This window comes from Perna viridis, chromosome 9, assembly GCF_037379345.1.
Source record: "Perna viridis isolate PV_CMFRI_1.1 ecotype Kerala chromosome 9, ASM3737934v1, whole genome shotgun sequence".
Classification (NCBI taxonomy): domain Eukaryota; kingdom Metazoa; phylum Mollusca; class Bivalvia; order Mytilida; family Mytilidae; genus Perna; species Perna viridis.
Genome location: NC_142453.1, coordinates 2,286,601 through 2,358,413, shown reverse-complemented (window position 1 = coordinate 2,358,413; position 71,813 = coordinate 2,286,601). Strand labels below are relative to the sequence as shown.

The 71,813-nt window shown below is 32.7% G+C and overlaps 2 protein-coding genes across 3 annotated transcripts; both read right to left on the bottom strand.

Moving 5' to 3' along the window:
- Window positions 1-37,420: 37,420 nt before the first annotated feature.
- Window positions 37,421-53,209, bottom strand: LOC148606090 (uncharacterized). Of its 2 annotated transcripts, none has more exons than XM_088544624.1 (7): window positions 53,061-53,209; window positions 48,598-50,454; window positions 47,483-47,607; window positions 46,207-46,357; window positions 42,185-42,317; window positions 39,555-39,690; window positions 37,421-38,957 (listed from the first exon to the last, which is right to left on the bottom strand). In XM_088544624.1, the coding sequence occupies exons 2-7, from the start codon at window positions 50,222-50,224 to the stop codon at window positions 38,862-38,864; spliced, it is 2,268 nt and encodes a 755-aa protein (XP_088400750.1). In that variant the 5' UTR covers window positions 50,225-50,454; window positions 53,061-53,209; the 3' UTR covers window positions 37,421-38,861. The 2 variants fall into 2 exon arrangements, with proteins under 2 accessions (XP_088400750.1, XP_088400751.1); XM_088544625.1 differs by having other exon boundaries at window positions 38,658-38,957; window positions 48,598-50,267; window positions 53,061-53,187.
- Window positions 53,210-57,717: 4,508 nt separating this feature from the next.
- LOC148606089 (beta-keto L-gulonate decarboxylase-like) lies at window positions 57,718-64,701 on the bottom strand. The gene is made up of 9 exons (XM_088545981.1): window positions 64,532-64,701; window positions 63,869-63,967; window positions 63,614-63,687; window positions 63,042-63,143; window positions 62,181-62,258; window positions 61,639-61,725; window positions 60,468-60,617; window positions 59,583-59,696; window positions 57,718-58,632 (listed from the first exon to the last, which is right to left on the bottom strand). Exons 1-9 carry the CDS (start codon window positions 64,599-64,601, stop codon window positions 58,462-58,464), a joined length of 945 nt encoding a protein of 314 aa, XP_088402107.1. The 5' UTR covers window positions 64,602-64,701; the 3' UTR covers window positions 57,718-58,461.
- Window positions 64,702-71,813: the final 7,112 nt, after the last annotated feature.

Here is a 71,813-nt window from a genome sequence, read left to right as displayed (position 1 = left end):
GCTTAATGTCTGTTTTTCCAAGCAGATCCATTTCTGATTGAAATGCAGACGCGTGCAAGACTGCACAAAATGATATACACTCTGCCTTATCTTAGACCAAAAGCCACACACATAAACATATACTAGATAATTTAAAAAAATACATTCAGTAAAAATATTCGTATTGAATTCCTAAGGATTCTAATTTGTCATTTCTATCCGCAGAAATTGTATTTTAATAAGTGTAATTGTTAGAGATTAAACAAAAATCCAGGAAGTCAGTAAATAATATCGTTTTGATTACATTGTCTTTCAATTGACATTTTGTAAATATAACTGCGCAGGGTTATTATTTAATTTGTAACTGATAACCGGACTTATTAAAAAACTAACGATAAAAAAAACAGGAGTTTCATAAAACAAATAAAATTACTGTCACTGCTGTTTCGCATCAGATAAATTAAACCTATTTCCAGCTAATCATTTAAGTCTGGCCACTTGCATTCATCCTAATGCACATTATCTGTTTTCGATCAAATGAAGTTCAAGCATCTTGAAAATGTCACCAATTAGTGTCCGCCATCTTGGAATTGCTGTCAATAGGTCTTCAGATTGTTGTAATTGTGTTCCACTCCAATCTTGACAATCACTCGCGGTGTACTAATCAGCTGTATTGTCACTAGTAAATTAATAATAGTAAAATTCCATTAGTTGACCATTAATGACGGTGGGAGTTTTTATTTCAACTGGATTTATTACCAGTGAATCGATGTGATGGGATGTTCATTGGTTCCATGTATCGCTTTTTAAATCTCTGAAATAGAAAAAAAGCAACTAGCAACTTATAACTAAACTCGTACGTCTGCGTTTCGAATTGTTATAAAAAGTCCATTTTTATGTATGTTCTTTTCCCAAAAATCAGTCGTCATGGCCTATTCATCTCGTTGTTTTTCCTTAGAAAAAGAAGAACGCATGCTAGGTCACGATTTTGGTGAAGCGCTTGATTTGTTTTTGTTCTTTTGATTTCAATATTTGTATTTTAAATGATGTCTGGAATCACTCCAGTCTTCTTGTTTGCAAATTCATCGACATGCGAGAATTGACGCTCATACTGTGCTTGCTAATTTTAAATTCTTCTATATGACCTTAGAAGCATTTAGAACCTGATTTCAGTCAGGATCTATTAAAGTTGCGTGTCTATAACAAAAAAAAAAACAAAGTGTTTGAAGTCATTACTCACATCTAAAGTTTTGTTAAATTGTGAAAATGAATAAGTATTTATGTTTGAATAAGTGTTTGTAAGAATCAGGCAAAATGGAAAAAATCAGAATTATACACGTCAAAATCCCACCAATCTGACAATAAAATATCACTCAAAGATGCTTTCTCTATTTGAAAAGACCATTATTTGATCTTTGCATCATTGAATTTGATCAGACATTTTTCAATAGAATCATAGAAAAATGGGGTTTTAGACATTGCCCGTGAAATGTTCATTTCAATGCATTTTAATGAAATTGTAACTCAATGGTCCAGCATGATATGGAAAATCTTGTCTGTTTTCCACGATTCTGATGGTGCAAATAATCAAATTACACTATCAAAATGTTTTGTTTTTTTTTCATACCATGTTTCACCTACTGCCTGATTCTTACAGGGACTGGCACTTAATTCTAATTAATGTAAATCTGCAAAATCATAATAATATCAATATATTCAACTTCATCCTCTTACAGGTTACGCCTGCCTCATATTACAATTCGTTTCATCAGGTGTATTGTATATAAATTCAAAGTTGTGTTTACAATAGAGTATTTTAAACATGTCAGGCTAATATTTAGGCTTGTTTGGACACCTTCAATCCATGGGTAGTAATATCATACCAAGCCTTTGTTCGTTTTAAATGTTATTATTAATGTCTGAGTAGATATTCTATTGTCAGACGGCACAATCACTAAATTGCATTTAAGCAAAGATACAAAACATCCATGTTACAAACAATCACCGAAGAATTCAAATTCAATTAAAATAATAATAATTTTATACATTTTATGTTGTTGAAAAAAGTAGATGACAGCCTCTAGAACTACGCACTGAGTACATGCCAAAATCTGTATCACATGTTGTATCAACGCGAGACTCTTATATCACTCCATGGGCCACCGGCCACCAGATATGCGAAATAGGTCTAGGGCGTGATATATAGGGTATGCGAAATAGGTCTAGAGTGTGATATATAATGGTGTGCGATGTAGGGTTGATGATATAGGGTTTAAACAAACACTTATAATGCATATACGAAGCAGTTATATTTTAATCTAAATATATGATATAAGCTTTTATCGTTCTTATTTTAAAGTCTTTAAAAAGAAAATAACTGTATATTGACTTGAAATAAAAACAATGCACGGATGAGTCTGAAATCGGTGTAAAACGCAAGGCTTGCCGGGCGTTTTTTTTTTCTAGTCAATATACAGTTATTTTCTTTCTACTGCAATTCTTATCAATTTTTAATCAAGTTAAATGTGTATATGTTATACGAAGTGTTTATTTTTTTTATATTTCTCCCCTACTTGTGGCCCCGATAGTGACGGTACTATAAACAGGTTGTTCATGCAAGGGTAGGAAAGTAGGCGGGGCGTAAGTGTTATACAGTCAATAACCGTATGTATCGCCAATACATATATGTAGTTAACACAGTATAGTTGCTCAAAAGAACGATTGCAGTATGAAAAGAAGTATATAGCTAATGGAAATAAGTCATTTACTGTATGTCACAAAATTAAAGAAAAAAATAAGAATTTGGTTATTTTTAGAAAAAAATTCTATATTTTTTTTTAACAGAATAGTATCATCGTTTGTGCGACGTAAGTCTATATCCCCAATTAAATAAACAATGAAACGTCTTATAGTTAAGGTGAAAATTGAATATTTATGGGCTTTCAAAGCGTTTATCTTACATTAGCAGAACAATCCACTGTTTTAAATTTCGGATGGCCTTGGCCGAACTTAAAGCAATCAAGATAAGAATATATTCCAAGTATAACGACTAGACATGGAAATTAGACACAAACAAGAAAGGACTTAAAATAACTAAAATAACACGTATAAATTAAAAGTAAATGAGCAACCCGGTGTCCACTAAAAACTGGAAGCACGGACAGTTGCACCAGGGGGGTAAGTGTCCTCTGCTTCCTTAAGAACACTCGCTGAGTTGCTGATCATTATGAATACAGCCAGTTAATGTTACAAACGCAATAATGACCTCTGTATAACGGTATTTGATGGGAAAAAACATTACATATATATATATATAGAGAGATAGAGAGATTATGCGCGAGAGAACAAATTATACAGTTTTGACAGATTGTGCGGTTACGACATCTTGGATGGTTTACACAGGTAACCCATTGTACAGTTTAGACAAGTATCCTGAAATTGTGTTTTACGGTTATGACAGGTTGTACATTGCACTGAAAGGATAGGTTGTTCAGATAATACTCACTCAATTTTATTTTACAGGACAGGTTGTATGGTTTTCACAGGTTGTACGGCTTAGGCAAGTCGTACCATTTCTACAGGTTGTACGGCTTAGGCAAGTCGTACCATTTTGACAGGCTGTACGGCTTAGGCAAGTCGTACCATTTTGACAGGCTGTACGTAGGAGTCAGTTCGTACGGTTTTTTACGTTCTCTACCTTTAAACCATAATCACAGTAGAATTTTATTCAAATATTCTTGCAAAAATCTAAAGAATGGTTTTAGAGGAATGCAATACTTCACTGATGACATCAAAACTAATACGATTACGCCTGTGGCACCATTAACTTTACCTCAGATTTTTTATTGATATGGTCAAACTATATCTATTTATAGTAAATAATACCACATAGCTAGACTTTGATTTCCTCTCTCCATTAAATAAAAATGATGCCTTCAGGGAAATATATATACCATTAGTACGGTGACCTCTCCTCGTGTTCTATGTATATTAGGATATTTAATGGCAAATTCTCGACGTTTCATTTTGATTTATTCAGAAATTGTCTGTTACTCAAAATTACTTGGTTACTCAATTTCAGACTAAATTTTTTATTCTTCTTTGTTTTTTTGTTACAAATTGTACATGCCAGTTTGTACTACATTAACATAAAGAACTACAGGTACAGTCCTTTCGCTTAAATACCCAGGCTTGCAATTCTATCTGAAATTACTGTTGAATTCTATATGAGTACAACTCTGTGTATTATTCTATAGATATAGAACTGTCTCAGTGTAGCAATGTATTGGAAACAGAAGTAGATACAGAGAACCAAACCATGGAAACTCTTAAATATCTCTTTGGTACATTTATATCAGTTTTATTGTATTTTTGAACCTGTATAAACTGAACACCTGTCTTAAGAAATATTTTTGTCAGTTCAAGTGATGTTCTTTTTTTCAGGTTACACCGTAACGTATTGCGTGCTGAAGTGACATCAATTCATCTTTACAGAAAAAACACTTATTATTAGAGGAAGGAAGCAGATATTCTTGATCTTGGGACCAATACTAGACGGGACAAACAGATATTCTTGATCTTGGGACCAATACTAGACGGAACAAACAGATATTCTTGATCTTGGGACCAATACTAGACGGAACAAACAGATATTCTTGATCTTGGGACCAATACTAGACGGGACAAACATATATTCTTGATCTTGGGACCAATATTAGACGGAGAAAACAGATATTCTTGATCTTGGGACCAATACTAGACGGGACAAACATATATTCTTGATCTTGGGACCAATACTAGACGGAGAAAACAGATATTCTTGATCTTGGGACCGATACTAGACGGGACAAACATATATTCTTGATCTTGGGACCAATACTAGACGGGACAAACATATATTCTTGATCTTGGGACCAATACTAGATGGAACAAACATATTCTTGATCTTGGGACCAATACTAGACGGAGAAAACAGATATTATTAATCTTGGCTGACTTGGATGATGTCTGACTGAACTTGTATTTAAGCCATATCCTTTGCAGAAAGTTTATTTTTTTCAGGTGTGTTTAAATCATTTGTATAACCCTTATCAGTTTAAGAGAGGCAAATGAAAAACAACATACTTTATTGGGTTTCATGCATATATTCCGTCCCCCGCCGCCATCTTGTTTACGTCTAATCATATAGATAACGCATGTTTGTGATTACACTTCTGCTGGGGACTTTGGTAATAGTCTAAACAAATAGCAACATCAGAATAAAAACCGGAAATTTGGAAAAACCACAACAAAGGTCCTGATGGTACAGGCATTTCAAATGAAAGGGGAAGAGAGATTACACCAGGTTAAACCTCCCGCTTCCATCACGGTTCAGTATTTCCGGTACACTTCAACTCAAATGTTGCGTATGAATTTATTATCTTGCACTTTAGACGGAAAATGCTACACTCCTCGCAACATGTGACATACATGTACAAGCAACCAATGAAATCTAGATCTCTGATACCGAAATAAAGAATAATCAACAAACTTCCGCATGGTCATACCAAAGAGCGATGACCACCTCGACAATCAATATTGTAATCCATGTCCTATACAATATGTAAGCCATATGATCCATGTTTATTCCAAACAAATGACTAGGTCGGCATAAATGATGTGATGTATGGCCGTCTTATTGACAACTTTTCTAATTTTGTTAACCAAATTTACAGCTCAAAATTACTATCAATATGACTGTTTGTCATTAGTAAAAGGGCTGTGTGGTTTATTATCGTGTTAAGTGATTCACCACCTTGTTTTACAATCGATTGGTCCTACGCAATTTGTTATTTATGAAAGTCGTTTAATGAAACAAGCGTGCACATATGCAATACAATTAAAGCAACGTTCATCTTTTCAGTTGTTAAAAGAATATAGTTTGACAATTTACATCCGTCTATCATTTATTACCTCAATAACTTATATCCCATTTCATTTTTCTTTACGTCTGATTTTAAATTCTAAGTATTCCCACCCGGCAGGCTGGTCCATAGTTTCATCGGAACAATGGACAGCGGAAGACTTCAAATTCAAATACTCGATCTATTGAAGTTACCGTAAACACTTGGATGCTTATGAATAACTCCTTTCAAACTGTTTAGGTAACTACCGAAGTACAAAATAGTTTAAGTTTAATGAAAAATGTTAACTGTTCTTCCTTCCCTTAAAGCGATCACCAGTCAGGTTGTCGTGTCTTCGAGGGTTACATTACTTTCAAAAACTCGCTTCAATGGCTTGCATCCGTAAATATACAAAGGACTTTTGGTATAAATTACGACAACCAATCAATACTATGTAGGTTCTTACATCGTGGTTTTATATTTTTACATCGTTATTTTTTGTTTTTGTTTGTTTTGTTTTGTTTTGTTTTGTTTTGTTTTGTTTTTTTTTTTTGTGCCTGTCCCAATTTCTGAAAGATATCACTCACAAAAAGAATGGAAACAGTAAAGTCTTTTATTGGTAGCTTGCACAAACCTGGCTTAAGGGAAACTTACGCCAAATTACCGTTTACGCATGCTGTTGTTATTCAATATTCTGATTTAAGAGTTATCTCCCGCGAGATATAAATATTTGGACATTTTTAAGTTCTAATTCTGGCTTTTTTTCATGACACTAATCGTTGTTCAAAGCTCTCAAATGATGATGATCCGAAAAAAAAATCCATGTCAATCGAGTATTAACTAAACAAATCGACGTGCATACTTTGTAAAATCGACCGCCTGAACAAAAAAAATCATAATATAATCCAAACATTGTTTTCCTACATACAAAAAGTACACACGTTTGATTTAAATCGATTTAAATATACATAAATATTCGGAGCTACCAGAGGCAAATCTAGAGACTTGCAAAAAAATAAAAAGTGAGGAAATGGAAATTCAAACAATTTCTTTGAAAAATTCAATTATAAAAACAAATCGCTATGACTATTTATTTTCTTACTTCTAAGTGTGTTTCGTGTTTTAATGTACAAAACCGTAACATTTTTTTAAATTGTCTTTTAATTTACATTTTCGTAGAGAAATGTATCACGTTATACATGAATATTAAATAGTGAGGAATGAAAATTTATTGTTTTGCATGTTGACAACTTTTTTTTTTAGCTCAGTCTCATTGTATATCTCCAAAATCACAAGCCCATCCTTTTTTATTTAATTCATAATAATAAAAGATCAGACAAATATAATCTCAAAATACAAGTGCACAAATTCACCGTTTCCTGAAGCATTTACAATGAACGAAACTTACTCAAAAATGTAACAAAACTTAACATTTCAAATTCACTTCTAACCGATAAACACACAACATGGGAAGATAACGTCCTTTTAAAAGTTTACAGAGTCCTAATCCAGATTTACACCTGGGATTTACAATTATAATCTTAGTGTGTGGTCATTTTCTTCAGGGTGTCGTCACTTCAATATGAATTATGATGTAATGATACACAGAATAGCTATAAGTAATAATGATAAAACAGCTTGATTTCTAGGGGAAATTCCATTATCAGATACGTGCTGTTTAGTACTGATGTATCTTTTCAGTCTTTACTAACATAAGTCTGCTGAATGATATCAGTGTATCTATAATCTTTATGCTTGTTTATTCTAACATGCATAGACAGAATAGTGACCTCTCGTTTCCTGTATAATTTCTTTTGCAGCTCAAATATTAATCAAAAGTATATTGGTCTCTGACTATGTCGATTACAACTGAAACCCCATTGTAGCGGAAAGCCCCAAATTCCCATTGTAAAATCTTCTTTCCAAATTGCAATCAATGAAGCATTTTTTCTCACGTTTGCACATTCAGGCATTATTTCTATGAAATATAGACGGCTGGTTACGGTCGAAATATGTATTGATCGATTACATTATGCTAATAATATGATTCTATCATTACGGGAAATGTTTATCGGTTATTGAACATCGTTTTTCTTTTTTTAATCATTATTATTATGTGTATTTATCTATTGAACTATTTTATTTATTTATTTATTTATTTATTTATTTAGTTTTTGCTTTTTTATTTGTCCCCAAAACGATAAGAAAAGGGATGTGCACAATGCCATAATTTAGGCACACAATAACCATAAATTGAATGCAGTTCGCAGTTTTTACTAAAATGTTACATTATACTACAACACCCACTGCTCATTGCCAACATTCTAGATTAAACAAAAATCAAATATTTTACGGAAATTTGGGAACATTTATGGTGATTATAGCCCTTCTCTTTTAGAATTGAAATAGAAAAAAGGAAAGATCAACACAGAAAAATATCTGACGAAAAATACCGTTTAAAGTGTCAATATTAATAATTAATTTTTTTACATGTGTTCATCATTTTCCACTAGTTCGTAGCGGTCAGAATGAAAATGTTATTTTTAGGAAATACGACGTTCTAAAATATGTTATCAAGTGTAATTCTTATATCACGACTACTTTATTTATGCATTCCCAAAACATGGTATCATCATACTCCAGCTGGTGTCGATTTCACAAAAAGTCGTAAATGTAAAGTTAATCATAAGTAATGACGTCACAACCTAAAATAGCATTGTGACGTCATAATTTACGATCAATTTCACAGTTAGGACTTTTTGTGAAATCGACGCCAGGCATTCGTCTGAAGCTATGCATCTACTGAAGGATCAGGACTTCACAAGGTAATATATTTCTACAAATAGTATTCAGGGAACATGGTTAATATATGTGAACAAATCCATTTATCCCTCTAATTCAGTAATCACCATCTGTGTTAAATGATTTAACTAAAGAATTATAATTTTCAAAAAAATTGTATTCATATTGAATTTATGTTAATATTGACAATTTGAGAAAATGTCAACATATGGTTCTCAAATACCATGTGAGAATTGAGCATTAAGTGAAACATATTGTAATCGTATCATATTCGATTCATCATACATATATCAATTTATGATTCTCATATGTGGCCCATAATGGGGGCATTTTGTTTGGTTTAATACTTTTACCGATACCTGTATCAAGCTCACAATGTTCAATGACTATGTATAGAATATTGAAAAAGAACGCTTTATACATACCATACATTTCTGTTTAAAACTGAGCTCAGCCCTTTTTGTTGTCTTGTCAGGTTACAAAATCTACCATTCGAAGGAATTTAAGAGGAGTAAAGTGTACAACTCAGTAACACACATCTGATACGTGAGCGCAGTCTATCACTACAAGAATGTTTCATTCGGCGAGGTCGTGACACATACTTTAAGGAAGCATTTTTAAGCTACTAATGCAATATCATTTCTTATCAAAATGTTTAATAATGAGATAAGTGCTCCAAAGTAGGATGCTAAGTTATTATACATCATTCTTTTATTTATTGAGTGGGATAAATTTCCTTTGAACTACTTTAATTTCCGGAAGCTTATGTTGTTAGCTATTGTTCTACCATATACCTACAGGTGAAGGGACTCTAGTTCCCTGTACAATATCGGTTAAAGTCAATAACAGTTCATAAACTTGCCGATTGCTATATTTCTACAATCAACATGTTGGCGTATTCATAATATATTATGTCTACAAAGTATGTTATGATTGTATACAGCAAAAGGTTAATCCATTGTGTTGATGAATCTATCTTTACACAACAGTCCTATCTAAAAATTCAAAAACTTACAAATGTTTCTGCTAATAAGCTAATTGTATTAGAATCTTAATTGTGGTAAATTGTTACTGCTATATATATATATATATATATATATATAACAACAATATATATGGGTCTGCAAAATTCCCAACGATGTTAGAACTGTCAAATTTGCGAAACAAATTTTTGGTCGTTCCCTCCGCGGGACTCGAACTCGTACCACTGTGACATCTATGGCAACACCGCCTGCACTAAGTCCAGCGCCCTAGACCACTCGGCCAGCTAGGCTATATAAAAATATAGCTTTCGCTATTTGGTATTATGTAATAATGACACCTAGATGAACTGTCCCGTACTACCATAAATCGTGTACTAAGTTACAGCCCTAGATTAATCCTACGAGGAGGAATGACCCAGATTAATCTAGGGATGTAACTTAGTACACGATGTATGGTAGTACGGGACAGTTCATCTAGGTGTTATTATTAATCTAGGGTTGTAACTTAGTACACGATGTATGGTAGTACGGGACAGTTCATCTAGATTAATCCTACGAGGAGGAATGACCCAGCCAGCGAAAGCTATATTTTTATATAGCCTAGCTGGTCGAGTGGTCTAGGGCGCTGGACTTAGTGCAGGCGGTGTTGCCATAGATGTCACAGCGGTACGAGTTCGAGTCCCGCAGAGGGAACGACCAAAAATTTGCTTCGCAAATTTGACAGTTCTAACATCGTTGGGAATTTTTCAGACCCATATATATATATATATATGACCAAACAAATGTGTTTAGCGAATCTTGCATGGGAATGGTCTATTGTCAAATATAGATGCTATGGAAAGTTTTTAGACGTTATATCAATCTATCAAGACAGTGATAAATGTTAATTCCCAACGAATAAGGTCAATCCAAAACAAAAAAAACAAAAAAAAAACTAAATATCATACAAAGTTAGAAAGTCAATAAAAGTTTTAGTCAATGAAAATCATTTTCTTATTTCTAACAACGGTCACTTGTCCAACAAGTTGTTGCGTTTCATGATATCCGTTATTTTTTCTATATAAAATCATAGAAATCATTTGAGAATTGATACCAAGCCGTTTTTTAAGACTTTATTTGCATGCATTTGTTTTAGGTTTCTTGCGCTTTGATAGATGTGTAACGTAATGATGACGATGTTTTCTCTCCTTTAACCTTACTCAACTATGCTTCCAAAATAAATCTTTGATGGGAAGGATTTAGAATAAAAATCTAAATCTTTTTAAATGGCGATTAACGTTATATAACTCAATGGAAATCCATTTATTATTTCCCCTTTGACTCTGCAGTATTATAGTCGTATAACACTGGGTTTAAATCAAAGATGACGACCGCTGTGCAAGAATAATTTGATTGACATCTTCTATCACTGCCGTCTCGTAACATGACAATTACTTATAGACTTTTATTAAATAACATAGTGCGCACATCAGCACTGTAAACTCTAGAACCGGTACAAATTTTATTACACTTTCGTGAGGCAATCAGATTAATAAGAAATTGGTTTCAGCGAATGATCTTATATCTTCTCTCCAAGTATATATGATCAAATCTCATCTTTGTAATAGAGAATAGGAAATCTCAAGTAAGTCTATTTACCGGAATTCCACATTAAAGTAGCAAGTTTGTATGACTTTTGTATCTTGGTTTTTACATTAACAATACTATATATTATTAAAAAATCTAAAACATTGAGGCTTCATTCCTTGTATTGCACATGGTAGAACATGTCAGAGATGGATGCGATAGTTTTGGTTTTGAAAACTTCTTGTATGTAATTATTTTTCTTATTTTGAGATCTATATATTTGATTCTTACACTGCCGATGAGAGATTACTCACTGACTCACTGAACCACGTGTACAGCATATAAAAAATTTCAATATATATTATTTGCATATTTCGTATTTAATAGTGTAAATTTGACAATATTAAAATATAAAAACAAATATCGCGTGTGTAATAGTGTTTATAATTCAACTGTTATGTTAACAAAGATAAAAAAAAACACAATATATAATAATTATATCATGTTCGACGTTTTGACTTAATTGAAAATATTAATAGTATAAAACATCTAATTTTCAGAATTTTCGAATCCAAGCTCTTCTAGGTCTTAACCAGTATCATTCTGGAAATTGAAGGCCTATGATGTTGTTTCTAAAACCGCAGAGGACGGCTATCCTACCAGAACACTTTGTTCAAACTCCTAATTTGAATTGAGTCTGGGTTACTTTTTCACTCGTCCGTTTTCCTATTTTTTATACTTCTTATATTCGTCTTGTCTTTGTCCCCGGATAAAAAATGCTGTTCCTCATTTTAATCATTTTCATTTATATATTTTTTTTTCACGACTGTGAAGACATTTAAACTTTTATAACACCGGGCCTTGGTTTGTCAAAACAAAGTTCAATTACAAAATAATCAGAATCGTTTTATTTTAGTGTATGATAACTTCTTGTTATTCATGATTGAACCCCGCCCTTCAATTATTTTCTTTTTCTTAGTGATTAACAATTACAAAACTTTCAGTGTGTCAAAACTGGAACTTCATATTTTATCATGGAAGATTTTTTCTACATTAAAGTATTTACATTCGTCTTATAAAACGGGTCGTTAAGTACTGTTAAATAAGCTATTGAATTTTCTGTACTCTACACGTTATTTCTTTAAAGGGATGGGTCTTCTCTGTAAGTGATTTTGACATTCATTATAAAAATACCCACAGACGCCAACACTATGGTTCATAAAATGCTCGCCCTCTGTTACTTTTCGATGGCCAAACCCTTGTATTCTCTGTCTAAGCCACTGACTGCTGCTTCACTGTTTTCTATCGTTTGCAGCTGCATGTTAAAAAAATTAACAAATTATGTAACATCAAAGTTTGAGAATCTTGTATTTACCAAACAATAAAAAAGTATGAATGTAAATCCATCCTCCAACTGCCTACCCATGCGATTGCTCATTGTGGTTACAGCAGTTCTGTGGTTGCATGAATAATAATTATCAGGAGATGTTATAATGTACTAGTATAAGATGATAACAGTCTGGTATGCCTGCCAATAATCACGATATACATTTAACAGTATGAATGCAAAAAATCTCAAATAATCAAAATAAAAGTCAAAGTAGATAAAAGCAAACTCATATCTTAAAAAATCAAGACAATAAGCAAAGAAACAAGGCCTGGATATAATTAATGAGGTAGCCATGAAGAAAACTCTATACGGAAAACTAGTTCTAAAAGTGGTCATTTTGTCATTTTCGTAGTATATAGACGTTTTGTATATTGTCTTACTATCATCATTACACACACACACACACCAAAAAATTACATTACAAAAGATGAACCAAGATTCAAAAGAATATAGCATCAGGACAAAGATCTGATATGGAAAACAGACAAACACAACAAAGAACATAAAATAACCAAAATAATACACACAAAATAACAAGAAATTAAAGTTTTTGTATTATTTTTATTATAATGTTGAAATAACTCGGACTTCACTGAAAACTGGGAGCATGGACCAGGTGAACCGGTAGGGTAAGCGTCCTCTGGTTTTCTAGGAACACCCACCAAAATACTTAATGTATTGTGTTATAACAAAATGTGATCGTTTGCATAATATACTACATAAAGCAAATGCTAACTTAATAATTCAGAAATATCTTTGTTTATGGAAGGTTCTTCGTTGTTTTGGACTTTTTAAATTTTAAATGAACCTCTACGCAATACTCAAATCGAAAGGAAAACGCTTTTATATATATCGGATATTCTCAATCTTAATTTATTTCAACTCTGTTTGAGAGCACAAAATATAGGAGAAATATTTTGTAATGTTGAAGTAATAGTTAGAATACAACGTAAAAAACAACATCACCCGTGATAGACTTAACAGTTGATATAATAATAACTATACATAATAAACAACGGTAAACAGAAATAGAAGGAGTAATCAAGAGAGCCAAGATTCCAGTGGAAATCAACAGAATGTAATCAAGGGACAAAGACCAGACACGGAAAACAGACGAACACGACAAAGAACATTAATTAAATAAAAAAATACATACAAAATAACAAAAGTAAATGAGTAACTCGGACTCCACAAAATATAAAGACCATTAGCTGATATGTTTGAATACTATGTAACATATAGTTTGTCCTTCATGTGTGATTACGTCTAGTTTCACCAAAGGGGTCTGTCAGTATTGCGTTGATATCTAAAGGAAATCAAAGGAACAAGAATTCGAACGGAAATACAAATTATACCATCCAAGGATAACAACTAGACATGGAAATGAGACACGCAAAACTAGGAATATGAACTTACCAAAACGTTTAATTAAACAAAAGCAAATGAGCAACCCGGACAATACTACAATACTAAACATAAGATACATGGATCAGGTGAATCGGTAGGGTCCTCTGCTCGTCTAGAAACACCCACCAAATATAATAACATATATCATTTCTAGGCAATTTACATGTACTTTGTTCATCTCGAATTCTTTACTAAACTGAATTCATATGTACGCAAAGAATTTCCTGTTTAAAGGGTTGCACGAATTACAAATAAAAGCTGTTTTACCTTCAGAACAGACTTTGTGTCAGAACCGTTATACAAACCAAATAAAAACCACATCTGACTATGAGTTCATTACAAGCTAAACCAGTAACAATCCGAAGAGAAGCACATAACAAACGTCGGATGTATTTCTTTCTACACTTTCTCTACCAGACAGACTATTGTTCAATTACTAGAAGAACTTCCCTAGGGAGTGTCATATTTATCCTTCCTGGCTATATTTATGGTTGTATTGTACCTTTTCCGACAGCATCAACAGATATCAAGTAGCATTCCAGCTAAGAAGCTTGTAAAATGTGGTTCATGGTTGTAAAGCATACATATTTTAATTTTCGATATTGTTTATAATATACCGTCCTTAACATAAAATATGTGAATTATCATGTAACCCTTGTTCACAGGAGATAAATGTTACATAGAATGTATTGTAGAATTCAGAATTAAGATAGAAAAGATAGATAAACTATTGGGTTTTCAATGTGGATTTTCTCCAATGAACAGACAGACTAAAATGAATAATTATATATTTCATCATAGAGACCCATAAAGCAGCTTAACCGAAAATTTAAATGTGTAACTTTTTTTTGGGGGGGGGGAGGTATATCACAGAATTTGAATTACTCTTACAAAGACTCATAAAAATATTAAATCTCAAGGTCTCCCTTTTAGGATAATTAATGACAAATTTCTCAAATATTGGCGGTTCACGTATAACTAAAATACGTCAAGTTATTAATAAATTGTTGGAATTCAACGATTTTATCATAATTTGTTTATGCAATGCGATTGATTATATTAATTTTAGTAAAGTAGGTCTAACGCCAAACAATATTTTTAAAGGAAGTTCGCAGCTCTGTTAAAAATAACTTTATGAAATAGTCAAAGATCTGCCAAGCTAGAACAATATGAATGGGAAAAGATGATGAATCAGCGTGCTCGTTTTTGAGATACAAACATTTGAAATTTTGGCGGGAAAAAGGATTTCTCTGGATTTTCGATAGGTTTTGACTTATTATGTTCTATCTATTAAACACTCCGAAGAAATTACAAGAATTTCATTAAAAAAGTTCTCAAATACCATTTTAAGGTTCATTTGATGAAATACATGTAATGGAAAGAAAAGTGTGGGGGGGGGGGGTCACTGGACAAAACATATTATGCCATGAAATGGTTAAAATCAGAGGAGTTGGAAAATCTGACAAAAATGACTGGACATGTCAAGTGAACATCCTTAACGTATGCTTACGCGTCTCTTTTACCAACTTAAATGTCATATATACAAACACAAAACAAAAGCTTAAACCGTTAAAAAGAAAGTTCCATATGTATAACAATGAGACCACTAAAATAGTGCCGCTTCTAATTGCTTTTTACAACAAACAAACAAAAACCAAAGAAATTAATTAAAAATTCCCCCAGGACGTTTTTCTATTGTTTTGCTATTTTTTTTATCGTCAAGAAGATTTCTTGCACTGAATTACTAAGAGGCAATAATGATTAAATCTAACAATGTAAGTTATTCGACTAAGACGTGCCTCTTATGATAACAATAGTAGTCTTAGTTTTATTAGCAATAAACTTACTCTAATAGTTAAATATATGTCATAGTCAGCACATCTTGACAAAAAAAGCAAGGCATGTTTCTGTAGACAAACATTAGTTTTATACAAAATCTCTCAAGTACATTAAGTTCGTGCACTTAGCTCCTGCGAATCATATGTTTTATCTAATTATGCTGAGCTATTCCAATCATGATAACATAAATCAGGATTTTTGTACACTTAAATGAATTTGCGGTCTTCAATCGGTTGTTCCATTATGAACAATAACGATAAACAAAATTCAAATCCCAAACAAAAGGTGAAAAATACAAATCAATCCTCAAATGATTTTTTAACCTCCACGACATTAGATATTCAAAAATGAAAGAGCATTAAAGAGTAATCAAGGGAACCAAATAGGCGTTTCTCATTTTGTTATTAGAATATGTTGTACATTATTTTTTTTTAATATTGTAAAGCACTCAGAAAACGAAAAAGTTCAATAAATAATAAAACATGATAAACAGGGAAAGTACTTTACAAATAACAATAAAGAAGAATCATGCGCATTTGAACGACCTTGACCTTTCTGGTAAAACAAAAATACTACGTTGAAGTTGAAATTCTATAAAATATTATTATTATTTAAATCTATCCCACATATTGTTCCAAAAGTAAAACAAATACCCATGAAAAATGTCTATTTCATGTCAGTTGTTTTCACAAATAGCTACTTATTCTAGAAAACTCATCGGTCAATAATAAGTACGTTGAATTTGAACTCCAACCTAAACCAATATTTTGAAATCAATATATAGACAGATTAAAGAAGTCAAATTAAAACATGTTATTAAACCTGGAACACGTCAGCTGTTCGTACAAAAAAAACTAGACTAGTGACTCCTATGTATCCTTCAGACTATAATAATTCATCATTTTACTTACATGAAAAGAGGTAAAATGCTTACTCATTGGCACGCTTATCATCAAGCGCAGTCTTGGTATTAGTCGGCTTAAGTTGATTACGCTTAGCAAGTTAATCATCCAATTAGTTCATTTTGGTGAAATTGAGTTCATGAAGTTTGATACTGTTTTTTAACATGTTTGTTTATGTATTTGTTAATATTAATATTCCTGTTTCTTAAAATCAGTGGTATATTAAAAGATATGTTTTTTTTCTTCATTTGCTCGATTAATAATTTTTCGAAACCGGGACTCACTGTATTTATATTCATTGATCTTTGCTTGCTAGATGAAATAAGAAGGATTGATAAGGTGAATATATCAATGAGACAACAACCAGCTGTAAAAATGCCAGCACATGGTCTTGTTATAGATTGTTCAAAATGTATTCGTTTTCATAATTCGTGTCATTCTAGATTTGACGTAATATGAACGACACAAGTTTTTGGTTGTGTCTAAAAAGCAGAAAACTTTTTCCCAACCGGTGCACCTTGAATATTAGCCTAGTTTCTGTGTAGTCCTGTCTACTAATTCATTCTGTGTAGTCCTGTCTACTAATTCATTCTTTTTTCTGCGTGCGTGTTCGTATACTGTAAAAGTACTCCAATTCGTGAATATCAATTTTCGTGGATTATAAAAGAAACACAAGTTCGTGGATTCATGAATTTGTGGTTTGGAAGATTTTTTAAGGTTTAGTCTACCAATGCCACGAAAACCACGAAACTTGGTACCCCATGAACAATAGTACTTCCACAGTAGCTAAATTGTGTTATTCACCTTAAGTTCGATAAGTATGTAATGATCATGCTTAGTCGGATATCTAGTGTTGTTTTAAATGTTACAAGTATTTTTTTCTTTAATGGCCAGATTAATAAATAAACAAAAAAAATATTGATGTGGATGGCAAAATGTTCAATATTTTGGATTTTGCTGAAAGTTGAACGAAACCTGTATTTCATAGTACCAAACAAATGTCCATGTTTCAAAAGATATACATTGATCCGTTCTTAAGTTATCATCTTGAAATAGTCAAGGACGGACAGCCACGCAAAGTTCACTTCATGTGGTGGGATACAAGAGGCTCCGCGGAGCCTGAATCTCTCACCTGGTTAGATGGTTGCCCTTCAAGGGCAATACCTGTCACAAGGAATTGTCCAACAATTTTGACTGAAAGAAGACTATTGTCGGGCCATTCAGGATCATTTCATCAATTGAATTTTTTTCTCCATCTGTATTAGTTTTCGAGATATTGGCTGAAATCTGCAAAAATACAGTTTTTCGCCTTTCAAGGACAATTACTCTTACAAGGAGTCTTCCGACATCTTTGAAACCGGCATACTTTTGTAGGCCTTAACATAAGAATACTTTCAGCAATTGAAAGAGATATATAAGAACCCTTCTGACTGACCCTTATGTTTTATTTTCAGTAAGACCGGCCATTTTGTTTCATCCCCATGTCTGTGTTATGCTGATTACCCGAAGTAACACTCATTTCAAGACTGGTTCAAATTGGTCATAGAATTTCATAGGAAAATATTTATAAAAGTAATAACACTAAAATAGCAAAAAACATCGAAAAGGGGCAATAACTCCAACATTGTTAAACAGATTTAAACAAAAACTTCACTATGGATAGATCGTATCATACTGAACACGTTTACTTGTGTCAGATTTGGCTAAAATTAATGTTTTGGAGAAAAATTAGAAAAAACTTCCGTCGGACCTCGTGTGCTATTTCTAGAAACATCGACCATGCTTCTCGTTGGATCAAAAAACCTCAGTTCAATGCAGTATATCCTCAGGAATATTAATACAAAGTTTGCATTGAATTGGACAAGTGGTTTCTGAGTAGAAAACTTTTGAAAGTAATGACATTAAAATTGTCAAAAACATCGTAAAAAGGCAATAACTCTAACATTGCTTGACAGATTGAACTACGGACAGATCTTATCATGCAAACACTTTAACTCTATGTTCGAATTTGGCTAACGCTAACGGTTTTGGATATTTTCTATTTTAGTAACAGCGGTCATGTTTCTCCACGTATCAAAAATCCTCACAACATCTCTATGCAAAATATCCTAACAAACATTCATTCCAAGTTTGGTTTATATTGGAAAAGTGGTTTTAAAGGAGAAGAATTTTGAAAGTAATAACTTTAAAAATAGTCAAACGATTTTTTTAAAGGCAATACCTCCAACATGGTTGAACAAATTTACAAGTAAATTTGACCACAGACAGAACCCATCCTTCTGAACACTTTAACTCTGTCATAATTTAGCTATGCAGAATAACCTTAGGAACATTCATGGTAAGTTTGGTCCTAATTTGGCAAGTAGTTTCAGAGGAGAGAGTTTTGAAAAATTGTTAACGACGACGACAACGAAAAACAAGTGACAGCAATACTTGTTTCGACTATGGCCAGGTGAGCTCATTTTTTTTGTCTTAAAGGGCCAGATTAATAAATAAGCAAAAACAAAAAATAGGGGATTGATGGAGATGGCAAAACCCTACTAGTGCACCTGGTCCATGCTCCCAGTTTTTAGGGGAGTCCGACTTGCTCATTTGCTTTTGTTACTTTGTATGTATCAGTTTAGTTACTGTATGTTCTTTTTTTTTGTGTATGTCTGTTTTCCATGTCTGGTCTGTGTCCCTGGATTACATTTTTTTATTACCGCTAGAACCTTGGATCCCTTGATTACTCTTATAAAAAGGGAGTGAAAATTGTAATCGACAAACTATAATGTAGCTCATATAATTACTGAAGATTGAATGATTTAATCTACTTACATTATGCATTATACATGCCTAGTGACCTTTGTTCTTAGTTCTCATAGGTAATATTTTGAATGACAGAATCAATAATTATTGAAAAGATACACATTGTACATAAAATAGCATACGTGTAGCATACATTTCGGGAATTAACTTATAATTCTTTGTATCAGAAACTGTGACGCACAACGACAAAACACGATGATTTTTAAAGAAAAAAAAACATGAATTGCAATAGTTATCTTAGAAATATGACTGATTACTAAGAAACTTTTATGTATGATAGGCGACCATGGATTCTTCACCTTTAACTGGATTCTTCACCTTTAACTATAACACATGTAATATACAAATACCAATTATAATTAGCATCACTGTAACCTTGGTTCAAATTCCCATTTCTATTATCCCACGCATACCATCAACCATTTGTGACAATCATTTTGGAAGACTAAAACTGACATTTTTTAATTACAAAAACTAGGATATGCCAAATAATCGATGATGTTGTAGGTATACTATAGCATGTATAACTCCTTTTCATCCCCATTAATGCTCTTAACAAATAAATGATTAAGTTTTGAAGGAAAATATATTAGTTTTCTCTCTATTTTTTGTAATTCACTCAATCAGTCAGGGCCATTATCAACAATAACAAACATGCCTTTGCTTATATCTATGTAATAACTGAGTAGTGTTTACGTAGGTTTATACCAAGTTTAGACGTCTTTGACATCTATTTTGGATGTAAAATGTGAAATGTAAAGACAATTGTATTATTTTGTTGATTGTCTGTAAATGTAATTTTCGAACCGTTTCGTTTTCATTTCGTTTCTAAATATCTAATTAACATTGATAAAATGTTTACTTTTTTTTATCAAAACTATATATTTTCCACAATTTTGCCTAATCAGAAATCAAGACAGTATCTTACTTTTTCATATTAAATTGTAACTCATGATTAGTACAACAGTGTATTTTGGGTGTGCGAACGTTAGAGCGCGAAAGCGTAAAAAATGATTGTTTTTCAAATTATCATAATAAAGTGGGGAAATATATATATATATTTACAAAATTCCTTTACACTCCAGTCAGATAGTGATGTAGGGGATGTCGTCTAACCCTGATTATGATTATATTTTAAAAAAGAAACCATTTTTGCATTAAAATTAGTTAAAAAGTTGTATTCCTTTGAATACTTTGGTATAATTTATTGGCCTCCTACGTCGATATTTTTGGTTTTGAGCACTTTATAAGTACTTCTTGTATACAATTCATTATTTAAACTTGACTTCCTGTGGTTCAAAATGAGAGGTTACCTCTGAAAATATAAGTGCAGCATCCCGACATTTCCAATATTTATACAGTTGGCATTTTCGTGTTTTAAAAAAAAGTACAAAAAAGTACATCAACTGTATATAATATTCTTTTGTTATATATATTGTTTTAATATTTGACTGGTACATGTAGTAGTACCATAATTGTCGACCTTATATGCGAATTGAGTCTTAACGTAGTTCCCAGATTTAGTGAGTAATCTCCAGAAATCTTGATATTGCTGGTTAGCCGGTAAAACCCACGAGACATGGATCAACCTTTGAGGCCTTCACACTGAATTTTAAATTCAAAAGAGATTAAAGACCCTTCTTCCTTTACGTTTTGCTTACAAGTCCATGAACATCAGACATGAAAATAAAGAAAGATCATTTAAGTGGATGTGCTTTGCCTTTAGAATGGACCACTAGCAACTGCTTAAGTCGCTTTAAATGCATCTAACAAGGAAAAGAAAACATGGTAAAGCAAAGGGACTGTAGTGGCAGAGTTGAAACACGACGGACCGGTAGATATTTCTTAGAGAGTAACCAAATAAAATTATTGAAGTATGATTATCTAGCAATAGTGCACAACCTGTAAGACTAAATAAAAAAATTATATTAAAAAGTGATGAGTTTTAAATACTTAATTCGATAAACAACGATTAAATCTCAGCCTGATAAAGATTTATCGCATCAAGGCCAACGCAAAATCAATGAGTTCTATTTTAGTATTTTCAAGGTTACAAAATATGGGAAACTTGATAAAAATATAATGCTTGAGTCATGTTGCGGTCGTATTTGTGTTTTGATTGCGATCTTAAACACGGTACTTATTCACTTGAGAATTAGCAAAGATATGGTTGTACAGAACTTCATGATGAACTCATTTTCCATTAAAATCTCTGCTGTATACATATTGAAGTGCGTATTCATAATTTGATTTAATGCAACACATGTCTTTATCGTTTTAAAGAACTAAAGTGATTTTAATAAATATTAGCAGTACTAAAGATTTAATTAACTGAAAAGGTGATCCAACAAAATTTCAATAAGTACTAAATGTATTTGTTATAGGAGAGGAAACCATTTCTATGCAACATACTATGAATATGTTAAACTTTTACAACAGGACGTAACTTATTTCGACTGTTATGCTTTCTGCAAAGATATGTGTAAGTCTTAAGATGTCAGATAAATGAATCCATTATCAATTGTTGTTCTTAAACAATGAACAACTGTAAAGTATTTAGCGATTCTTCAAGATAACTTCTCTTGAAAAAAAAATTATTACAAGTGAATCCAAGGGAACAATACATGTCATGCATTCAAAATTACAATTCTGGCTGACTTGGAGGAATGTTAGGTTTTCATAGTTCTATCCTGTTAATTGATTGTCTAGATATATTCAAGACTATTAGCCATTCAAATATTTACTACAAAAATTATGATTAAAGTTTTACACTAAATGTTCTTTTTACTGTATATGATATTGCAAAACAATAGCAAATAATGATATAAGAACTTGTGATTCATCAATCTGTTCAATAAACCATGTGTACTGATTTAGACTTTCTTTGTTTTGTATGCCCAGCATTTTGCAATTGTTTGGTGCTTTTTAGTCTGTTGCTTTGGGTATTTAATTTAGTGTGGTGCTTTTGGTATTTAATTTCGTTTTTGTTTGTAATTTTTTATTTTGATTATTTATTTATTTTATTTTATCTATTTATTTTTAGTTTTGTTTTACGTCGTTGTTTCGTCCACATCTTTGTAAAATACTTAGCTATGAACTATATGATGTTTGCGTCATCTGAAAAGGTATGTGGTGTAACAATGGTATCAGACAAGAACAGTGATGCTCTTTAGATAGATATCGGCAAATATATACCGATGCAACAACAGTGGGATAGTTCAAATACGTCAAAATCCAAAACATTGTCTGAACATAAACACATGGTAGCGAGCCGATTAAAATAAACTGCATATAAAGACTGAATGTATGGAAACAGGAGGTAGCAAAAATAATTCAAACTTCTAGCAATATGAACTGTCGCAAAATCCGTAAGTAACTTCGAGTGCTCAAAAAGGCAGGCATGTCCTGTTCCGCAAGCCACAACCGTCATATTGCAAATGAATATAATCTTGTAGTAGTATAGTAACATGAATGCAGCTCCTTGACAAGAGTAAAAATCGAGTCACATTAAGTCAATATCATTCTACTCAACAATAGTTCATGATATTAACATAGAAAATAATGCTGAAATATTAGAAAATTATCCAAAATAAACATGATATGTTAAATTAAGGCGATACAAAGAAATCATCATTATATATAGGGCAATATTTTTAAACGCCTGGATTTTATTTTGAACTTGATATAACATAGCAATAAATCACGCAATTAAAGTTGAAATCGTGCTAAAATGGTTTGTCAGATGACGGAAGAAATATATAGATTCATCAAATTACCTTTTTATCAGTTTTACAATTTAATATTCACCTAAAATCGCTTTGGAAATATAACACTGTCATATATAAGTAGCCTAGAGCTAACGTTGAACAGAAAAAAAAATCAATATCCAAACTAGAATCGTTCTTAATAGTACAAGAAAATCGGTAAATGAATCTATACTAAATCCCTTGAGTGAAATATTTAATTTACAGACTATTTGTATGCAACGATGAATTATCTGAAGATCTGAAAGCAGACGTTAAAATTCCAACACATGATTTAAAATCTTTGTCCCAGATGACTTCATTCCGGTTTTCTTGTTTCTTGTTAACTCTAAGTGTTCTGAAATATTTTTCTAGGTATTAAGGCAGTGGACATGCAAAGCCGTAGCAAGTTTCAAATTTGAATTACTTTATGTTATAACAACAACAAAAAATTTTTCTATTTCTATGGAATCAAAAACAACTAATTTAAAAACAAAATTAAGAAGGCATTTCATACGTCAAATAGATACTGGAAACGCATTTTCGCGGATTCTGGCAAGTCAACATATTCGCAGGTATCAATTTTCGTGGTTTCATAAAATATTTTTGGTTATATAGTGTTAAAATATCTATTTCGTGGGCACAATCTTTGGCAGTTTTCAGTTCACCGCGAAAATAGGGAAAAACTAGTACAACGCAAAAAATAATACGTTTGCAGTAAAAGAAAAATGTGTAGGGTTTCCCATTTGTACCATTAGTACACCAGTGTCATACAAAATTCTACAAATGAAGCCCATTAAGAATCCTATCTTGGTCAAACCTTTGAAAAAATGTGTTTGATTCAGACAGGTTTCCTGGCTTACCAAGGTTCAAAATAAATTTTAACTGATATAGAGGGACCTTGGAGAGTAGTTGGTTTAGAAGGGTATCGGTTTATTTTGGGTTTAGTTTATTCAACTTTTATCGTACTCGTCTTCAAGAATTACTGTGATGAAGTAAAACAATCGTAATGTATTCAATGTAATTTCAAATGTATAATAAAAGTACCAGTGTTGATTAAATACATCAAAGCCGTGGCAAGTCTTATATTCAATATGAATGTTCGTAAAATCATCTTAAAATATTTTGATAATGGAATAGGTAGTGAAAATACTGTAGATTAAAATGTTAAATTTCTGAATGATCATAAGAACACATATGAAGGCGATGCTTGTGGATATACAAAGCCACATTTATTTGATTTGAATGATATTTTTTTTTACTTTTTGACGGTGGTTCGTTAGTAATTAACACACACAAAAATGTGTGATCTATATTACATGGAAGACATCAAGACTCTTAAAAAAACAAATAAAAAAGACTACTTTTATTTTCAACATTGTATTTATATCGAGTTTTCATTCTTAAACTATATATTTTTCGAAACAGTTAGCATTGAACGGTAATTTCTGTCATTGCAGCAAGGAGTATTGGTATAATTTTATAAGAATAACAACGTACTTTAAAGCGCTAAGTTTAAGGGTATTCGCTGCTCTGTTTAAGAATAACAAGGCTTTTAAAGGGTTGTAAAATCTTTAAGATGTTTTATTCTAGAAAAACATCAAAAGAAAATATAGATAGAGATGGGTCAGTTGTTCGTATATCAGTGGTAAACATTGGAAATGTTTTACTGGAAAAGGATTTCCCTAGATTTGCCACAGGTTTTGTCTTAGTAGGTTTTATTTATTAAAATACATAAGAAATAACAAGGATTTCATAAATCTTCCCAAATAACATTTTAAGGTGTGTTTCATGAAATTAAGAAAAGAAACATGGGGTAACTGAGCGAAACTTATTAATGGTATAAAATGGATTAAACCAATGAAGCCCGCAATTTGACAAAAATTGCTGAACCTGACCAACGAGGATCCTTAAACACAGGAAATGCAGTTTGTTTTTTCGAACAGTTGATGAAAAAATTCAAAATTGCGTAATCTATCGGCAAAAAGTAATTTTCAACAGGTTCCTATGTGACATTCCGAACTTTAAATACTGGAAGTTCATTAAACAAAATAGATGACTCGAGAAGGTTACTTTCCAGTTTTCATAACATTTGAACGTCTTTCCGCTTTGTTTTGTTTTTTTTTTTTTTTTTTTTTTTTGTTTTTTTTGTTTTTTTTTTTTGCTTTGTTTTTGGTATGTTTGATTGTTTTTCTCCCTGGTATCAATGTATTTATTGTCAAGTTGTTCCATTTTAAAGTTCCTCAATTAGTCCAGAAAATGGGACAAATGTTTGATCCTAAGCAATTATCTTAAGATACATTTTCAAACTGAACATCAACGAACTATATGCATTCATTTGTCACAAAAATGTTTTTCATTTGCCAAGTATAGTCTAGACATGAAAAGTAACTAACAAGATCTTGAAAATCACATCGAGTTGTTCTCAAACTTTCAGATGAAACTTATTGCAAGACGCAATACAAATTGTTCCTCGTATGATAGAAGACTTAGTCATAACAGTAATCTTTATGATTTTAACTTAATTGTTAGTCTGCCAAGAGTGGTGGAAATGAGGTTCAACTTTTGGGACCCTTTAGCTAACAGAAATGTCGCCTCAAATTTAATATGACCTAGGACTAATCCGAACTTATAAGCGATAATGCCACTTTAGCTTATAACTTAGTCATTTTACATGTTACATGTTACTCTGCCTCACACATTCATCCTTCTATCCAAGGCAAAATTCTATAGATTAGTTCTCAATCGTATATAGTAAGTCGTTTAAAGTCTATTGAAACCTAGAACTACGCCTTATTCATTTCACAATAATGCCACTTAAGCTTTTTACAGGTTCCATCTGTCACATAAGATTATACTTAAACTGTTACATACACCATCTTTGATAACTTAACTAAACATTCAAAATCATGTATTGTAAAGTAAGCTTTGAAATGGGTGGAGTATTTGCGAATAATGGAAAGTAGATTCAATACTGTTTGTAACCACGTAACTAGAGAAAACAACATCCAATTCTAAGATTCACACAAAACTGGGTTGATTATAATTGGTGGAAAATCTGCTACTATGTTTTTTTACATCAATTACACCTTCACCAATTATATAAATGGCGTCAGCATTTTATAAACAAGAACGCTTGTATTAAATATTGGAATCTGTACACTGACAAATCCTATTAATTCAGAGCCAGAAGACACGATTTAAGATATTTTCGGTTTGTTTATTGTCCGTCCTTATGTACAATATTAATTCTAAAATTAATCAAAAGATAACCCAGTGAAAAAAAAACACCATTGCTTGCGGAAATCAGAGTTGGAATACAATTAATTAGGAATTCCAGTATATTAAGAGAAGATACTCCCGAGGGTAGTTTTAGTTTGTCACATATCGTATGTTCTATAACACTGTATCTGTTCCGTTCTTTAAGAACTCGCCAAATCAAAATATTTCATGTTATACAAGAATGAAGGCATGGAGAAATTTCCATGATAGATTGCTTTCTTAGCTCTCAAAAAGTCATAATATTGTAATCTTAAATTAAACTTCTCAGAGAATTTAAGTTTATGCAGAAGCAATTCTGAAAAAAATAAAATTTTTGCGGGTTCTTAGTTTCGTGATTTGCATGACCTAATGTTTCCCGTGGATGTAAATTTCACGACTTGTTCACGATCTGCGATTGAACACACCATAATAAACTATAAAATTGCCGCTCTCGGTATTTCCGCGAAGAAGTTTTTAATTGCACATTTAGCATTATATACCTACATGCAAAATTTTCACATTTACAGTACACAACAAATAAAATTAACGGCTAGAGTGTATCTATATTGCAACTGATTGTTTCGTTACCATGTTCTCTCTGCACTTTGTGCACAGATGATCCATTTAGGTCAATGTTAAATTCCACATGCTAAAAAACAAGGTGTGTTGTTTCATCCGAAAATCAAATTACTTTCAATCTTAACCATCTGACATTGGAATTTTTATAATTTTTTTTTCATGATTGACTCCCAACGGAAGTACATATGTTCTGTACCTAAAACATCGCACCTGTGATCTCAGAGCACGCATCTTACAGTGGATGCAACAAATGGCAAGCAATTATTTGTTACGAAGGGGTTGTTTCAGATTCATTTTGTTTTTTGATTTTAATGTATTCCTACCCGTGTGTTGAAACCACTCCACCTTGAAAAAGAGTGCATTATTTAAAGATTTCTTGTTCATGTAAATAATTAATAACGTTGCCAAGTTAAAATTTGGAACATGCTTTCACCTATGATTATAAGCCAGATACAGATTATAAGACATGACCTACATTTCATTTTCATACAATTAACATTCCATAAACAAAATCATAAACTTGCGGTAATAAGGCATATTTTACAGGAACAATATGTTTCTGAATAAAAACAATAGTAAATTAAGATTCAGGTCGAAATAATCAACAACCTTGGAATTCATACAAGAGTTAAACGAACAATGATTAATAAAACCCAGATGGCACAGTTGCGTCTCTTAAATAGCACTTTTACTCTATCCGTCCATTTTTACAGCAAGTACTTGTATCCATTGTTTCGGAACGTTTTTGTCCGACAAGACAAGGAGACTGTATATATATTCTGTCGTGTGGTAAATTTCGTTATTTTCTATAATATCCGATTGAAATGTTTGTTTTGTTTGTTTTTGTTTTTATTTTCTTACTGAGGAGAGTGTGTTTATCGTGTGGTTATATTGTTAAAACATTCACAAGAAAACTTTACCGGTTATACATTGGAGGTAAGACTGGACGATTATCTGCCCTCGAGACATCTTTGGAAGACTAACCATCGCTTTAACTCAAAAAAGATTATCCAGCTTCACAATCAGGCAATTTCCTAATTAAAAGTGAATCATTGCCTTTTTCGTGGTTAAATTGGTTTCAGTTGGCCAATCTTTGGTGGTGTATCAAACTAATCCACAATCCACTTATTAATTTTCATGGACAATGTAATGATTATTTTATGTAAAACAAGGACGAAAGACAAGCAAAATAAAAGAGACAAAACACACAACAATAACTCAAATTAACTTTGAAAATAAATGTACAGATTAAATAATAAATAACGTCACCACTTAACACGTGGAGTAACCAAAACAAGAGACCACTGCATAAATATGTCAGTTTTTATTCTGTATCTCCTTTACTCCCCTTCTCTTCCTCTTTTAGCGCGTGGGCGTGTGTGAGTGCGTGTGTTCCTATGTGTCAATTCATTTTTGTACTGTTTATGGCCAAAATGGTGAAGTGAATATAGGTATCTATCATTCTGTCAGTATAACGTATAATAGGTGTAGGTATACATGTTATACAAGTAAAGAAAGAACCAACTGAAGTATGACTTTACAAAATGTTTTTTTTTCATTGAAGCCTTTATACTGAACAAACCAAACTGCCTTAAAATTATCTATCAGGCTTAAATATAGCCACAGAAGATAGTATTAGTAACGCAAGGAAGCTAGCAAAATCGCCCGTAACATGAGTCAAACTCTACATATTTTCTATGACTTCTATTTTATATATGGCCTCTAAATCATTGCAAACATGTCATAGAGAGGAAAATTATGGATTATGTCAGATATATGATAGCTCTTGTTCTTCTCGATCTTTCCATAAATAGTGTAAATGATATAAATTTGTATAAAGTTTAATATGTCCCTTTTTTATACAGATTTTGTTCCATAAAATACAATTTGAATTGTCAGAGTCGGATAAAACAATGTCATGCTCATGAATTTATGTCTTTCGTATATTGCCTGAAAGAGGCTGTGCAACTACTTCAGTGATTTTCATCTCTTTTTTTATTTATTTTTGATTAATTGATTTTTTACTTTCACATTACAAAGTTTCAAGTAATAGGTGTAGTTTTCGATAACAGTAATATCACATGGCATTATATATTCAAAATCATATACAAGTGCGTTTATAGTCTTTAATTTAATAACGCTTTATTTTGAACCAAACACCAGTTGGTTTGTTTGATTGTAAACTCAAGTTTTCAAATGACGAAAAGAGGGGAAAGACCGTTCAAACGAACAATTACCATTTTTAGATAGTTTCCAAACATAATTTAAAAAAATAAAACATAAGAATATCCTATGAAATACTTTACTTGGTCCTAAGTTGTTAGATTACAAAATTCTGTAGCAGTTATCATTAAGTGATACCTCATACACAGAACAAAACAAAGTGTGCAATGCACATGTAAATTTACATATACATGGATGAACACTTTAATCTAGGGGTACATTTGCACATATTGCAGAAACTGCGCACAGTAAATCCTTATGATAAATCGGAAATTACTGATTGCGTTCAGTAAGAAACCAACATCCACGTCCATTCCATTTGATCATGATTACATATTTATAATCAAAGACAGGTGCGAGTTTCCTTGTTTACATTCAAATGTAGATAAAATAAATACATAAATAAGATTAATGTAAACAATGAAACCCAAAACAACGTTGTAATGTCTCATTAGGCAATTAATCAAATGTAATATGTACGTTGCTGAAACAAAAATAATTGAATTTTACCCTTGCAATTCTTGATGCATTAATAATGCATCTTTGGCACGCGCAAAGTTTCTTGAGTGAAATACAAAGAAAAACATATGCAATAAAGGTAAAGATAGAAAAGTGGAACAATGACTTATAAAAAAAAACAGTTAACTAGGGGTTCTTTCCATTAAACGATTCGTTCCACTTGGCCCACAGATTCGTTTACATTATTGGTTCGTCTTAGTCGACGAACCATACAAACCGGATATCAGAAAAAAAAAAATATATATATATATATATATATATTTAAATTTAAAGGATTGCACAACGATACCGATAAAGATGTTAATACACAGTAAGTTCAACATATATGAGCAGAATGAGTTTCTTCAGTGCCTTAAAAAACAGAGTATTTAGGAAAGTAAATGGTCTGTGAACACGACTCATTTTCTAATCAGCTGAATACATATGACGTATTAAAATTTAACGATAGTTAACGAAGATCTTGAACATTGTGTTATAGCGACACATGTTTTGTGCTGACCTTAAAACTAAAACTATTTACAAACACTGTGATGATAAAAAAGGATGACCTTAATGTTGTTTTTATTAATTATATGTGTGTATGTAAAACACGGAGTTCTTGTATCCAAAATCACTTCAAAATCACTCTCTGTATATCGCTCTAGATTGCGTTTTGTTCCACGATTAGAATTTGCATTTTGTTGAAATCATCGAGGCAGTGGTTTGGTAATCCTAAGTGTTGATCCACATGAATAAAGGCTTTTATGTTAGGTCGCTCTTGTGTCCGTTCAGGTGCTTGTTCAAAGGCTGCTTAGATTCACCAACATATTGAAGGCCACAGATGGGGCAGTGAAAGTCATTAGTTGACCGAAAATTCTGCTCATTAGTTGTGTTAACATCTTTATCGGTATCGTTGTGAAATCTTTTAGAATTATATATATATACATATTTTTTTGTGCTGCATCGTCATGACTCGACGATCCGATACTCATTAAGTTCGCTGGTAGGCAGCTTCCTTTAGACTATATATATATAATTTTGAACGTTCCCTCCGGGCCATTCCTCCTCGTAGGATTAATCTAGGGCTGTAACTAGTAAACGATGTAAGGTAGTACGGGACAGCTCATCTAGGTGTTTTTATGTAGGATAGAGAATCAAATTAACACACTGTCACAACAAATCAATATTATACAAACGTCTCAGACTGTGACGACTCTATTCGCTACACTTTTCCATTGGATCAAATTGATACAGAGAAGATAATGCAAGCATAGAATTAGACAGTTCTAACTTTGATGGGAATTTTGCAGACCCTTCTATGCTTACATTAAAGTTTAAGAAACTTAAACACAATACGATGATGAAAGTAAAATTTGTTTTTTGTTTTTGTTTGTTTTCCCTTTTTCCATTTACGCGTAATTGATAAATGAACCTAAAATGGAAACCTTTGAAATAAAAGCATTTTCCCCCAATGCATAAACCGCAAATGTGGGCAAAAAGAACATATACCTGTTTTAAAAACAAAGTCCGGTTTTAAAAATCTCCTGGACATATGACATCAACTATTCCTAAGCTTTTACACCTCAACTACACTAAATACCAAACACCGCCTCCTTATGCAAATTAGTAAACACTATAAATAGCTTCGTGGATTTATAATGAGTAGTGTTCATGCCCTGTGATTTTTTCACATCTTGTATTGCACAGGTCGAGACCAGCAATTTTCTGACGTACTGATCATGAAGAATGTCATGCCTCTTAGTAGATCAAAATATACTCCGTTTACTAGATATAAACTGGCATATTGCTGCAGTTAGTATTGTCAACAACTAGTAATGTAATTACTTTATTATGATAAATTTAATTTAAATTTAAATTTAATTTTCCCGGTAATGTTTGAGTTCCGACTTTATTTCCAGTGGTTGTTGGATTTATATGATATTCTATCGATTCCATGCTCACATATGAAAAAATATGGAAATTTAACCTCGCCGAATGGACTTTACTTTCAAGTATATACTTAATAAAGCATTTTACGGAGATGCATGCTTCCTTCCAAGGGTTGTTATTAACTAAATTGTGTATCGAGGGTCAATCGGTTCATGGCAATACTACTTTATGCAACGCTTTTAATATTCTATGTCAAAAAGAACTCAATAATGAAATTAGTGAGGGGGAGATATCAACTGAAAATGTACCTAAAATTATATTGAACAACCTATAGTAAACATGCAATAATGACGTAATCATATATCGCATTGACTTGATAGGTAGATCATTCCATGTCATCCCTATAACTGAATAGGTATCCAATGCCCTTATATAGTAGAACTCCTGATCTGTCGTGGAGCCATGTATAAGGTAGCGGATCAATACGAATCAAAATAGGGAGCGGTAATACATGTAGGTCTGCGGGTGTGATTAAAAAACGCCTCTCCGTCATAAAAAGTTAAAGCTTAGATTTATGTATTAGGTATGAGAATCCCATTAAGGCCGCGTATGTTAATGAGTTATCTTGTATTAGGAAGGAATCTCAATTAGGCCGCTTATGTTAAAGAGTTATTTAATATATAATACATAGTACAAAATGACATTTTAAATGTAATATCAAGAGTAATCAAGGGAATCAAGGTTATAGCGGTTATAAAAAGAATGTAATCCTGGGACAATGACCAGACATGGAAAACAGACATACACAACAAAGAACATAAAGTAACTAAAATCATACATAAAATGTAACAAAAGCAAATGAGCAACTCGGCCTCCACTAAAAACTGGGAGCATGGACCAGGTGCACCGGTAGCGTAAGCGTCCTCTGCGTTTCTAGAAACACCCGCCGAGTTGCTCATAAAAAGTCAAATCCGGGGTAGACAAACGAGGAAAGGAAAACTATGACCCGTTGAATAAATCATAAGTTTATGTAAAAGGAAAAAAAACTCTAGTTGTTAGATCTGATATATACAAAATAAGTCGAATTATCACAATGGACCCTGTAGGACGAAGTGTAATGTTGTGTCGAAACTTTCAAACATGACATTATTCTATTTATCATTGACCCTCACAGTCGATTTGATAAAGCGGTGTCGTCGGAAATTGCAGATACTTTTCAGTATCACGACAATAATTTTAGATTGTCAAGCGGTAAGAACAATAGAAAAGCAATAAAGTTGCTGAAAAACATTTTTCCCATTTCCTTTTGTTGAAGGGCGCTTTGAATGTAATACTTATTATCTTACACCTCAACCCGCGGTTAACAAGTTATTGAACCCACCAAATATAATACTATCTTTACCGGACATGTTGATTTATTTGGATCAAATCTGACAATTCTTCCAAAAAAGTGATAAACATATTCACTAATCGTGAACTGTTATTTGCAAATTTCGAGAATTGGTTGCACGGCACCTTGATCTTCCTACAAAAAAAACCATCAACAACCTTATGGTGAGAAATCCGGCGAGCTTTGCGTTACAAATTATAAATAAAACACGACAGATAAGAAATGCAGCAAAAACAAATTCGTTAAAAATAAAAATAAATATGGTTTAAAACCAAAACTCAAAAAATAAAATTACTTACATACCACTAGGTTTTATAGTCGAACGAATTCCTAGAAACGTTTGAAATTTACAAAATGCAGGAAACATTTCGATCTTGTCCAAGATCATCAGACCGTAATGATTTGTGTAAAATCGTGTAGAGGTTCAAGTTAAACATGTTCATTTCATGTAACTTAAAATGCGATTAGGTTTGAAACAGAACATTAGGAAGGGTGGGTTACTTGTAAATTAGCTACTAACAGATTTAATTGAAGTTCAGTTGTTTTGACCGTTGTATTTGTGAAGACAGGAAAGGGAGATAAATATTTCATAATTTCTTCTGTTTTTCGTTTACAAATCCTTGCAGATTTGAGTAGAATTCGTGTTTAAGTCATGCCACTCCTTGGGGATGAAATAAAATTTGCATTAAACGTGTTAAAAACTTTCTCTCCAATGACCTTCTATTCTATCCTATCAAAAATACATACGGTGGATTCATTACTTTCATTAACAAATTTATTCTCATTGCAAAATATAGTAGTATTTATCCGATCATGTTTTCTTATCAGAGCATATATAGGTATGTAGACGTGTCGGCTCTATCAGACACAGTATTCCTGCGGAGATGTAAACCTCCTGCGCGTGTTTGCCATGTGTTTGGGGTCAGAGCAGTTTCAGACCATTCATTCATGAGCCTTGGTCGAAGATCGTACTCACGACCTTCCGAATTTGACTCTACCATGAGACCACCCGCGAGGTTCGTGCTACATTGTACTCAGAATAAGAATAATTAAAAGCTTCTTCCCAATGTTCATAATTCTATACCTTCAGGAGACTTAACAAATTTGTGGGTCAAGGATGCTCATTATTAAGGTATGTCAACGTCTTATTCGAAATAACCACACACTGCTGATAATAAGCTACATTCAAATTAAATATTTTAAACATGTTCATAAAATACTGTAAACCTATGAAAACCTATAAAGTGTTATGTATTATTATCTGTTGTATCGTTATAAATCAGAGGAACATAACTGTACCAATTATCATAAATAAATGTTGGTATTATGAATACAATTCAGAAATTTTTGGAATTTGGAATATTTGCAATTTTAGAAAACATGATAAAGTGTACCAACAGTCCTCCTTTTTCAATAAAGCATGTACGCTTTATTTTAGAAGATGCATATTAATTATCAAGTAGCACTCCAGATTAGAACCATGCAAAATGTTATTCATGGTTCATATTTTTATTTTTAATATTTTGTTTAAAATGTACTACTTAACAGAAATTAACATGTGGCTTTTCATGTACCCTTGTTCTTAGGAGTTTAAAATTATGTAGAATGTACTGTAGCTTTCAAAATTAAGGGAGATAATTCTGTAAATGACACTCAAATTTAACTGAGTCTATTTGATTTTTAATGCTGATTATCCCCTAAGAGCAGACTGATTTGAATGAATAATTACACATTTCATAATATAGACCCATAAAACAACTTCATTACAAAAATAAAAAAATATGTAGCCTTTTTGGGGGTTTATCACATTTTTCAGATTTTGCATGATTCTTACAAAGACAGGTACTTAAAAACGTGGTTCTATTCATATATAAACTGCCAGTACATGCTATATAATTAGGCTTCATCATTAACCTTCTTTAGAAGTGAAATGGACAAGAATGATCGTGTACCTGTCTACTATTCTGTTTGTATTTTTTTAAGTAGGCGACACCGTAAAAATCATGCAAAGTCCGTACATGTGATACGCCCCAAAAAAGGCGACACTTTTTTTTTGTTACTTAGTTGCTATTTGGATAAATATGATGAAATGTTTATTTTTTTCTACTGAAATCTGTCTGAGCTAAGGAGACAAATCACATTGAAAATCCAATAGTTTCTATTCTTTCTTTTTTGTATTCCACAATGACTTCTATATAATTTTATCGCCTAAGAACAATGCTTATATGAAAGGCCACCAGTTACTTTCTGACACTATAACATTATGCAAGCTATCGAACCATATACCACATTTTGCACGATTTTTAGCTGGAGTGATACTTAAGAGGTTTTCACATTGGGGACCAATTTGTACATAAATTGTGACAAGCCTTTTAACTGGCTGGTTACCCTCCTCGGAACATGTGGATACTTTTCTATAAAAGATCTTGGTACTGAGATGTCGTAAGCATTGATGAGATACAAAAACTACCAATCAAATATTTATATTGTGAAATGCACGTGTTTCAAGGAGTAACCTCTCATCAGCAGCATTAGAATCAAATATATAGGAAGATCTTAATCCAAACAGTAATTGTTAGCAAGTACTCGAAAACCAAAACTATCGAAAAAAGAGCTCCCAAGAGCCTGAATCGCTCACCTGATTAAAGTTTGTCTTTCAAGGGCAATAAATTAAACAAGGAGTTGTCCAACAATTTTGACTCAAGACGACTTTGGTAGGACTTTTAAAAGGATCATTTCAGCAATAGAAAGTTTCTTTCTATTTATTATAGTTTTTACGATATTGGCTGAAAACTGTAAAAATTCATCTTTCAAGGGCAATAACTCTTAGAAAGGAGTCACCTGACAACTTTGATACCTGAAGACCTTTGAAGGCCTTATAATAGGGTACTTTCAGCTATAGACATAATTTTGCTAAACCTAACTGTTTTGGAGACGAGTGGAAAACTGCTGTCTGACCACTTTGTTCTATTTTTAGTAACGGGGGCAACGTTTTTCGACGGAACAAAAATCCTCACATCAGTTATATGCACAATACCCCAAGGGACATTCATACCAAGTTTGGTTCCAATTCGTTAGTAGTGTCAGAAGAGAAGATTTTTGAAAGAAATAACATTAAAAATAGCTAAAAAATGTTGAAAAAGTGCAATAACTCCAACATAGCTTAACAGATTAAAATGAAAATTTGACAGATCGATCTCATCACGCTGAACACTTTAACACCTGTCGGGATTTCGCTAAACCTAACGGTTTTGGAGATATATGCGATAAACTACTGTCTAACCCCTTGATCCTATTTGTAGTAACATCAGCCATGTATTCATCGGATCAAAAATCTCAACACCAGTTCTATGCACAATGCCCTAAGGAACATTCTTACCAAGTTTGATTTCAATGGGTAAAGTAGTGTCAGAGGAGAAGATTTTTGAAAGAATAACATTAAAAATAGCAAAAAAACGTCTAAAAAGGGCAATAACTCCAACATGGCTTAATAGATTAAATGAAAATTTGACCACAGATATATCTCATTGTGTTGAACAATTTTACCCCGTCAGAATTTGGCTAAACCTAACAGTTTTGGAGATATATGCGAAACTACTGTCTGACCCTTATGTTCTATTTTTAGTAACGGCGAACATGTTTTTCGATGGATCAAAAATCCCCACTTCAGTTCTATGCACGATACTCCAAGGAACATTCATACCTAGTTTGGTATCAATTGGTCAAGTAGTGTCAGAGGAGATGATTTTTGAAATATTGTTAACGACGACGGATGACGACGACTGACACAAAGTAATGGCAATAGCTCACCTGGCCAAACACATCACCGCGAGATAGACACAGATAGATTTTTAATAGAAAAATTCTTCTGCATTTTACAATCGTTATAAAGTTTCACAAGGTTTACACAAGACTTTCACATTATTATATATAAACTTATGACAGAATGCATGTAAAATCCATGTGAATCAAGCTTTCACAGTATTATCACATTACATTTTTACATCAAAAATCGAGTCCAGTATATTTCTTGTAAAAGATTCCGAATTTGTGTGGGTACACGTGGAGCTCTTAAACTATACATTTGTATATGAATTTTACGTCAATACTATGTTGCTGTGTACAAATTAATAGGAATTGCATTAAGCCGACAAAATGAATCTTCCATGATGTACCCGCTATGGTAATCCTGCATGACAATTACTGCCTATTTTTTTTATACCACAGCATTTTTTTTGTTTGGTAATTAAGAGGGCCTCAATCCAAAAATACGCAGTGTGTGGCACATGAAAAAATTTGTTTTAGTAAAACATTCATCCATTTCATATAATAAATGCATGTTTTTCACTTAACTGCAACGATCAAAGAGAAATAAATAACATAGAAAGCATAGATATTCATTGTGAAAGGGAGATTATTTTGTGCACAATTTGGATGCTTTGTTCAGAAACTTTAAAGCCATTCTTTGAGTCGTCCATTATCAATTTAAACAATCATGATACTATTTGACAAACAAATGATATAAACATTGCATTTGAATGGAAAATTCAGTGGAATTGACTTTTCGTTGGCAACTAATATCATCTGTATCAACAGCCTCTTAAAACAATTCATCAAATGTTATGGTATTTTTACACAATTGTGTTCTGACAGCAAGAATTTCTATTTATGCTAGAAATTTGCCATTTCCAGTTGTTTAAATTTTCAGATCAAATGTTGAAATAGCATTTCTAGAAGAGCTATGCATGGTGTGTGTTATTAGTAAAGAGTATTAATAATGCTTATTGAAAAGTGTTAACGTCCTCCATTTCTCTAGAAAATCCAGTTGAGTCGGTCATAATAAGTCATGTCTCTGGTAGACGAAGATGAAAGGAAACTATGACTCAGTGAACGAATTGGCTCTCATCATGGTGCAGATAGATACAACATAACAATCCACGAGTTTATGATGACAACCATGAAATTGTGTAGTGATGACTTTAATCTTGTAGCAATGTAACCCTGATCCAGAAGCCGAATTGTAAGGTGTCTAGAGTGGTTCAAAAAGCCGACATACCTTTGACAAGCATTGGTGTAGCGTATGGGTTTTGATAAGAAAATTTCATACACTGGTGCCAAAGGGGTGTTGTCACACAATAAAGAAATGATGTACGGAACGAGAAATCACTACGTTTCTCATATACACTGTAGTTTAGTCTTTAGTTTTCACATTCCATCAATCTCTAAGAGTAGGTCAAAACATGAGGCTGACTTCATAGTGTCTGTAGTGTCCTTACCTCATGTTCTTTGGGGTAGATATGCACTGTATAAACTCCCGAAACTAGGATTGTTTAAAGACAAAATCCTGTCTGTATAGCGGAAACTGAAATAAACAATCTGGCAAAACCATGTTCATTTGTTTGGATAAAGTCAGCCTCATAAGAGAAAACAAATTTGTCAGCGAGTAGCGGAGCAAATTTGTTCAAATTGGAATATCGACTGTACGCTGAAAAATAAGTCCATCAAAAGTCAAGTGTTAAAAAAAATTGAATATTTAAGAGAGTGCTCCATATTCTCTTGTTACAGATACAACATCCAAATACCTTTGTTCTATAGGTGTTAGTTTCTGCTGACTCAGATATGCTTTTTGGAATAGGTTTAATATTTCTGCATTTCTTTTCTTAGGGAGGCAGTCATTTTCAAAATATCTAGAGCAATGTACTGCTGATCCATAAAATTGTCAATGCTTGATTTGTTTGTTAATGCATTCATTGTTAAATGCATCCAACAGATATTGTCTTTTGTCTCTGGCTGCAGCAAATTCATACTCTTTGACCTGCCAAAAAAATGTATTTCTTTCAGAATGGAAAAACAATGTAGAGTTTCATCATATATAATTCTCAAATTTCTTAATACATGTAGCTTTATGTTATTCACTGAATGTGAACACAAAGAAAGCAAAATGATCAAGTCATACATATGTTAAACAGAAATAGAACCAGTTGTAGTGGCAGGCTGGATTCATTCCATATTCCTGACCCCATGAATCAATGACCCTTTCGTTAAATCAACAACGATCAAAGAGAAATAACATGGGAAGAAGGACTCTCACTCCTTTGATCACTACAGATTTCAGTGGGTAAATTCTAATTCTATTGTGGACCACATTGACACATACGATCAATATAAAGTTTAATTTTCAATTGTGATCGGGAATTTGAAACATCCCTACCCCTTCCAAAATTGTCCCTGTTGATATTCTTTCATTTCATGTTGCCCTAATTTAGTCAAAATACTTGTAGTACAACATTATTTTTCCTGCTATTACGAATATACTGCCTTATGTTACCAACCTTTAGTTAAATTGTATATTCTTATTGTTTTTATTGTCAACCTTTATTACATTCTTCTTGCCTGATTACTTCCAACCTACCTGCACAACAGTATATCCTTTCTTCCTAAACTGCCTTTCCCTTACCCAATATTGCCCACCAAGTCTGTACACCTCTGAACCATTCTCTTGAATTACTGTGTAAAATGAGTTCATGGAATGGATACAAAATACTACCCTGTAAATAGATAAAGATTTAAATGCATGCATGTACAGGTAAAGTACATTGTTTATGCTGACATTACAAAACTCGAGGCTCTAAAGAGCCTGAATCGCTCACCTGGTTCGATAAGCAATATTATATTTTTGTAAAAGCAGCCTTTTGAATAAACTTCTTAACACTCAAACATAAGGCACAATCATATCAATGTTCAGTAGTGTCAAAGGATAAGATTTATATAGCAAATAACGATTAAAATTCGAAACAGGCAATAACTCCAACAAGGCTAAACAGATTTAGCAATTTTACCTAGGTCAAAACTTAGCTAAACCTAACAGTTGTTGAAGATAGATGATTAAAAACCTCTGTATGACCCCTATTATCTATTTTCAGTAACAAATGCTATATGTTTTGACGGATCAAAAAACCCCACATCAATTCAATGCAGAATACCCTAAGAAAAATTCATACCATGTTTAGTTCTATTTGCTATGTTAGTGTCAGAGGAGAAGGTTTCCGATAAATAATAACATTGAAAATACCGAAAAAATGTCAAAGGTCAAAAACTCAAACATGGCTTCACAGATTAACACGATAATATGACCACAGATATATCTCATTATGCTGAACACTTTTACCCCTTTTGTAATACCCTAAAAAGGGGTATACAGATGAGCAGGCAAGAGAACAAACAGAGAGCAGGATAGTATTCTTGATAATAATATATATTGTACTTTCAATGCAGGGCATGTAATGAACAAACGACCTATAATAAACAGTGTTTTACAATCCATTAGAGATGTGTAATTCATAGAAGACAGTGAAATGTTGAAGCTTATTGAAAGGCAGCTTTTGGCATAATTCAAATTGTGGGATGTTTATGTTTCTGGATCATCCCGATATAAAATATTCCGATAGTCCAGTTTTAATGTACAGACTACCATTTATAAATTCAAACTTTAGTTTACAGTATAGTATTGGTTTCATGAAATGGTGTCATTGTATTTTTCAGGGTGCAATTGTGGCACTCAGTACTAAGTTTCATTTTTTTTTAAATTACTTTCCATTTTCTGAATGTTAGTAAACTAAATATATATGCACTTTCTCTTTTTTAATTTTTTGTTTAAACGATAAAACTCATAAAAAGGTAACTTTGTGATTTTTGAATTCTCAATAAATAATCAAATGCTAGGCTGCAAAATTAAGACATTGACAATGCAAACCTGTTTCACGAGGAAAAAATCTGCGCTAGAACTAATAACATGTATTAAAATGGGTAAACAAATATATCATTATTGAAATTACTCAATATTCTTAAGAAATGTTTTTTACATTACACAGGAAAAATTGCAACATATGGTTTTCATATGTTTTGTAAACACTTCAAAAACACGTTTCTCATTTGTTTTACATATGTTTAGGACAATCATGAAAAACAAATGAAAAACATATGTTTAGAAATAAGAAATAAATTCATGAAAAGGAGGTAAATAAAAATCAAATGGTAATTATGTCTGCCATAGCTGCATAAGACAATATTTGAAAAATGATTTTTCATATAATTTAGAAAAAAAATGTTTCCATGTGATTATATAGGCATAAAAATATAAATTTCCACATTGGTCCTAATCACATGTTTCCATCATCTGTTCAACAAGTCATATATTTCCTTTCCCCTTTCATCTTCCCTGGACTCTTTATAAGCAAATCAGCAGGTGTTTCTAGAAAAGCAGAGGACGCTTACCCTACTGGTGCACCTGGTTCATGCTCCCAGTTTTTAATGGAGTCTGAGTTGCTTATTTGCTTTTGTAACTTTGTATAAATTATTTTGGTCATGTTACGTTCTTTGTTACGAGTGTCTGTTTTTCAAGTCCCGGGTTGCATTGTTTTGATTTCCACTAGAATCTTTCCATAAGATTTAAAATGTGTGAAAACGTCATATGTTGCATTTTTTCCCGTGTAATTGATATTTTCTGTTTCCTTCTTTGACAATAGACTAAGGCAGGAATCTAATTAGACATGAAAAAGAATAAATTTCACTTAAACACAGTAAACACTGACAGAATCATTTAATTGCATATTTTTTCTGAAAAAAAAGCTTAACTATGTGATGAACAGAAATCCACTCTGCAATCTAAAGTAAGGCCAAATAAAATTATATCCTGATTTCCTGTTACCTGACCAACTCATGTCTGTCTTACTTTTAAGTTAACAAACCACAAAAAGTACCACCAAATGACATTTTACAGATGGATGTCAATTTTCAGTTTCACAAATAAGATGTTTTTGAAGTTGTTTTCTGTAAAATTTTGGGGCCTAATGCCTACAGTGAAGGATCAGCCTCTGTTCTCTAAGTCTCTGGTAATCCTTCAGTCCTAATAAGCCTTTACTAACATGAAATTTTACGCCAGACGTTACCAGTGAAGGTTTGTTCTCTGTTCTATAAGTCTACCTTGATAATCCTTCAGTCCTTATAGGCCTTTAATAACATGAAATTTTAAGCCAGACCTACCAGTGAAGGTTTGGTCTCTGTTCTATAAGTCTACTCTGATAATCCGTCAGTCCTAATAGGCCTTTACTAACATGTGGAACTTCCATAAGCTGCAAAGGTTCAGGAGCATCATCATTGAAACACATCAGTAGGTCTGAAAAATAAGTTAACAATTTACAATGACAAAAACATACCCTAATTTACAAAGATAAACATCAAATCCCAACAATGATTAGGCAAAACTGCTAATGCCAACCATTTTGGTTACAATTTTCATCTGACTTCACAACAAATTGATAGCCTAACCAAAAATTTATATTCAACCATTAAAGAAATATTTGCAGGCCAACCTGTCCTGAACTTTCTCACAGGTCTGCTGGGCCATAAGGTATTCATACTAATGAAGGTATTCAATTTGGACTCCACTAAAACTGAAAAAAAAACTAAACTACACTAAACTAAAAAAAAGCATGGTCAAGGTGCAACTGTAGGGTAAGCATCCTCAGCTTTTCTAGAAACACCCATTGAGTTGCTCATAAAAGTCAAATCCAGGGAAGATCAAAAAGAAAAGGAAAACAATGACCAATGGAACAAATCAGTTTTCATGGTGCAGATGGATACACTGTAATGATGCACGAGTTCATGAAGACGACTATAAAACTTTGTGTGATAAAAGTACTGATAGGTGAGTGCCAATTTAGAAAAAGGCCTCCTGTTAAGGTTTTTAATGGACCTAACTAACACATGGCTTATTTTGGTATGGATCAAAAGAAAAGTAATCATAGCATAAGATTTGAATGGTCGTAAAAGTTTCTGTGCTCACGTTTTGTTTAAATTTCTCAGGATCAAAGACGTGTCGACAGACTTGTAATTAGTGAGATTCAACTTAAAATTTCAGGAGGTTGCCCTATGTTATGGGACACAACTCTTGTTCATTGGAACATTTGTATTCAGCATGCTACATCAATCTCATATAAGCATCAAGGTAACTTGGACTGATTTCATTCTGTTTCAAATGAAAGCTTCATAAGATTGAAACTTTTGGCACTATATTACCTCTCTTCTTAATAGAAAAATAAAACACTGTCATGAAAAGGAGAAAATCTTCACAAACACAATATTAAACCATAAATAATCAAATGCAACAACATTATTGTCAACCCCCTTATAACAGCACAAAAAAACATTATTTTGCTTTACATTTTTTATCAAAATAACCCATTTGAACTTTCATAAGTCTTTTTTTAATACATTATGGTGATTTATTCACTAATGAAGATCAATGATGCAAATTAATATTTTTACAAGCCTTTAAAGTAAATAGCAGTGGAGCTGTCTTCTGAATTTTTTTCCTGTTTATCCCTGCCTTGTTTTATTCATTGTGTAAATTGAAATATTCCTTAAAAAAACATTTGCTATCATGATTGAGTTTCGGTCCCATTGAATGCATACCCCACCTCCAAAACCTATATGAAAACCCATAAATTGGCATCGTTATATTATATGCCAAACTGTCACACAGCAGAAACTAACCGTGCAGCAACTGATTAAACATTCCTAACTTTTATAAATGCTTTAAGGCACACAAAAATGATGTATATAGAATGTAACTTATTGAAACTAATGTATTGGATGACAATTCTTCAAACAAAATTAGGCATCACAAAAATTAATACAGTACTCATACAAGTAAATGACACCTTCAATCTCAATTGAGTCTTTCATTATCATTTCAAGTAAGAAACGAAAACACACTCAATTAGAAAATACATGCTTGGATACATGTCCAAACGAATTGACTATATCTAATACCTTACACAATTGGTCGTCTTGCATTTTATGCAAAAAGATCAGAAACTCCATCGTATTCATTTGTATTACAAAATACAGCTTTTAGTGTGGTACAGAATCGAAAAAAAAATAATATTCGAGTACTATTCACATCACTTAAGACAAAGACCAGACATGAAAAACAGACAAACACAACAAAGCAACTAATTAAATACAATAATACATACAAAGCAACAAAAGTAAGTGAGCAACTCTTAACACCAATAAAAACTGGGAGCATTGCCCAGGTGCACCGGTAGGGTAAGCGTCCTCAGCTTTCTAGAAACACCCGCTGAGTTGCTCATAAAGTCAAATTCAGGGTAGATGAAAGAGGAAAGGAAAACTATGACACATTAAACAAATCAGTTTTCATGGTGCAGATGGATACACTGTAACGATGCATGAGTTCATGATGACAACCATATAAACTTCTGTAGTGATGACTTCAATCTTGTAGCAACATAACACTGTTCCAGAAGTCTAATTGTAAGAGATCTAGCGCAATACAAAAAGTCTGTGTTATTATGGCAAGCGCTGGCATAACGTATGAGTTGTGATATGAAAACTCCATACGCAGATGCTGAAGGGATGTTGGTACAGATGAAAAGAAAGTTGGCAATTCAGAATGAAAAGTAGTTATTCGTTCTGAAAAAAAGGTCTCATGCTGCAAAAATACATCCTTTCTGCATACAGACAAGTAAAATAAATACGTGTCTTTTAGACTTCAACTCATTTTTTTATAAATATTTTGAGAACAACATAGTTGTTGATGCAAATCATGGTTAGGGGAAGTCAAACTTTGTATCAAGTAGTTTCTTTCACGTTGTCTTAGGCACTCAGAGCTATTAGTTAAAAAGCTGTAAAAACAATGGACCCCTGTTGTTTTGCATTACATGCTTTAATCTGCCTAGTGAGGTTGCCAGTGGCTCTCAACCTTTTTTTCTTGCTTTGGTTTAGCTTCCTGTAAAGATATTCATAGTAGTATGTTTATCTAACTAAAAGGGGACCAATTTAAAGAAATTAAGCAGGAACACTCAAAAAAGCAAATGCGCAAACATTTACACAATTCAGAAAGATTCAATCCTGTACATGTATGTACCCAAATAAAATATTGCCCATTGACAAATGAGTGTGAAAAATGTCTAAGATTTTATTGCTACTAATCATTCACTAAAGTTTGAAGTGGAGGCGTTACCTTGACCACAAGACATTATGACAGATGCACAGACGGACGCAGCTAAGAATGTAGACTGAAACTTGAACGGACCAAAAACATCAAAGCTCCACAGACAGATGGACGCAGCTAAGCTCCACAACCATTTGTTAGATATACAAGTTTCTTTGATTGAAATACTTAAAAGTTAATGTTTTACTACCTGTTCCTGTGTTTAAAAATAAAACAACATTTCAAGCAATAAACGGGCAAATCAACCATGATCTTAGGTTTACAAAAAAAGGTAAATATATATGTTTTTTTTTAAGTTTATAAGGCAAGACAAAAATTGCTAGTTGTTTCATATGGAAACAACCAAAAATTTAGTTTTTTACAAAATTACACACTTTTCCTTAAATTTTAGAGAAATTCTGGAAGGTAAATTTAAAAATGAATAAAGCTTAGATATAATTTTGATATAATTCTAAAATATGGTTTCCTTTCAAATGATGTTTTAATTTAAATTTAATTTGATTTTGAAATATTCATTTTTTGCTGTTTTTGCAGTTTAAAAAAAAAATGTGACCACTTCCGATTTTTACGACCAAGCAATTCTGAAAGTAGGATAAAAGACCTTTCAAAGATATATCATTTAGCCGTGTGTTAAGTAGGTGAATTAAAAACCTAGAAATCCCTTGTTCAGTACTCGCCCATGAGGAGGGGCCTCAAGATCTGTGGTTATGTTGACCATTTTTCTTACACGTTACATACTGTACACTGTATAAAGTGCAAGAATACTCCCCTAAACCAAATGGAAGAACAACAATACTCTCCATAATAATTTTACACAAGATGGAAAAAAAGAGGAAATAACTGGAATATATGTACATGGACTTCACTTTTGCTGTTAAAACCAAAATTTATTTACAATTACTGAACATTTGACATATGAGGCAATTGTAAAACTCAAGATTTCGTAATCTCTTCTGTAAACATCAATGAACCTCATACAGTGGCATTCCTACACAAAGGGAGATAAACTAACAAGTACAACACTAACCTTTAACCTCAAAATGTGGCATTACATGGTCAGAAATAATGCTTTGTTTGTCAAATATCTTCCCCAATACCTTAGATACATCATTAAGGAAGTTATCACGTTTTGACAAGTATCTGGTCTCAGACTTGATAGTCCAACTCATGACTTCATCCTATAAATAGATTGATTGATTGATTGATTGATTGCTGGATTGACTGACTGATTCATTGATTGTTTGATTGCTGGATTGACTGACTGAATCATTGATTGGTTGCTTGCTGGATTGACTGATTAACTGACTGATTGATTGATTGATTGCTGGATTGACTGATGGACTGACTGACTGATTGATTGATTGTACTTCTTTATTTCTGTTTTGGCCACCAGGACCATATCATGACAAGCACATTTAACAATCATGAAACATTCCGTTAAATAGAATAGAATTCAGTGCTCTCTTAAAGATCGTAAAATATTGTTTTTTGATCGTTTACTCTAAAAAAATAAGGCTACATCAGTGTTTTAGGAATTTTGATTATTTTAGGTTTCCATGAGTTTCACAATCAATCTGCTTTCCAACTCAACTAGTCCTCTTTGGAAAAAAGTGGAACATATATTTACTATTAGGCTTTCCCTCATCACTTACCACAGGTTACCAAAAATAAGAACCATTGAACACTGTTACATGAATAAATGTACCATTTATAAACATGTACATGTATTTGATATCACCAAAACCGGTATTTTGCAAAAAAAATATTAGTATGTAAAAAGAAAGAATCTTCGAAGAAATCCCATGTGCCATTATCATGATCATAGCATTTTTAAATGATCAGTTTGACTTGACTTTTTAGCAATTTGGTGGTTGTTTCTAGAAAAGCAGAGGACGCTTTCCCTAATGGTGCACCTGGTCCATGCTCCCATTTTTTATTGAAGTCTGAGTTGCTCATTTACTTTTGCTGCTTTGTACATATTATTTTGGTTATTTTATGTACTTTGTTATGTGTATCTGTTTTTCCTCTCTCATCTTCATCCCTGGAGTACATTCTTTTGATCTCAGTGTGAATCTTGGTTCCTTTGATTACTGTTCTAAAGCTTATTCGCCTCATTTTAAAAAATGTAAGAGACAACAGACTATGACCAAAAAAAACTGATCCCTCCGAAAGCCATTCATTTGGAATTTTTTCTAAGTATAGTTAAGTCTAAGACTTTATTAGTTTGTCCCTTTTTTGTTCATATGAACATCCTAAGATACTGATACATTGAAAGGAAAGCAAGGAAGTTACTTTATCTGTACCTCAAGAATGGCACGAACTATTTCTTCTGACAGCAAGTTCCCATGGTAACCAGGATTCTCCAATCTAACACTCTGGTCTAAGTATATCAAGTTCCTTTCAACATTAACCTTCAATGATTTGGTTACTGTAACAAAAAGGATAGTTATGATTTTTAATACAGATAAACCTGTCTAAACCAAACCCTAAAAAAACTGAAAACCTGTGTAAATTTAACATCTGCCTTAACTGGACAATACCTGTAGTCAAAAATAGATTTGTTTTAGACAGTTTTACTGTAAATGCATGCCCATATAATTTCTAAGGTTTTCAAAAACTGATCTGTATGATAAAGTACTACTAAGAAATGAAAACTGGAAAACAATTAAAAACAGAAACTTCAATTTTGTTAAAATGAAAAAAAATTATTAAAATCCAACTAAGTGTCTTTCATTGATTCACGTGAGCAATAAGATATATGATAAGACAAACCTTACATGTACATCTACTGAAATAAGTGAATAAAAAATAATTGTGTAAAACTAAAATAATACAGTGGAGAGATATGTATAGTATAACTTTTAAAAAAATACATAATACATTTTTGAGTAAATTTTGAAAAATATTCATGCAGTTAACAGGAATTTTCTGTCTTATGTTATGCAAATAAGAGGAATTTTTTAAATGGATAAGATGGGAAATGTTTTTGTTCTTTGAGTTTCTATGCGATTAATAGGAATATGTAATCCAGATATGTGATTAATCCACAGTACCTGGATGACTTTACAACAAATACAAATACCATTATAAAACCATACACCACTGTCAGTTTAATTAATCTTAATTGATACAATTAATGCACACCAAAAATTGAAACTGTCAGCATAATTAATCTTAATTGGTACAATTAATGCACACCAAAAATTGGAACTGCCAGCATAATTAATCTTAATTGGTACAATTAATGCACACCAAAAATTGGAACTGCCAGCATAATTAATCTTAATTGATACAATTAATGCACACCAAAAATTGGAACTGCCGGCATAATCAATCTTAACTGATACAATTAATGTCCACCAAAAATTGAAACAATATGTCCCTTTCATTGCAACATGAATATAAATATTGATACTACCTGCAGCAGTCTGCATACTTGGACTAAGACAGAAGTCCATGAGATCCTCTAGATACATCCCATAATGACTGAGTCCAATCATAGTTCTTATAGCATCATAGGGATCATAAAGTGATACAGCTCTGATCACTGCTTGACCCATCGCCTCCAATAATTCATATGTTCTTTGTTCTGGAGGAATCATGTTCCCAATTACAAATGCAAGTTTTGACAAATATTTAAAATTCATATTCTGGAAGTCAGAATTCATTAATCTTGCTACACAAGCATTCTCTAGTTTTTCACTTGAAATGAGAAAATTATGAAATGCTGTGATACTGTGAGTCATAGTCTCCACAGTATAGTTTTGAAACAGTTCCCCAAGTATGTCTGGTAGTTGCTTAATATTGGAGTACACTTCAGCATTTTTCTTTTGGATTCTTTTATCAAATGTTTTGGACACTGCCTTAAGAATCACTGCAACAGTGACATCATCTGCAGTATTAATGGATTTCACGAATTTAGACATGGTCAAACGCATAAATGGCATGTCCTTAACGCTGTTGTTTGTTTTATTAAATCCCATCAAGATAATTGCACATTCCTCCAAACAAAGGTTATGCACATTTTGCAACTTATTTTTTATGAATTTAAAATGCTGTTCCATGTTATAAGGCATTGCTCGACAATCACTACAAAGTAACATCATAACAACTATTGTTTGGTTACTGTGGTAACGGAGCTTAGACACTTCCAAACACTCATTTCGTAGAATTGTATAAATAACTTTGATGATCTTTTTACTTTTCGAGATTTTATCATCATTTTTCTTCAGGTTTCTTACTTGATGTGATTTCACATTTCTCTTAAACAGCATTATTGCATCAGAAACTACCAGTAGAGTCTCTAAGTCAAACTGCTGCATATCAGCATTCACTTTTTCAATGAAAGCATAATAAGTCCCTAAAAATATCTCTCCAAAACCAGTCAGATCATATCTACATGTCATTGTACCTAAACATCTTGATAAAAACTGCAATTCTGTTTTATCCATTTGTCTGATAGACATTGTAACATCACTCACAACAGCTTTTAAGTGTTCAGTGCTGGCATAATTTGTAAAATCATCCACCGACAAGCAAGATATACGTTTCAACAGATTCAGTTTCTCTCTTAAAGGCATGGTCTTCATTTCGGCAGGATCAAACACGCATTGCTGGATAGTACTTAAACATTTGTCACCACCAAGAAATATTGCAAGATATTTGTGATAAGTGGGAATGGATTCAAGAATCCTGTGAAAATAATCTGTCTCCCTGTTGATCATAAGTTTTCCCCTCCAGATCAGTTCTCCCTTGACAATGCTGTGTATTCTCTCTTCTTTCCCTTTGAAAGCAACATTGGCAGACTTTTCTGACACCTGATCAGATTCATTCTTCAGATTTTTGAAAGGGAGTGTGACATAGGAAATTGCACTCAATGAGAACCCAAAATTTAATGGTGGAAACAAAAATTTATCAAACTGTCTTAATAAATTGACTTGTTTATCTTTGATCGCTATCCTATGCAAGTGAAGATGGCGTCTAGTGGTAGATACAGCAAAACAAAAACATGTCTTTCTAAACAGAAGATACTTTGGCTGTCTCATGATTTGTGAATTAGTGGGATCATAAGTGACTTGTCCTGATGTCCTTTAAAGTATATAAATTAATTTTGTCTCTTTATAATGAAAGTTTATCCTAATTCAAACAAGCTGAGAAAACTAACTCATACTTCTAGTCCGATAGGAAGTCATTTTTAGTGTTATCAGTATTAAAAACTAGTTACAAATTTCCATAAAAGTATCAGTCAAATAAATATATCCAGATATACATGTACCTGTAATTATACAAAATAATACAATCAACAAAATACATGTATAACATGTATGAACAAAAATTGATTACGATGTATTGCGAAAAATTATAATTCAGAAGATACCAATTTTCATGCAGGGTATTATCTTTAAGTGGCACTCCAGATAAGAATCATGAAAAATGTAATTCATGGTTCATACTTTTATTCTTGATATTTTGTTTAATATGTTATAGTTATCATTAACTTGTGGCTTTTCATGTAAACATTGTTCTTGGGAGATAAAAACCATCTAGAATATACCGTAGAATTCAAAAATAAGGGAAATAACTCTGTAAAGGACACTTAATTACAATAGAAAATATTGGATTTTCAATGTGGAATATCTCCTAAAAGAAGACAGATTGGAATGAATAATTATACATTTCATCGTAGAATAAAAAGCAACTTAATAGCAAAAATAAAAGTAAGTAGCCTTTTTGGGGTGTATCACATATTAAAGACTTTGCATAATTCTTATAAAGAATATTACTTAATTAACATTTCAGAAATTTGTCCAATCAGCCCAGTTGATGAAAATTTTACTTGCCCAAATTGAAATCTAAAATGTCTGATAGTAAACATCCTTAAAATAAATAATATTTGGTTGTTCTCTAGTTTTAGATTAAAGTCATCACTACAGAAGTTTTATGGTTGTCATCATGAACTCGTGGATCATTATGATGTATCAATCAGCACCATGAAAACTGATTTATTCAACGGGTCATAGTTTACCTTTCCTCGTTTGTCTACCCCGGCTTTGACTTTTTATGAGCAACTTGGCGGGTGTTTCTAGAAAAGCAGAGGACGCTTACCCTACTGGTGCACCTGGTCCATGCTCCCAGTTTTTAGTGGAGTTCGAGTTGCTCATTTACTTTTGTTACTTTGTATGTATGATTTTAGTTACTTTATGTTCTTTGTTGTGTGTGTCTGTTTTCCATGTCTGGTCTTTCTCCCTGGATTACATTCTTTTGATTACTGCCATAACCTTGGTTCCCTTGATTACTCTTTGTCAAATTACATTTTTGTATTTTCACTTGTCCTAGGCAAAAGGACAACCTTTAATGTCATACCCTGTGCTGGTTGTAATTACCAAATCTGAGGTATTTAAATTTCTAACAAATTGTTAAATTTTTCATGTTTCTACTGAAAACTTTGAAGCCCTAATTTATATTTTTTTTTTTTGGTTTTTGTTTTTTTGGGGTTTTTTTTTCAAATTAATTTTGTTTTATCGAAAATTTATAATGGCCATGAATTGTTCACTTTCCAAAGCTACATATATACATTTATATGTACTCTGTTTTATTGTTACAAAACTATGCAATCCTTTAGCTACAAATGTGTATAAGCATATTAATGGTACCACATGTACATGTAACTTTACGATAATAACATATAACTATTTGGGGTATTGACCCCTTCTATATCATGTATATTTTTACTCATATATCTTCATTTGCAGATCAGTCGAAATGTGCAGAACTGACGGACCTGTCAGACTAAAAACTGTTTGGTCAGACAATATTTTCTAAGTGCCTGACCAATTGTCCAGCAAATTTGAGCCAATTTTTCTTTGGACAAATAGGAAAAGTCTGACAATTTTTGTTCCAGTTAGACCTATTTTTGTCAATTGTCTGACTGAATGTCCTCGATGGGTCTGCAATTGATATCCTTTTCTTTTTTTTTCTTTCAATGTAAGTTATAACATGTATATAAAGAGATGAGTGAGTTTTTTTTTTTCGAGTATTGTATGTCTTAGTATTATTTTCATAGCTGTTTGTAACATGTTTTATCAATGTACATTAGTATGAAATATATGAAAGTCTTGTTATTTGTTCTGTCTATACCTAACCTTTAATTTGTCAAATAATCCAAATTTCCTCTGACCCTGTAACTTTCCTTTTTTTCTTTGGATATTGATATGTCAGGTTAGGGTGGGAACAATGTGCCATACAAAAAGTCATAGATTCAGCAGTACCGTGGAGTACTGCCCTTCAACTGCTTCAAATAACTTTCAAATTGAAATTGTGCATGTCATACCTACCTAATTTGATTCCATAATCATTTTCCTGTAGGCTGATACCATATTTGCTGCAAAAATAGTGGGTTTTTTTTTAAGTTTAGATTATTTTCCACAAGAGACCCTGTTTAGTTAAAGTTTTGAATCGTAATACCTGTGAGGTGAGAGTAGGTGGATCTTGTTATTTTTCATTTGAATCGGACCAGAAATGATTTTTAAAACCAAAATCTAACAGGATATTTCATAATTCTGCTGAAAAATTACATGTCCGCTACACTTCTGTTCCAAAAGTAACAACCTCCACCTACTCTCGCCTCACATATATATATTACCATTCAAAATGTCAACAAAACGGTCTTTCCTGGAAAATGTCCTTTAAATGATCAAAACTGAAGCAGTTAATGGTCGGTACTCCGTTGTAACACTGAAGCTTTTTGTTTGGCACATCTTTCTGACCCCAACCAGGCAGATTTTCAGGGTCAAAGGAAATTTGGACTATTTGTCAATAAAATATTTACGTCCGTTTGCAATACACTTTTCTGTAAATTACATAGAATTGAATCGCACTAACTTTTAAATGTGGTTTGTTGGAGATCCTCCATGAAGTCGTTGCAATAGATTAACAGGCAAACTTATAGCTAAATCTACTCAATCTTGAAAATGACCGTGCGGTTTTTCTCGGTGCACGCATGTTATTGAGTAAAATATTCAATGGGGAATGAAACGGTGAAGGATTGTGTTGGTTAGACGAGTCTCACTAATTAGCGACAAGAGATACACGCAGGGACAAGAAGCGACATGGATGCTAGACATAGCGACAAGAAGCAGCGAAATTTTTTATTTTTTATATTTATTATTATTTCTGGTGAAAAAATAATGAATTTTAAGATATTTTCATAAAGTGACAAAAAAAAAGCACAAGATTTTGAAAATGAGTATATTTTTAGATAAGAATTTTTTTTTCAATTGTTAAAATGAAAAGATTACAGATTGAATAAGATGATTTTTAATGTTTTCTAGTGATCTTCTTTAATGAAAGAACAAAAGAAAGAAAGAAAATTAATTAAGTGGCATGAAAAAGAGTTCCAGATCTATGGTGAAATAGTTATGATTAAAAAATATATAAAAATATAAGATTTTTTTTGTTTTAAATTATCAAATGGATCGTTTAAAAATATAATAAATTTGGTTTAGAGCACGTGTTTTGACTATTGAAGTTTCATCAGTAAATTAATTATTGTTCCAAATTGTTGTAGGTTTTGCTTTATTTGATGTTTTCTGCCTTATACACGTGCTTTTAATTTTTGGGTTTACAATTTCCATCTGTTTAATAATTTGAAAAATACATAAATGGATGTATTTCATTGCGAAATAAATTAAACTGTATCCGTTTGTTCTTTAAGTTTGAACATGTTTTATATCCCAATCCACTATAAAAATATTTATCTTAAATTCGTACCTAAGTAGGTATCCTCCGTACCCCAGGTGTGCCTCAAAAATATAGATTGGAAGAAACTTAACATTATTTTTTTTTCTTTGCAAATAACTCAAAAACGGTTGAATTCAGCAAAAGTCTGATGGAGAGTAATATTGTTCATCATCAGAAGACGGACCTTTGACGAAACTTTCAAAATGATTTGTTGCCTGTTGTATAGGATTTATGGCCCCTGAAGCAGATTTTTGTCGTTTAAAAATGTGTACAACTCTCTGAAACCAATTGCAACAAAATTCAATAAAAATTGGCATAATTTTTTTATTATTATTTTTGGGGAGAGGTCCCCTCTACAAAATGATCATTTAACTTTTTCATCAGTCAAAACATGGCCGTCATTACTAAAAATAGAACATAGGAGTCAAAATGCCTTATTTTTATTTTATTTTTTATTTTTTTGCCATTTTTTCCCCAACTATAGAATAGTGGAAATGGAAGCTACCCTAAAGATAAACATGATATTCTAAGTTGACGGGCAGTATTGAAATTATTTTTAGGCGGTCATTTTCAAAATTTCTCCCATTTTACGACCATTTCCACCAATTGTTCAGATTCATGTTTAGGAAACTAGGTGTTTAAGTCGAATGGTGATGACAAAAGATCAGTCTGGCCGGAGGGGCATTTTCCCGCTAATTGTTACACTTGCTTTGACTTCAACTATAATTGGTTTATATAGTAAACATGGACATTTTTGGATAGCCATGGTTTAACTTCATTTTATGTTCTTTTGCAGCAAATGTATACTGGATTAATGCCCCTCAGACCTGGTGTCATAACAGGGCATAGTGGACCCTGCACAATTTTTTTCCAGAGGTCCTAAAACCTCTTTGAAGGCATTTCCTACATTTTAAAGTGCCAAAGATATTCTTTTGAACTTACAGCATTCATCAATATACGCTCTTTTTCAGCATCATTTTTTTCTTTTTTTTTGGGGGGGGGGGGGCAAATATGGTAACAAAGTATGTTACCTTTACTTACTTAGTTGACAGGGTACGATTTGTAAGGTGAGCGATTCAGGCTCTTCGGGAGCCTCCTGTTTACTTTACTTTTGTTATTACTGTTATTATTGTTTTTTGTTTTTTTTTAATCCAAAATATAAAAATGTAATAATATTTACATAAACTAAAACATAACTTTTTAGGCATCCTGCACAAGATATGGGCTTAAAAAAATAAAACAACAACATATAGTTTTATATAATATGTATATATCAGTGCCTTTTGAAGATGTTATCTTAACATTTTATTTTTCATTGTTCATTAACATTAAGACACATTCTCTAAATTAATTACAGGTTCGATTCTCTTGTATCTTAACAATCATATGGGCCAGGCCCTTGTTAGTCCGAATTTCCTCTAACCCTGCAACACTCCTCTTTTTTATTTGGATATTGATATGTCGGGTTGAGGTCAGAACGATGTGCCATACAAAAAGTCGGAGATTTAGCGGTACCGCGGAGTATCGCCCTTCAACCGCTTGTAACGACTTTCAAGCTGAAATTACATTTATTATTGAAGTTTCGATAATTTACTACGAGAGACCCTGTTTTGTTGACATTTTGAACCGTAATAGAGAGCAGGCGGAGCTTGTTACTTTTGGAACAGAAGGGAAGCGGGCACGTAATTTTTCAGCGGAATTTTGAACTATTCTGTTAGATTCCGGTTTTAAAAATCGTTTCTGCTCCCTTCCGTTCCAAGGTAACAAGCTCCGCCTACTCTCTCAAACTCCGGAGCATTGGTCTCTTCCATGCCTGCAGGCATGAGACCGCAATTATTTTTCAAGTGCATTTCAATATACACATTTGAGGAGATTAAAAAAAATTCCACCGGCACAAACTGAATAAAATTTCTCTGGCCTAAAGATATTTACAAACAGGATTTTATATATAAATTGTAGAAAATTTTACAATCATTTTCTGAAATTAATACATATAATTCGGAGATGGGGTAAATATGACAAATGAACCGAGTTAAAAGTCCTAAATTTTAACCTTCTTCCACTGAACCAAATCACAACTTTTAGTCAGAATTGATTTATGAAAAAAAATCCCATGTAATTTTAACCTATTTTCTACCAATTAGAGTCAAAACTTCAGCAAATAAGTTTCCAGTGAAAATATGAAAAAAATGTGGAAGGTACCTACTACCAAAGTTGGAACTATATTCGTGCGTTCTCGTACCTACACTACTTTTGCCATTCCAGAATTTGTGGAGGAACGTCAACGGTACGGAACTGGAGCTGCCTTGGAGGTTACAGACCACCAATTCAACCAAAAATAGTCCTACGCAGAAATTACCCCTGTTCCTCATAGTGCTGTGAAAAAAAGTTCTCATCTTATTTAAAAAATTGAAACAGTTTCTGAAAGGAAAAACATTTCTGTACATTTTATAGGTGCATTTTGCTTCTTGTGATGTGAAGCCTAATCTCCATAATGATTTTTAAATATACCCCTATCTTGTGAAAACACTGGGATTTCCCATGCTATTTATAGACCCTTCACTTCCGGTGACCAGTACTGCACTGCAAGTCTGCTAACCCCACATGCCATTCTGAGGATTGTGAGCTGACATATGTAGAATCATGCTGATATATAGTCCTCTGCAGGTTAAAGTTAAGGTAAAGTCCAGAGAAGCCATTGAATATTGTGAAATTAGCATAGAAGCCTATGGAAAGTGGAATTAGTGGTTTTTAGCCTGGAGTTTGCTACTCTCTATTGCCGTCAACAAAACAGGGTCTCTCGTGGAAAATTATCGAAACTTCAATAATAAATGTAATTTTTATAGCAAATTTGGTATAAGCATACAGGAAAATGATTCCTGATCGAACCAGGTAGGTGTGACATGCACAATTTCAACTTGAAAGTCGTTACACGCGGTTGAAGGGCGATACTCCACGGTTCCGCTAAATCTCCAACTTTTTGTATGGCACATCGTTCTGACCTCAACCCGACATATCAATATCCAAATAAAAAAGAGGAGGGTTGCAGGATCAGAGGAAATTCGGTCTATGCCCTAGTATATAAATTTCATTTATAGAATTTTGTCTCCTTATTATGAATATTATCCATAAATATTTTGAATATGTTTGTCTTAACAACGAAAAGTTATTGCATATAACAAGGCAATCAAAAGATTGTCGCCTGACCTTCAACAATTAAATCATAATTAAAATTCATTGCTTTGAATTCATACACGCGCCAAATCCTGACAGTAGCTAATTGGCATGGTATACACGTGTGTTTATTGAACATGGATGGATTATCATTATTAATCAATTGTACCCAATTTTACAACTATACCATACAAGGTGGTAGCAAAAACCGAGCAAAAAAGGAACCCTTATAAACAAGAGCTTTTTGCATCTTGCTATTGTTTTCTTGTTTTCTTTTTCACTTTTTTACGGGATTCTATTTTCAAATAACTTTCAATTCATAAACAAATATTTACATAAAATGTAAATGTTATATCCATCATCCATGTCTGCTGTTACTTCTCAACAAACTTAGTTGAGTTCAGTTAGTTCACTAAAACTTTCAAATTCTTTAAGATGCACGCTTATGCAGTACCATTATAAATTTGAATTCTGTTCATCTGCAATATTGAATGAAACTGGTTTTTTTTGTGTGTACCAGTACATATTTAGATTCACATGAAATTACTATTTTTATTTGTTGTTATGTCTTATCTGTTTATTGCATAAGGATGGTATACATAAAACAAAACAACAAGACCACAAATAAAAGAGAAAAACTTCTTTATTCATAACAATTAAAAATATCAAAACATTCATAAAATATAGATTGCCATTAAAATCAATTCATTTATTTCATTTCAAGACAATCTGTCCAGGTTCAACAAATATTATAATAGTGGTTGACTTCTGTAGAACTTGACTGACATCAGCATAATACTTAATCATGGTAATTGCAAAGTTACAATAGAAAATGCCTCCTAAATTAAACAAATTGTATGTATAATTAACTAGAATTATAATGAGGTATTCCTTTTCTAAGCGAGGTACCAATAGATTTTTCGTTTGGTTGGGTGAGGGGAATGATTTCTCGATTTTTACTTTTTTTTTGGGGGGGGGGCAGCTGGAATTGATTTGAATGAGAAACATTGTTGGATTTTAAGGACAACCACGCATATGAATTTTGTAACTACTATAAAAAAAAAAACTGCCAGGTGAGAAATGACATAAATTAATGCCACATACAATGCTTCTTCCTCTTCCACAATATCAATAAAATAGGTTGCTTCTTAGCACAATTTATTTTTTTCTTTCAAAATGCCTTCAAAATACTGAAAAAAAGAATGGATAAGGTGAAAAAAACAAATGCACCAGCTTATAGCCAAAATCAAAAATAGTAAATACTTTCAAAGATCACCAAAATGTCTTCAAAAATTGTAAACACACTTCTAAGTGAAGCTCTGGGAATATTGCAAATATCCTTACGTCAAATATGTTAAATATTTTTGAACTATCGAGCAAGCTCAGTGGTGTGTGGTGGCTGATCAATCCGGTAGATGTAATCAGCTAATACAAAGTACCCACGATATTCCACTTCGTCTGGTGTAGTGTCGTAATGGTAATGACCACCCTGCCCATGCTCACTGTAGCAATGAAAATGTTCTATTCTCAAGTCCATACCCTGAAAAGAAAATATCTATAAAATGCGGGATCTATCTTAAATAAAGTCTCTAGTCATTAAAAGTATATACTATTATCTATGGCAAGCCAAAGTGGACAAAAATCAATATTTTGTAATATTAGAAAATGAATTTTTAATATTACAAAATCATTTTTTTTAATATTAGAAAAGATTTTCTAATATTAGAAATTCATTTTGTAATATTAAAAATTCATTTTCTAATATTACAAATTCCTGATTTAGTAATATTATAAAATATCACACATTTTGTAATATTACAAATTGAATTTGTAATATTAGAAAGTGAATTTGTAATATTAAAAAATATCACACATTTTGTAATATTACAAATTGAATTTGTAATATTAGAAAATCAGTCACATTTTTTAATATTACAAAATGATTTTCTAATATTAAAAAATCGTCACTGAATACGACAAATCCATTTTCTAATATTAGAAAATCAATTTCTAATATTCAAAAATAGTTTTTTAATATTAGAAATTCAATTGAATTTTTAATATTAAAGAAGTGTTTTGTGATATAAGAAATCTAATTATCTCCCTTTTAAAACTCAGTCACAGAGAATGTTCAATTATAACTAAAAGAAACATCATATCATGTATTACATATTTTATTTAATTATGCTAAGATTTAAAAATTTTGAAGGCACTGGCTATACTTACACTAAAAATGAAACCCTAACTCTGGTGTTACAGTCACACCCACACAAGGTGAGAACATACTAAATTTGATTCAGACATATAATTAAAAGAAAAATAGTTAATCCCTGGTAATGGTTAAATAAAAACAAAATAATTTTATCCTGCCGGTACCAGACCCTACCGTAGCTGGGTAAAAGTACCGGGTACCGGCTCTTAATGAAAGCACTTCTCTAAATCATACTGAAGGGAGTTCATCTTCTAAAACAATATTAAAATTTTACTTACTGGATCATGAGAGACAAGTTCTCCCAAACACACTAAAGGGGAGTCCATCTCATAAAACTTCAACCAGTTCCCTACTTCCTGTTGGGTGTTTAGTGGAGTCGTTGAGAAATCCGGCTGAAATAGTAAAATTAACTGCACTCTACAAAAGTAAAGTTCCTTTCTACAAGCATTGAAGTCTTTCTTAACAAAAATGCTTCCGAATTGGTAAAAAAGTATTATGCTCATATTCAGAACTAAATTTCAGAACATAACTGGTTTGAAAGGATTTCTAGTCATTAAGGGTTCTGTTTGTGTTTTCCCTAAAGGGACAGATCAAGATTTTTTTTTTCTTAAAAAGGGGGAGGGATTCATACCGAAAATTGATAAAAAGAGGGGTTAGTTAAAGTACAGAAGGTTCATATTTTCAAAAGCAGTAAATGTTTGTTTTTTACACAAGAAAACAATAGTACTATCTCCCTACCAAGCTACTATTCTGACCTTTGACAATATATAACGATTTATACAACATTATTAAGAACAACCACTTCTAAGCACCAGGCAGGTCTCAAACAGTTGATTCACCAAGAAAATAATTCTCAGCTATTAATGCTCCTTTATTCCTCTTATAAGCTGTTGAAAATGTGGTCAGGTTTCGAAAATGAATTGAGACATGAGAAATATTGATTGTTAAATTCACAAACTTTCTACAGTCATTTTAAGAGTTATATCCCCTTCTTAGTGCATTTTGTATACTCCGCATATCCAATGATTTTTACACATTGACATCTAAAAGATTATTATTTCTGTGTTGATCTCAACAATAAAATTCCTGTTTTTTTTTCACCTAGAATACCTCCCCCCTCCCTTTGCACGGTTCTTCTAATAAATGTAAGTAAAACATATTACCATTATGTGAAGGTTAGCTTTGCCTTTCTCTATCAGGAAAACACCCCCAAGGGCAACTGGTTGTGTACCATAATGGCTCCCAAGAACTTTCCTGATACATGACATAAAGTTTTCTTCCCCACTTCTTTTGCTTGCTTTAACTTCTATGACCTGAAATGCAAGACATGTTGATCTTAAATACTGAAGTGTTATACATGTTTCATAAATACTGAAATGTAATGAATTTCCTAAATACTGAAATGTAAGGAATTTCCTAAATACTGAAATGTAATGCACATCGATCCTAAATACTGTTGAAACATTGACTTTGTGGTTAATTTGCTACAATAAGCAAAGGATACTCAGCCAATAGTGCCACACATGAGAATCAAATGATTTGCAACATATGTTTATTATATGAATTGAGTGTGATATGATTCACATTTGTTTCAGTATACTATTAGAATATTTAATATTCCTTTCAACGAGATGAGCACGAGAAACTCCCGCAAGTTGAAAAAAAAATTTAATAATCTGTTTATTGCTGTTTTGCTGAATTGTAAGGTATTAGTTTTTTTTTATTTTCAGTTTTCTTGACTTAAATATGTAAGTTTTATAAGCGCTGCAAAATTTCCTTTCGGGACTATATTTCAGCGACATGCTACATCACGTCACATGTTGTGCAGCTGTGATACACATTTTTTTTTTAAATCGGTTAACTATGATGGTCGCATTTAAAATTTGTGGAATAATTTTGGGATTTATTCATTCTAATCGGGTAAGTTACTGTATTGAATCATTTTCCATTGTAGACTAGAAAATATTGCCACAAATTAGCCATTATTTCATATGCAGTAAACAAACAAACGGTTATTTGGGTCGGTATGTCACATGGAGACATAGAAGCTAGCGATAATTTTCATTCTCACTTGACTGGCGTGAGATTGAAATTTATCGTATAGCAAGATCAAAGGAATTTTAACAAGATGGCGATATATATGTTTATTAAATGAATTGATCAGTATATGATTATCATATGTGGCACCTTTAGCTGTGTAGACTGGAACAACAACTTCCCTTTTATAGATCTGCCCCTGCATGAGGATGAAAAACCTTTGCTTTTAAGTGATTCATAATGATTCCGTAAATTCTGAGCCTGAAATAAATCAATCAAAATAACTTATCAAATTACCTTGCCTGGCTTACCATCACAGCATAAGAAGTTACCCATTAAGGAAAATTCATTTTTAGTCAACTTTTCCTGAATACAGCCTCCATCCTAAAAAAGTAAAAAAAAATGCAATTTAGAGGCAACATTACTAGAAGTTTGCTCAATCCGTTTTAGATTTATTGAATACATATGCAAACCATTCCCTCAACTTTGTAATCAGCATGTTCAAACTATAAATTTCAAATTAAATAGTGAAAATCAAAAAGGCTGCCATAATTGGAAAACCATGTTTCTTGATTCTGCCAATCAATAAAAAATAAAAATGAGAGAGAGAACTAACAGAGACATAAAGAAAACAGTCCCTATTCAATTTATAAAAGAAAATTTAGTTTAACAGTTAACTACAGACAGATTTCAGAGGCATAGCAGGAGTTACTCATGCAACACACACAAGAATTATAGATTTGGCATGCGGTACCAACAAAAATTATTGGTACATGAGCGTCCAGTGCTAGCCTCAACTGCCGCTACACCTCTGGACTGAATCAAAATTTTAGTCTTACCTCAGTACTGACTTTAGCAATATGAGACTTTATAACAGCTACATCACCTTTACCATCAAGTTTTAAGTCATTTATCAGCTGCAAAAAATAGATGAGTGTATACCCAGAAATTTTCACAACAGATTAATTTTTGTGATAGGACTTTTAACATGAAAATTACACTGCCATGATCAATTTCTTTGAAGAATAGGAACAATTTTGAATTGAAAAGGATGTCCACAGAAGATCCAAGCAATGAGTGACAAATGCACATGCCATGAAAATTTAGTTTAAAAATAATTTAATCCATACAAGATAAAAAAAAAACCTCATGTTTTCTAAAAGATAATGTTGGTTTGTTGTAAATGATTGATATAGTAAAAATGAAACAAATTATCAGAATAACAATAAAGGGAAATAACTCTTTAATTTGTTCATAATTTATCCTACTTGACTTGTTAAGAGACTTTGAACATATACATTGAGTCCTGAGGTTTTTTTTACATGTAAGTGCCATATCACCAACAGTGGTAGCTTCAGATTGTTATATCTCACCCCTCTATACACTTGATTTTCTATAACTAAATGTAATTGGTGCATGCAACATTTGCTTTTTAGGAAAAAAACACTATGTATTTTGTTTGTTTTTTTGTTTGTATTTTTTTTTAAATAAAAAAAAATCCTAGACTTTCATCCAACATTTTGCAAATGGGCCAATTTCTTTATTTATTTTTCTTTCAATTAAAGTGGAAAATGCTGTCAATTTGAAAGAAATAGACCTAAACTGGAAAAAAATCAAAATAAAATATATCAGGGAGGGTGAAAAAAGTTGGCTCTGAAGGGGATGGAATCTAGAATATTTTTTATTTTGGCCTAACATACCTCACAACAACATCCAATATGTCTGTGAGGCCCTGCTCCAGCTCCTATCATAAAAGCCCCAGGCAATTCTACTAATTCACCAATTTGAGAAAAAGTGAACACCTAAAAAAATCACAAATATGGTTACAAACAAAGTATAATGATGACAGTTTTTTGGGCCAATCTAGGATTTAATAAGTATGGTGTTTAATTCTTCTAATCTCCTGCCAATTCTATTAAAATATTGATCCTAACCTATCCTTATTATGGGTAAAAAGTCAAAGGCATAAAGTAGCTATGTATTGAAAGTCTCAACTCTCCAATGACAAAGCCTGGTTTTACATCATGAGTTTGAATACTCATTTTATCTAATTGAGCTCAGGGGCAGATCCAGAAACTATGAAAAGGAGGGGTGCCAGCCATGGTTCCTCAAAAAAAGGGTGTGCTAGGACATTATTCACCCATTCTTGTCAATTTTACTCATGAAAATGACAAATATACCAATAAAAAAGAAGGGTGCCAACCCCTGGATCTGCCATTGGAGGTTGTGGTGTAAAGAAAAGTGGTTTTACATCATGAGTTTGAATACTCACTTTATCTAACTGAGGCAGTGGTGTGAGGAAAGGGGGTCCTCCTATGTCAGCTAATCTTGGATTTCCATTCAAACCTGTGGTGAGAAAAAAAAAGGTGTAATGTGATACATGTAGCTTCATTTACAGAGGCTGATGTAAACTTTCTGTGAACCTTATTCTATAAGGCAAGTTGATGAAAAAATCCATTTGATCAAACAAAAGACTAAAATCCCAGCTGGTACAAATGTTTTTACAAATTTTGTTAAGTGGTGTTACCTGCGGAGGAGAGATTAAATGGTCTCTGAGTGAGATCAGGGCAGTCAACAACATCAACATTCACAGTCACAAAATTTGTCTCCAGTCCATCACTCAATACTGAAAGAAATAGCAACATGTTATGAATGTGTCATACACATAGCAATTACTGTCATTTCCATGTGTAAAATTGACAAAAAGGATTAATAAAGTCCTAGCACCCCCTCTTTTCTGAGGAATCCCAGCTGGCACCCCCCCTTTCAACATGGGCACCCTTTTCAAAGTGTCTGATATGCCCCTATCGACATATTTACTTTCTTATTACTAATTTGCGAATTTCATATCTTATTCATCTGTAACAATGATTTTAATGTTAAAATCATTCATCGCTTATAACTTTTCCTGATAAACTGATATAAACTGAAGCAAGCGCTTTCATATAGATAAAGGAACTCACCGGATATATATTACATTGTTTCACAGTCGATTTAATCTAGTTTTAATGTTACTGATAAAAATGTTTGACCTGCAATTACACTACAGCAACCATGGCATTAAGCAAAGAAGAGTACATATATATTAAGCAAATGACTGAGTCGTGGGCGGTTTCTTAATTAATTACCACTCACCCACCCCCCTTTTTGAAATTCAAACCGTGATAAAAGGAAAAGACAAAAGTGATACCTTTAGCAACTTCGTCCATCGGCGGCACGTGCATCGACGCCTTCTGTACCGGTGGCGACTGAGATGACATCGTCAAGAAGAGATGTTAGCCTAGCAGTAGGTTTTCGAAAAACCACAGTATAAAGGTCAAGAAATGGTACAAGTCAAGTTGTAAACTACAGTTATCTTTCCTTGTATGGATTTTAGCTATCGCAAAGCCGTGGAATGGATTAGTGGAATGGAAAATAAGTTTATTTTTTATTAAGCCGTGAAATGGGTTAGTGGAATTGATTGATTAAGGTGGACTATATCATTTTTTATCAGGCATTTTAAGCATTGCAAAGAAAATTTTCGAACAGTATTTAAGTACCATTCTGTGTAAGAATGAGTGGCACGTACACCCTTTTTTCTTAATTTGGTGTTATTTGCCACTAACATATTCAAATACATCTAGAAAACAACTGAAATACTATTTAGATTTATTTTTGACTGCTTATATAAGGAAAAAAAGTTCGGGTAAATTTTCCCGCCATTTTCCATAATTCATTTCAACTAAATTTGACCTATCAATGTCTTAGTCAAAGTACTCATGTACTGAATCAATTTACATCGATCGTTTGAACTTTTACGCCTCAAATAATCGCCAAATTGCATTCTGATTTTCAAGGACATTACAAAAAGCACACACCAACTTTATTATGCATTGTAGCAGTGCGTCAGTTCGCGTAATATTCAGGTTCGATGTCGGTTTATATGGAACACCTAGATGAATGGCATAAAAAAAACTCTCCGACATACTGCGTAATTGAAGTACAAACTACTAGTTAGCCTTTCCCGGTTTCTAAATATTTTCAAGTCGAATTTATTTCAATTCATCAATCTCTAGGTCGAAACTGTCAAATCCTTCTGAAAACTTAAGCCGTCACAATCATTGAAATAAATAATGTCCTTAGATACATGTCCCTCTCAACTAGTTACATTACTCAGTTGATAAGCTTTATAGCTCAAGCGCTACAAGTTATCGCATAGACATCTGAGTGTCATTTAAAGTGCTTAGTTTCTTAGGCATCTAGTTCCATACACGCGTACATTAACATAAACACCAAAGTCTTAGTATACATTTTCAACAATTTTATATTGTGTAGACAACTCTAGCCATGCACTTTTAAGGCCCTGGAGCACCAGCAACTCTAGTATCTTTACACACTGACCCCTTTTTTAAATATATTTTGATCCATCAAGGCCTGCATGAAATATCAGAAGACAGATTCAGCTTTCCGACTTAATAGTTTCGCAGGGTGTTCATTTCTATCTATATTATGCTTCTAAAAATAAATAGACAACTTCAAAATATTAACAGTGAACGACTGATTACATAGGAATAAACAGGCACTGATAAAGGATTAGAGGTCAACTATCTTTAATTGGATCGTTGTTAATACAAATGTACAATCCTAATTAATCAGCATATTAAGTTCGCAGTGAAAGTTGTTTATTGAGTTTGTTAATTGGCGTACATAACATAGAATTAAATTTGATAATATTAAAAATACCTATAAAATGGACCTAATTATCTGCATTTTAACCTAGATAAGGAATGTCAATGGGACTGTTTTACTGCGGCAGTGTAAGATAATTGCAGATGCTATCCGGTTTGTTTTGTTTTTGCTGTTTGGTGTCTTTTTAAAATATTGCTGCCTGAATGTCAAACTGTAAATCTTATTTGCGCAACTTATGAAACATTTTCAAAGATTTATCTTTTCTCAATCATTCTATCCGAGTGTTGGTGCAGGATTTCAGGTTAGGGGTGGCGTAAATAAAATTTAAAACCTATTGAAGCGAGGCAAAAACATTCAAACTGCATACCATAAAAGTTCTGTAATAAAAGTGGGAGATTCAAGTGAACCAACTATGATCTTATTCCTTACTGCTGTGTACATCCGAGTTGTGGCGGATCCAGTAGTGAAGGAGCAGTTCGGGATTTTATCCTCCTTTTGTTAATTTTGTGCAAAGTTTTGACGAAAATGAGCAAATAATTAAAACGACCCCACCCTCTTTATTTTACTTGACCTCCTTTCGAAATTTTCCGATTCTGCCCCTGTGTACAATAGCGTAAGAGCAAGCATCACCCACCCTTCGTTCAAAAACTGTTACGTACTGACCCCCACGCTATATTCATTTATATCTAAATATATCAAACACTTTGAGTACATCTATCTCCCCTAGAATTAAGTTATTTCAGTTACATGTTATTGTGCTCACTACAAGTATCCGCACTTGAATTTTTTTAAGTAAACAGTGAAAACCACGACCTTACAGATTGTTACAGCATAACTTAGACTTGTCTGATTCAGCGAAAAATTAACTTAACAGTCCACTACAAAGCACCTGACCGCTAATTGCTAGATGTTCGCCATCATGACAATTAGACTTCGTAATTAACCCTTTATACCGTACATTTACCATAAATAGATGGACATTTCTGATATTGATTCTTAGACCTTGATACTTGAACTTTTTCTTGAATACCGTCATTGAGTTATGACATGATCAAAGAGATTGATTATTATTACATAAAAATAATACAAGGTAAATATTGGTAATAAAAGGATCGTTGTGGTGTATCTATTTGCACCATGAAAACTGATTTATTCAACGGGTCATAGTTTTCCTTTCCTCGTTTGTCTACCCTTGACTTGACTTTTTATGAGCAACTCGGCGGGAGTTTCTAGAAAAGCAGAGGACGCTTACCCTACCACTGCACTTGGTCCATGCTCCCAGTTTTTAGTGGAGTTCGAGTTGCTCTTTTGCTTTTGTTACTTTGTATGTATGATTTTAGTTACTTTATGTTCTTTGTTGTGTATGTCTGTTTTCCATGTCTGGTCTTTGTCCCTGGATTGCATTCTTTTGATTACCGCTATAACCTTGGTTCCATCGACTACTCTTTCATATACATCAAAATGCAATTAAAAACTAAGGCATTCGCAATATGAATCCTCTCTCCCCCCCCAAAGAAACAAAATCGGGAGTGACAGCAAATTCTCCGGAATGGTAAGTAGCCCTGCTCGATCCGCATTTGACACCGTCACATCTTGAAATACACCGAGCAAGCCCATAAAGATATTAAAACACCCCTTCAAGTGAAATTCAATATTTTGATCCCTCAAAATGGTTAATGTCCCCTTACATGCAGAGTAACATGACAATTTTTATTGCATGTATCCGTGCATACCTGAATGTACAAATTAAGACTTAATTCACAGTTCAATTGTGCAATTCATGAGAGGTTGGAGTATACAAGCTGTGTACACATACGAACGGACAGACATACAGACAGAAAGAACATTCTGATTTCGAAATTAATACGCACAATATAAGGAGAAAGGATATGGTGAATAATATGGTGAATATGTCAAAGAGACAATAACCCCACCGGGATGACAAGTGTCAGCTAAAGGCCACCCAAGGGTCATCAATGAACAAGGAGTAAACCCTCACACAACAGAGCAGGCTGCAACTAACCCCCAAAACAACATTATACACATGTACACAAAATAGTTGCTTCTATACTCTAGTTCCTGCAACATAAAGTTCACTGAAAGTGAAAACGAAACCATACAGGCTAGAAATTACTGACCTGAGACACTCGCAAAAAAATGCAGCAGGGTAAGCGTGATCACAAATCTCCCTCATATTAAAACTTGGCACTGTGGAAAAAATATTACACAATCAAACATACCTAAAATCAGTTCAGAAAGGTCCGAGTCCCATGTCAATCACAGACTGACATGTCAGCCCTAGATCTGTCTATACCTACAAAACGATATGCCATCATCGCATGTAATTTTCCCATGCGGGTTTGAGAACAATAGGACACAATGTATGTTTACGGGATTATAAAGCACAGTTAACTCCATGATGAAGTATAAGGACAACAAAGCGCTAGAAACGGAATAAACGAGAAAAAAAAAGAAACAGCGCCATATTCGACGAAACCAAAATAAATAACTGGAAACAAAGAACTTATGAGTACTGGTAGAATGACAGATCCAGATCGGCTCTGGGGGGACCACTCGCCCTCCCTTTGTCATTAAATTTTGTTAATTTCGTGCAAATTTGGGCAAAAGCTAGCAAATCGTCCATGTAGACTGATTTTCCCCTTCAAAATAACTGTCTCTATCGATGGTAGGTTAAGCGTATACAGAGGTACGATGTATTTGGTTAATCCAAATTAATAATTTGTGAGATCAACATTGACATATATAATTCGGGTCTCGGGTCCTCTGCATTGAGTATATGTCACCTGATAATCAAGGGCAGGGCCAGAAATGTATAAAAGAGATCGATTTGGTGAGGCCATCATTATTTATTTTTGTCAAATTTTCCGATAAAATGGCGGGGGAGCATTGCTTCCCTCGCGGACGCTTCCTCCTGGATAGGGTAAATGTCTATGTATGTATAACACAAATATATTAAAGCATGTGTACAGTGAAACCAATGTGAACGGAACCCTGAAAAAACAAAAAACCTGTCTTAACGGAACCCTGAATAAACCAAAAACCTGTCTTAACGGTATCCTAAATAAACCAGAAAACTGTCTAAACGGAACCGTGAATAAACCAAAACCCTGTCTCAACGGAACCCTAAAGAAACCAGAAACCTGTCTAAACGGAATTCTGAATAAACCAAAAATCTGTCTAAACAGAGCCCTTTATAAACTGAAAACCTGTCTAAACAAAACCCGGAATAAACAAAAAAACTTGTCTAAACAGAACCTTTATTGAATCGAAAACCTGTCTTAACAAAGCCCTTTATAAACTGAAAACCTGTCTAAACAAAACCGAAATAAACCGAAAACCTGTATAAGCCAGACACTCTAACATTTCAATTAATGTAAGTTGACCTCAGCCGGTAAACTGAACACATATATATGAAAACCAATAAGTTCAAAAGAAAATCGGTTTTGAAAGGTTTTACTGCATGTATATGATAAAATAATGAGATTCGAGGAACGAGATTCATATAAATTCACGTCATAGTCTATAATAAATCAAGGAAAATATAAAATCGTTTATTTACGTGTTTATAAAAATCTCGTGATAGAACTTAAACAATAGTCAGATTTGCTCTCATCGTCGTGATGGATACTAGTTTGATTGATTTGTCAATTAACAATTAAAAGGTACATGTACGTACCATACTAATTTCACTGTGACTTACAAACCATCAAAGCGACCAATAATGGAGTGGTTGTTCTTTGTTGTCAATAAATTTTCTTTCTTTGTTCATCCGGATTCTTTTTGATGTTTTACGTCATTAATAAAACTCGCCACTGTTGGGTTTTCTTGTTACCATGGTAACAGTTATTACTCCTTTTTTTTATTGTCTTCCTGCACGCTAAAATGATTAACAACTATAGAAGTCATATCCTTTGTGTAAAAAGTACTGTAATTACACCTTACAACAGAAAAATAAAATTTTCTAAAATAAATGATTGTTGTTCTTAATGACACCTTTTTCTTAGCAGCTACTTTATTACAATAATGTTACGATGATCAACTGAGTGCAAGTTGTAATGAGGATAAAAAGGTGAGAGTGTCTTCACTGAAACCTAAAATAACTTCATATTTATCTATATTGGCCTTTATTTTAAAATGGTAGGGGCCATAAACTCAAAGTCAAATAAGAGCATTTCTTTAGTAGTTAGTAAAATCATAAAATTTCATAATAATTGATCAACCATAACAGTGACTATAAAGTCATCGCACGAAAACCAAGTGAATATAGACGACGACACGGACGCCGCCGACGGTGACGCCGCTGTCAGGACCATACCAATATACAATGTTTTGCGGTGATACTATTATATTAAATATATACATATATATAGGCAAATTCGGGGTTTGGGAATGCTTCATTTTCAATTCCCTCAAAAACCTGTCAATTACTCTTCCTTAGGACCAAGTTACAAATGTAGTAGTGTGTGATTTGCCAAGAATTTACATATATAAGGTCTTTGTTTCTACATTAGTTCTAGTTAATCAGTTCTATAGCAAAGGAAAATAAAACTGCATAACGGAAACAAATTCCCGCTTACAGTCATGTACTCAACAGATAATATTCGAAATTCTTAGGAAACCAAATTACAATACCGGTATATGAAGGGCTTCAAGGCTAAATCCATCGATACTAGCTCACAGTTAACACTTCAAAATCAATATTTCAACTAAATCTTGTATCAAACAATTTTAATCAACATCTAAATAGATATTTGCATTTGGAGACTGAAAAATGTTTCCTTGGACAAAAACTGTATACTATAGTTACACTACATGTTTTGCAGCTGTAACAATATATCCAGAGGTACTGCCAATATTTTTTGGTTTCAGAACCAATGTAACGTGTATGTATTTAAGTGTTTTGATTTCAAAAGCCGATTAACCGGGTTACCCTTAATGTACTTTTGTACATGTATAAAACATACTTGATTTAACAAATGTAGACTTGACGATATATTTCCACACAATAACATTTACATTAAGTCATAATGTGACGGTTTTCTATAAATCAGAAATTTAACAAAAAATGATAAGTACACTTTTAGTATTAAAAAAGATTTTATGTGGTAAACATCTTTAAAAAGAGTAATATTTACATGTCCAATGTTTAAGTTTGACGGTGATTAAAATTATATTTTTATGTACATGTACAAACTTTACCTTATTTGCACAAACGTATAAAAAAAAAATATTTAGATCAAAAATCATATTAAGAGTTATCAGTACATGCAGTCTGACATATACATATATTTTTATAGCAAGACTAAAAATCATTGGAGCTAGCTCCTCGGGAATGTAATTGCATGTACACAGCACTTTTACGTGCACATAACCTCTATATGTACAATATGTACAATGTAGAGTTCTCGAAACTTCATGTTACAGTAATGGGCAGCTAATTGGACTGTCTCAACTTAACCGATTCCTCAATGCCATGGGTTTTGCAACAAGACGTCGAAAGGTTCATATACATGATATACACATACGTGTACCGTACATGAACTGTTAAAAGATATATAAAAGGAAGATCCTATTTAACTGTGGTACCCAAGTTTATTTCTCCAGCAAAATGTGAAGAAACACGGACCATATTCAACGTGTTCTCAATAAAATACAATTTGAAGAATTTATACGTACCTCCTGGTCTGGTTTATGAGCATTTTTCCATTGAAAAAAATATTTAAGGAGTCGAAAAAAAATCGATTTCAGAACCGTTTTGAAAACACAAAACCCAACCTCATATT

Bases quoted from the DNA above. Each gene is read 5' to 3' on its own strand.
- LOC148606090 (XM_088544624.1), bottom strand. From the start codon at position 50,224: ATGAGACAGCCAAAGTATCTTCTGTTTAGAAAGACATGTTTTTGTTTT. The intron at 46,358-47,482 runs GTACAGATAAAG...ATCTATTTATAG, and splicing joins TAGTTCGTGCCATTCTTGAG to GATGAAGTCATGAGTTGGAC. The intron at 38,958-39,554 runs GTAGGTTGGAAG...TTTTTTTGGCAG, and splicing joins AAGGATATACTGTTGTGCAG to GTCAAAGAGTATGAATTTGC.
- LOC148606089 (XM_088545981.1), bottom strand. From the start codon at position 64,601: ATGTCATCTCAGTCGCCACCGGTACAGAAGGCGTCGATGCACGTGCCG. The intron at 63,144-63,613 runs GTGAGTATTCAA...TGATTTTTTTAG, and splicing joins CACTGCCTCAGTTAGATAAA to GTGTTCACTTTTTCTCAAAT. The intron at 59,697-60,467 runs GTAATATGTTTT...TTACTATTTCAG, and splicing joins AAGCTAACCTTCACATAATG to CCGGATTTCTCAACGACTCC.